Below are 72,089 nucleotides of genomic sequence, written 5' to 3' on the forward strand. Positions count from 1 at the left end.
AGGTAACAATGCTAAATCAGTGCTCGTCGACGGTAGTGTGACACACGACAGAGAAATCCTTCCTTTTATCTAGTACTTCTGCGCTGTGTGGCGCTCTTAGCGTATAGGACTGACAGAGGACGTCGAAAACTTGTGAAAAAGGGCAGCTCGTTTTGTTAAATCGTCAAATAAGGGAGAGAAAATCTCGGATGTGATCCTCGAGTTGGGGGCGGCAACAATTAAATCACTAATCGTCGAGGCGAGATCTTTTCACGAAGTTTCAATCACCAACTTTCTCCTCCGAATGTGCGAAAGGGTATTATGTTGACGCACACGTACATACGAACAAATGCCCATGTTAATAAAATAGGAGAAATCAGAAACTGCACGAATAGATTTAGATGTTCATTTTTCCCATGTGTTCTTCCAGAGTAGAATGGCCGAGAATCAGTCTGAAAGTGGTTTTATGGACCTTCTGCCAGACACGTAAGTTTGGATTGGAGAGTATCACGTAGGTGTAGAAATGGAGCTACAAGAGGTAGTACAGAAACTAAGTCTACAAGTGGTAAAACAGGCACACTTTGCGTCTATATATGATAAAACGCGAAAGAACTAAATTAATTACCATTGTTTTGCTTATAATTAAAGGATAATATTACATCTACTTATTTATATATCCTGGCAACATTTGGGCCATCAGGCTACCTCTACATATAGCCACGCATTCTAGATATTTTACATTTTCATCTCAGATGTTAAAAACCACTTCAGTTGTATGTAATCCTTTATTTTTTAGATCAATACCGGCTTTATGGGACTAAGAGCTACATCTTCCAGTGAAAACTGGTATTAAAATTCACATTTTGTTCATTTCTGTTTTATTTTACGTTTTGTTCATAACGACACACATTTTGTAAAAATACTTGATTTAATATTGGATACAACAGTTTGTAATATAAATAGTAGAAAACTATAGTAGCTATAGTAGGAAAAAGTAGTGGTTATATTAGTTCAACAAAAGTAGAACACCAAATACAGATTACACTCAGACAGATTTAAAATCAGGGCACTGGCAACAGTGGGCGTGATAGAAAGAATGGGCGAGGGAGAGGAGAGGGAACGTGAAGAAACAGAAGCAGTCAAGAAAGGGGGAAAGAAAGAACGTGGAATGAGTCAGAAACGGAAGGGCAAAGAGATGTAACAGGGAGAAGGTAGAAGCATTTGCCTAACTTAAATTCCACTGCAGGAAATACTGCAACCAGCTACAAGTTTCTTCCAAGTGATGTTACTGAACCATTACTACTTCCGGTCCTGAACCCATAGTCAGATGGTAGCGTTGACTAATTTGCAAGTTTTACATTTTTGTTCTAAAATACAAGCAACTTTTTGTGATGCATAGCTTACAAAAAGGTTTTTCCTTTGCTTTCTAAAATATAACAATGTTTTTGAGATTACGTGGTTTTACACTGATATGTGCTCTATACATTGTACTTGTATTGTATGGAACTGGGAACCTAGAAACAACGGAGAGGCTTCGTCCCCACCATAGCCAAATGGTAGCTCTAAGCACTATGGGACTTAACATCTGAGGTCATCAGTCCCCTAGAACTTAGAACTACTTAAACCTAACGAACATAAGGACGGCACACACACCCATGCCCGGGGCAGGATTCGAACCTGCGACCGTAGCAACATCGCGGTTCCGGACTGAAGCACCTAGAACCACTTGGCCACAGCGGACGGCCCGCCATAGCCCTCAGTAGTTCACAACCCAACAACAGACTACAACAGTCCACTCATCGCACTGCCGCCCCACACCGAATGCAGGGTTATTGTGCTGTTCGCCCCCCCGTGGACCTCCCGGGAACGTCTCACACCAGACGACTGTAACCCCACTGTTTGTATGGTAAAGTAATTACGGTGCGCGCGTAAGTGGAGAAAGTGTTTGCGCAGCAATCAAATGGTTCAACTGGCTCTGAGCACTATGGGACTTAACATTTGAGGTCATCAGTCCCCTAGAACTTAGAACTACTTAAACCTAACGAACATAAGGACGGCACACACACCCATGCCCGGGGCAGGATTCGAAACTGCGACCGTAGCAGTCGTGACGTTCCAGACTGAAGCACTTAGAACCGCTCGGTCACAGCGGCCGGCGCGCAGCAAACGCCGTCATAGTGTAACTGAGGCGGAATAAGGGGAACCAGCCCGCATTCGCCGAGGCAGATGGAAAACCTCCTTAAAAACCATCCACAGACCGGACCTAGACATTAATCCGCCGGGCGAATTCGTGCTGGGGAGCGGCACGTCTTCCCGCCCTACATTGTACTTACTCTCTGAGAAAAATCTATGAGTTGATCAAGTGTATTTCTTAATCCAGATCTCTTATCTCATGGTTCTAAACATAGTATTAGGCGACCAGAGATGATTGGAACGTCTTAAATACGGCAAATCTCTTACCCGAACCATGGGTACAAACGTTAAGGTGAAAACTCTTCAGAGGGCGCAGACGGTCAACATCTCTGGAAGCTACCAAAATCAGCACAAAGCTGGTGGCTGGAGAACCGTGTCGCGAGTAGACGGGTCTCGTCCAGCTTGCGAGTCGGCTTGTCTTTGGCCAGAGGGCACGCGCCCGTTGTGCACTGAGGCTCTGACGGTGTTCCTTGGAATCGAACCGGCAAGGAGTGAGGAGGTGGTTGCAGAAAGCAAGCGACTCGGTGTGCCCATTGGCTGATACGTGGCGCGGGTTCGTGTTGGCCGTTCTCGGGGTCCTGAGTTCGTCGCTGTGCTGGTCCGTTGGGAATGTGAGGCGTGTTTCGGCGGAAGTTGGAGGAGAGCGAGTTAGAGGATCAGCTCGGTGTGACGGCGCGGAGCCGGGGGCGGTAGGCGGTAGGCGACCTGCTGGTGCCTGAGGGCGCATTCTGCAGTAGGGGCTTCAGTTCCAGAGACGACAGCGGTAAGCCTCTTGGAGACGGAAGCAGTATTCTGACAATGATACCAAGTGAGCAAGTTTTGAAACGGTTCACTACGATTCAACTGTCATACAGTGTCTTTCCCAGTGCTTTTTATGTGTTGTGCAATTCCGCCAGTGCGTCCTCAGATGTTTGTTTGCCGTGCTCGCTAGCTTAATCACGTTTCGCGGGCGACTTTGTCTGACGCCAAACTGTCACAATTGCGGCTGTAGCCCTTCGTTTCGTTTTGGCCACGCTCAGTCTTCCAAGGTGTTTGTGGTGTGTTTATTTCTCGTTTATTTAATGCCTTGCCGCGCGGAGTGTCCGCGCAGTTTAGGGTGCCATATCACGGATTGCGCGACCCCTCCCGCCAGATGTTCGAGTCCTTCCTCGTGCATCGGTGTGTGTTGTTCTTAGCATAAGTTAGTTTAAGTAGTGAGTAAGCCTTGGGAACGATGACCTCAGCAGTTTGCTCCCTTAGGAAATCACACTTTTGTTAATGCCTTCGTCTGTTTTCGAATTATATTCGGAGAGACAGATTCCTTTACTTTACTTGCCGGGAAGTGGGGCTGACATATTGCTGTTGCACGATTCTGTGTATCTTTTCTCTTGTTTCAAAATTATAATTTATGTCAATTTTAGAGGCAGCTAATGTGAGTTGCTCACATAGTCTCTTACCAGGCGTCCCAATCCCCGGCGAATAAGACAGTCTACGAGGTGCGACAATAAAGTAATGAGACCGATTTTCTTTGTAAGATGTAGCAACCCTGCAGGCTTGTATAGGCACAATATCTTTGACCTTGGTCTATAAGCTACTTCTAGTCCAAGCGGCACATCGATGGAACTGCTCAGTCGTGAGTTGTGCCGTAATACGTTAACACGTCTTTGTGTCTCTTGTCGCGGAAATGGAACCGCATAATATTGCGCAATGGTGTGCCATTTCTTTTTGCGTTAAATTACTTGAAAACGCGACGACAGCCTACGGTAAGCTTCAGAAGGCTTTTGGAGAGCAGGTTATGTCAAGAGCTCAAGTTTTTCGTTGGCATAAAATGTTTAGTGAAGGCAGAACAAACGTTGAAGATGAAGACCGCATTGGACGATCATCAGCCTCACGGACAGATGTCAACTTGGCCAGGGTGCGTGAACTCGTACGATCTGATCCAAGAAATTTTTGCTGATGACACGGTATCAAGTTACTGCTGATATTGGATCTCAGCACTGCTTCTAGACAAGCCATATGTTTGTAGTCATATGTTTGTAGTAAGGTCAATGCCTGCACATGACGTCGCCAGGGTTCAAGGTCGGTTGAAGTGGCCAAAAGTCGCTGTATCCATTCTGCTTAGACCAAATTACTAGAAGCCTAACATTATAGTGACGAAACAATGAACTGAAAAAGACAGTATCTAGAACGGCATGAAGGCGAACATCGACATGTACAATAGATAAGGTTCAGTCTGCACAACTTATCTTCAATGAGACGATCTGAAAGACTGTTGCCAGCATACACTTACTTAGCCTGTAGGTGAAGAGAGACGAATTAGTGTTAATTATGGTGTAAGGCAGACTGTAAGCTCAGTGTCGCGCTAATTTAGCTGTTGTGTCTACGGGGCTTTCTATACGTCTACGGTGCTGACAAATGTTCAAATGTGTGTGAAATCTTATGGGACTTAACTGCTAAGGTCGTCAGTCTCTACGCTTACACACTACTTAACCTAAATTATCCTAAGGACAAACACACACACACATGCCCGAGGGAGGACTCGAACCTCCGCCGGGACCAGCCGCACAATCCATGACTGCAGCGCCTGAGACCGCTCGGATAATCCCGAACGGCTATGGTGCTGACGTTCTAGCAGTAAGTAATCGTAGATCGCTTGAGCGACGACAGGTACCTAACGACAGGAAGAAAGTGCAGGTCATTCCAGGTTTTAAGAAGGCCCGTATGACAGATGCGCACAATTATAGACCTGTATCATTGCAGAATTATGAAACACGTTCTATGCTCAAGAATTTACACGTTCTCGGAAAAGGAAAATCTTTTCTGCAAAAATAAAAATGGATTCCACAAACAGAGGTCCTGCGAAACTCAGCTCGCTCTGTTCCTCCATGACATCCACAATTCCGTAAACAATAGCCTTGAGGTTGATACCGTGTTCCTTCCCTTCAGGAAGGCATTTGACACCGTTCCGCACTACCATATAATGAAAAAAAAATGCAAGCTTATCGGTCACCGGACCAGATTTGCGGCTGGATTCAAGACTTGCTTGCAGACAGAACTCAACACGTTGCTTTTAACGGAACAAAGGTAACTTCCTGTGTTCCCCAAGGAAATGTGATAGGACCGTTACTGTTTACATTACATATATAAATTATGTAGTAGAAATCGTCGGATACTCTCTAAGGTTGTTCGCAGATGATGTTGGTTGTCTGTAATAAAGTAGCAACAGCAGAGGATAGTAAGAATTTGCAGAATGACCTCCAGAGAATTGAGGAATGGTGCAGGCTCTAGCAATTGACCGCTAACGTAAAGAAATGCACCATATTGTGCATACATAGGAAAAGGAAACACTATCTGCCGTAAAATATCTAGGAGTAACTGTCCGGAGCGACCTTAAGTGGAATGACCATATAAAACAAAGCATATGCCAGGTTCAGCGTCATGGGTATGATCTTAAGGAAATGTAACACGTCCACGAAGGAAGTGGCTTATAAGACGCTTGTTCGACCCATTATCGAGTACTTTTCATCTATCTGGGATCCCTACCGGATAGGATTGATCGAAAAGATTGAGAAGATCCAACGAAGAGAGGAGGCACGTTTCGTCACGGAATCGTTTAGTAGGCACGAGAGCGTTACATAAGAGGCATCGTGCATCACGGAGAGTTTTACTATTGAAATTTCGGGAGAGCACTTTCCGGGAAGAGTCGCGCTACATATTACTTCCCTCTACACAAGTCTCCCATAATGACCGTGAGGCAAAAATTCGAGAAGTTGGAGCCGATACAGAGGCTAACCGACAATCATTCTTCCTACGCGCTATTCGCGAGTGGAACAGCGTTGGACGGCTCAGTTAGTGGTGCAAAAAGTACCCTCCACCACACACTACTAGGTGGCTTGCGGAATATGTAATGTAGAGGAAGAACTTTCAGAAAATTGGAGACCAAGAATAAAAATCAAGGACAATAGTCACCGCTTCTAAGATGTGCAGACGGTATTGTTCTTTCGGCCTGGAAAAAAATCTCGTTGGGGGTGGACACAATACCTCGTTGAGAATGAGAGACAAATACAGGTAAAGCACAGAAAAAGTGATGAAGACTGGTAGAAAGGGAAGTAGCGATCTACGAAGCACAAAAATTGTGGTAGATACATTTTATAAACCATTGACCCTGCCTAGGTGGTGCGATTTGCATGTCTCATCAATACAGATACCTTAAGTGCAATCACAACGGAGGGGTACCTGTGGAGAGCCCAGGCTAGCATATGGTTCCTGAAAAGGGCAGCAGCCTTTCCAGTCGTAGCAGGAGGAAGTCTGGATCATTGGCTGATCTAGCTTTGTGAAATTAGCCAACATAGCTTTGCTGTGCTGGTGCTACGAATGGCTGAGAACAAGGGGTAACTGCAGCTGTTATGTTTTCGAGGAAGTGAAGCTCTATGGCGTTCTCTTGAGTAAGGTATTTCGAAGGTAAAATAGTCCACCATTCGAATCTCTGGTCAAGGACTAGTAAGAGGTTTTTGTCACTAGGAAAAGCAAGACCGACGTTCTAGGGATCGGAATGTTAGATCCCTTAATCGGATAGGCAGGTAGAAATTTAAAAAGGGAAATTGATTGGTCGAAGTTAGATACAGTGGGAATTTGTAAAGTTACTTCTGGTCAGGTGAGAGCCGGGCTATATATGCAAAATGAAATAAGAGCAACATTGAAAATACAACACATATTTAACAACATTTTACGATGTAATAAGTGTCGTACTCATCGGATCTTGTGGGACTCTGGTAGTCAAAGGCTGCATTTTGACGACGACATGTACTCATGTCAGTTAGTCTTATATTATGACAGAATGTAACTGATGCAGTATTACTTGAAAGTAAAAATAAATATTTCATACAGTCAACAGCGACTATGATGTCTTTTAAGAAATATTATATGACTGTCAATCCCAACCATTAGAAGTTAATCAAATAAGAGCAGGACAGGTTGAGGTTTGGCTAAGTTATTGCGAACAGCATAGTGAACATATTGTCGCAGTCAGCATAATGTAAAGCCAACACCAACCACAGCAGTACAAGTTTATGTGTCTACTAGTTTCACAGATGATACAGAAATTGAAAGCATAATAATGTGTTAATGGATATTATTCAGATAGTTAAGGGTGATGAAAATGTAATTGTGATGGGAACTGTACTTCGATAGTAGGAAAAGGAAGAAAAAGGAAAAAAGGAAAATATGAACTGGAGGGAAGGAACCAAAGGAAATGCCGTCTGGCAGAAATTTGCACACAGCATAATTTAATAACTGATAAAAAGTGTATAAGAATCATGAAGAAGGTTGCCTAAGCGTAAGAGGCCTGGAGACATGGGTGGTTTCAGAGTATTCGAAACCAACATGTAAACCACAACACTTTTCAGGGCCATGATGCAGACTCTGACAATAATTTAGTGGTTATGAACAACAGATTAAAACTGGAGATACTACAGAAAGTTAATAAATTAAGGCGGTGGGACCTGGATAAATTGAAGGAATGAGAGGCAGCATTAGAAAACAATGCCGGAAATGAGGCGAAGAAATACAACAGATGGCAAGGATAGCAGGGGGTGAAACGTGAGACAATATAAACAACAGTCGAAAACCTTGGATTGAAAAGGAAATATTAAATTTGACTTGCGAAAGGAGAAACTATAAAAATGCAACAAGTGGAACAGGTGAAAGGAAATTCAAACATGTAAAAAATGGCAAAGCAAGACTAGCTAGAGGAGAAGTTCAAGGCTGTAGAAGCATTCATGGCACTGGGGTATCTAGTTACCGCCTATAAGAAAATTAAAGAGACCTTCGGAAAAAAACAGATGCAAGCTAGTACTAAACAAAGAAGGGGAAGGTAGAAGATGGAAAGGCAGAGAGAAGAGCTATAGGAGGAAAATGAATTTGAAGACAATGTTATAGAAAGAGAAGAGGAAGTAGACGAAGATGAGATGGGAGATATGACACTGAGAGAAGATTTTCGACAGAGCTCTGAAAGATTTAAGACGAAACAAGACTCCCAGAGTAGCTTATACACCCTCAGAAGTGTTGAGGTCTTGGGAGAACATATTGTTGTTGTGGTCTTCAGTCCTGAGACTGGTTTGATGCAGCTCTCCATGCTACTCTATCCTGTGCAAGCTTCTTCATCTCCCAGTACCTACTGCAACCTACATCCTTCTGAATCTGTTTAGTGTATTCATCTCTTGGTCTCCCTCTACGATTTTGACCCTCCACGATGCCCTCCAATGATAAATTTGTGATCCCTCGATGTCTCATAATATGTCCTACCAACCGATCCCTTCTTCTAGTCAAGTTTTGCCACAAGCTCCTCTTTTCCCCAATTGTACTCAATACCTCCTCATTAGTTATGTGATCAACCTATCTAATCCTCAGCATTCTTCTGTAGCACCACATTTCGAAAGCTTCTATTCTCTTCTTGTCTAAGCTACTCATAGTCCATGTTTCACTTCCATACATGGCTACACTCCATACAAATACTTTGAGAAACGACTTCCTGACACTTAAATCAATACTCGATGTTAACAAATTTCTCTTCTTAAGAAACATTTTCCTTGCCATTGCCAGTCTACATTTTATATCCTATCTACTTCGACCGTCATCAGTTATTTTGCTCCCCAAATAGCTAAACTCCTTTACTACTTTAAGTGTGTCATTTCCTAATCTAATTCGCTCAGCATCAGCTTACCTAATTCGACTACATTCCATTATCCTCGTTTTGCTTTTGTTGATGTTCATCTTATACTCTCAAGACACTGTCCATTCCCTTCAACTGCTCTTCCAAGTCCTTTGCTGTCTCTGACAGAATTACAATGTCATCGGCGAACCTCAAGGTTTTTATTTCTTCTCCATGAATTTTAATACCTACTCCGAACTTTTCTTTTGTTTCCTTTACTGCTTGCTCAATATACAGATTGAATAACATCGGGGACAGGCTTCAACCCCGTCTCACTCCCTTTCCAACCACTGCTTCCCTTTCATGCCCCTCGACTCTTATAACTGCCATTTGGTTTCTGTACAAATTGTAAATAGCCTTTCGCTCTCTGTATTTTACCCCTGCCACCTTCAGAATCTTAAAGAGGGTATTCCAATCAATATTGTCAAAAGCTTTCTCTAAGTCTACAAATGCTAGAAACGTAGGTTTGCCTTTCCTTAATCTTTCTTCTAAGATAAGTCGTAAGGTCAGTATTGCCTCACGTGTTCCAACATTTCTACGGAATCCAAACTGATCTTCCCCGAGGTCAGGTTCTATCAGTTTTTCCATTCGTCTGTAAAGAATTCGCGTTAGTATTTTGCAGATGTGACTTATTAAACTGATAATTCGGTAATTTTCTCGTCAACACCTGCTTTCTTTGGGATTGGAATAACATTATTCTTCTTGAAGTCTGAGGGTATTTCACCTGTCTCATACATCTTGCTTCCCAGATGATAGAGTTTTGTCAGGACTGGCTCTCCCAAGGCCGTCAGTAGTTCCAATGGAATGTGGTCTGCTCCCAGGGCCTTGTTTCGACTCAGGTCTTTCAGTGCTCTGTCAAACTCTTCACGCAATATCGTATCTCCCATTTCATCTTCATCTACATCCTCTTCCATTTCCATAATATTGTCCTCAAGTACATCGCCCTTGTATAAACCCTCTATATACTCCTTCCACCTTTCTGCTTTTCCTTCTTTGCTTAGAACTGGGTTTCCATCTGAGCGCTTGATATTCGTACAAGTGGTTCTCTTATCTCCAAAGGTCTCTTTAATTTTCCTGTAGGCAATATCTATCTTACCCCTAGTGAGGTAAGCCTCTACATCCTTACATTTGTCCTCTAGCCATCCCTGCTTAGCAATTTTGCACTTCCTGTCGATCTTTTGAGACGTTTGTAATCCTTTTTGCCTGCTTCATTTTACCTACTTGATCCTCTTCTGTCTTCACTATTTCATCCCTCAAAGCTATCCATTCTTCTTCTACTGTATTTCTTTCCCTCATTCCTGTCAATTGTTCCCTTACGCTCTCCCTGAAACTCTGTACAATCTCTGGTTCTTTCAGTTTATCCAGGTCCCATCTCCTTAAAATTCCACCTTTTTGCAGTTTCTTCAGTTTTAATCTACAGTTCATAACCAGAGTCCACATCTGCCCCTGGAAATGCCTTACAAATTAAAACATGGTTCCTAAATCTCTGTCTTACCATTATATAATCTATCTGATACCTTCTAGTATCTTCATGATTCTTCCATTTATACAACCTTCTTTTATGATTCTTAAACCAAGTATTAGCTATGATAAAGTTATGCTCGGCACAAAATTCTACCAGGCGGCTTCCACTTTCATTTCTTAGCCCCAATCCATATTCACCTACTACGTTTCCTTCTCTCCCTTTTCCTACTGATGACAATTAAATTTTCGTCTCCCTTCACTATCTGAATAATTTCTTTTACCTCATCATACATTTCATCAGTTTCTTCGTCGTCTGCAGAGCTAGTTGGCATATAAACTTGTACTACTGTAGTAGCTGTGGGCTTCGTGTCTATCTTGGCCACTATAATGCGTTCACTATGCTGTTTGTAGTAGCTTACCTTTACACCTATTTTTTTATTCATTATTAAAACCACTCATGCATTACCCCTATTTGATTTTGTATTTATGACCCTGTATTCATCTGACCAAAAGTCTTGTTCCTCCTGCCACCGAACTTCACTAATTCCCACTATATCTAACTTTAACCTATCCATTTCCCTTTTTAAATTTTCTAACCTACCTGCCCGATTAAGGGATCTGACATTCCACGCTCCAATCCGGAGAACGCCAGTTTTCTTTCTCCTGATAACAACGCCCTCTTGAGTAGTCCCCGCCCGGAGATCCGAATGGGGGACTATTTTACCTCCGGAATATTTTACCCAAGAGGACGCCATCATCATTTAATCATACAGTAAAGCTGCATGCCCTCGGGAAAAATTACGGCTGGAGTTTCCCCTTGCTTTCAGTCGTTCGCAGTACCAGAACAGCAAGGCCATTTAGATTAATGTTACAAGGCCAGATCAGTCAATCATCCAGACTGTTTCCCTTCAACTACTGAAAAGGCTGCTGCCCCTCTTCAGGAACCACATGTTTGTCTGGCCTCTCAACAAATACCCCTTCGTTGTGGTTGCACTTACGGTACGGCTATCTGTATCGTTCAGGCACGCAAGCCTCCCCACCAACGGCAAGGTCCATGGTTCATGGGTGGGTGGGAGAACATATCATGACAGAATACCGTCAGGTGTAGAGGTGGACGTAGTAATTCCAATTCAAAAGAAGTCAGGTGTGTGCTGGACGGCAGTGAATACTACATTTCCATCAGTTTGAAAAGTCATGATTCAAAAATACTGACACTAATTATTTACAGAAGAATCGAAAAAACTAGTAGAAATCGACCTCGGTTTGAAGAAAACTATAGGAATATGCAACGCAGTGTTTATCCTACGACTTCTTAGAAGCTAGATTGAAGAGGGGAAATCCTACGTTTTTAGCGCTGATCGATACAAAGAAATCTGCCGACAATTTTGACTTGAATACATTTTTTGAAATTCTGAAGGTAGCAGGGATGAACTACGGGGATCGAGAGGTTTTATACAACTTTTACAGACCAAATTGTAGTTAAACCAATCAAAGAACGTGAAAGAAAGTAGTGCTTGAGAAGTAACTGAGACGAAGTTATAGGGTGTTTATAATTCTGTGAGTCGTGTGACTAGGGCCTCCCGCAGAGTAGACCGTTCGCTGGGTGCAAGTCTTTCGATTTGACGCCACTTCGACGACTTGCGCGTCAATGGGGATGAAATGATTAGGACAACACAACCCCCAGTCTCTAAACAGAGAAAATCTCCGACCCAGCCGGGAACTGAACCCGGGCCCTTAGGATTGAAATTCTGACCACTCAGCTAACGGGGGCGGACATTCCGTTAGTGACTATAAAGGACTTGAAAAATTAGTTGAATGGAATAGACAGTATTTTTAAAAAGAGATTATAAGATACACATCACAAAAGTAAATCAAAAGTGGTGGAATGTAGTCGAATTAAATCAAGCGATGATGAGTGAATTCTATTCGGAAATGAGAAACTAAGAGTGGCAGATGAGTTTTGCGATTTCAGCAGCGAAACAACTGATGATGGTCAAAGTAGAGAGGATATAAAATGCAGACTGATAACAGTAAGACATGCAATTCTAGAAGAGAGGAAATTGTTAACATCTAAGATTAATTTAAGTATGACTAAGTCTTTTCTGAAGGTATTTTTCTGGAGTATAGCCTTCCATGGAAGTGAAATATGAGTATTATCACTTCAGGCAATAATGGAATAGAAGCTTTTGAAATATCTTCTACAGTAGAATGCTGAAGACTACTAATGATGAGATTCTGAACGTAAATGAGTAAAAAAGAAATTTGTGGCCCAACCTGACTAGAAGAAGGGATGGATTCACAGGACACGTCCTAAACCATCAAGAGATCATCTGCGTCCTAATGGAGGGAGACCACAACAATTGCGACAGCAAAATCTTCAAATGTGTGTGAAATCTTATGGGACTTAACTGTTGAGGTCATCAGTCCCTAAGCTTACACCCTACTTAACCTAAATTATCCTAAGGACAAACACACACACACCCATGCCCGAGGGAGGACTCAAACCTCCGCCGGGTCCAGCGGCACAGTCCATGACTGCAGCGCCTGAGACCGCTCGGCTAATCCCGCGCGGCTGCGACGACAACAACTGTACCAAATTAAATGAAGAAAAAAATAGGGGCGAGGATAGAGGAAGGAAGGAATTCTGCTATCGGGCCAACAGGATTAAACAAAAGAGCTAAAGCAAGGAAGCTGAACAGAAAACTTGGTTCAACCATCTCTGCGGGTAAAATTACCGAGATAGTTTCTAGTAGGAAAGTTCTAAAAATTTACAGCTGGAGTACAGGATTGTGAAGAAATGACGTTAACAATTAAGTGCACATACAAAATCAGAAGGCTAGACACAGCAGATTAGTGTGGCATCTGGGAACGTTCCCTTGGCGCTGAAAGAAACAGTAGAGCAGAGAAAGGGTAGACGCAGATGTTACGTACATTAGAAAGACGGCCGCAAGAGAGATAGAGAGAGAGAACAGCATCAAACCATAAGCAAAACTAATAATTAAGAAAATGACGCAAGTGAAGCAGCATGAGCTTCCGACACAACTCGTTCGCTGAACTCGGCATCGATAGAGGACGTTTGGCAATGTTTTCAGGGTATTTCCCAGATGCACCTGCCAATATGCGTACGTCTTCACCTGTTCACCTGCGTCGTTGGCGTCCACACAAATTGCAAAAGTCTGCCAGACGGTGCGGCACCGGGAACCCCTCGCCCTACCTATCGCCGCTCGATGGACGTCGGCTGGCAGAGCGCCATTGGCAGGTGGGTCTGTCTGTGTATCCGAGGCTGCCAGCCGCCGCTACGGATTTATATCTGATACTTGCGATGACCTGCAGGAGAGAGACAAGACATTTGGCAAGCGAGAAAGGGCTTTCTTCAACAGTCATTGTAACAAAGAAATACTATCTCTTGCTGTTTTTGTGCAGCGTACGTAATGAGTCGCATCAGTATCGACTGGGATGTCTGTGGATTCATTACAGGTGGTACAGACAAACCGTCGTCTGGATTACTTTTGAACACATTATCCGAAAACTGTCATGAGCAGTTAAATCGACAGCCAACGCGTAATGGAAATATTTTAGATCTGGTAGTCACGAACATACCAGACCTCATCGACGGTGTCAGTGTTGAGACAGGGATTAGTGATCATGATGCTGTCATTAAGACTATGATTACGAAAGTTAAAAAGTCGGTCAAGAAGGCTAGGAGAGTGTTCTTACTAGAAAGAGCAGATAAGCAGTTGTTAGCATCCCACTTAGTGAATGAATCGACTTCATTTACTACCTACCATACACAGTCTGGAGAACCCTAAACCGTATGAGGGTAGAAGTGCCAAAGTGCAAGACAAACCTGCAGCAATGGGGTTTCCTAAAAGAGAATGAGAACACTCTCTGTCTGTGTGGTTCTGTCCAGGAGCCTCAACACCTGCTTATCTGTCCATAATTAGGCCAGCCCTGCACAATGAATGACTTGTGAGAGGCAAATAACAAGGCCAAATTGGCTGCTGATTTTCGGAAGTCTGAAGTCTAGTTCCGGACACGGAAAGTAAGTAAGTATTTACTTCCGGTACGATGGACGTGGAAGAATTATGGGTAAATTTTAAACACCTTGTAAATCATGCATTGGAGAAGTATGTGCCGAAAAAGTGGGTTACGGACGGAAAAGACCCACCGTGGTTTAACAGCGCAATTCGGAGAATGCTCATGAAGCAAAGACAGTTGCACTCGCTGTACAAGAAAGATCGGGAGAATGAGGACAGGCAAAAGTTAGTAGAGATTCGTGCTGCTGTAAAAAGAGCGATGCGCGAATCATACAACCACTACCACCGTCACACCTTTAAAAAAAGGTTCAAATGGCTCTGAGCACTATGGAACTTAACATCTGACGTCATCAGTCCCCTAGAACTTAGAACTACTTAAACACCCAGCCACGCCGGAGACAGGATTCGAACCAGCGACCGTAACAGTCGCGTGGTTCCGGACTGGAGCTCCTAGAACCGCTCGGCCACCGCGGCCGGTGTCATACCTTACCAAAAAATCTTGCTGAAAACCCAAGGAAATTCTGGTCTTAGGTAAAATCGGTAAGCGGATCGAAGGCTTCCATCCAGTCACTCACTGATCAGTATGGTCTGGCAACGGAAGACACCAAAACGAAAGCTGAAATTTTAAATTTTGCATTTGAGAAATCTTTCACGCAGGAGGATCGTACAAACATACCGCTATTTGAGTCTCGTACAGATTCCCGTATGGATGACATAGTGATAGACATCCCTGGGGTTGTGAAGTAGCTGAATGTGTTGAAAACAAATAAATCGCCAGTTCCTGATGGGATTCCAATTCGGTTTTACAGAGAGTACACTACTGCATTGGCTCCTTACTTAGCTTGCATTTATCGCGAATCTCTTGCCCAACGTAATGTCCCGAGCGACTAGAAAAAAAGCGCAGGTGACGACTGTATATGAGAAGGGTAGAAGGACGGATCCTCAAAATTACAGACCAGTATCCTTAACATCGATTTGTTGCAGGATTCTGGAACATATTCTCAGTTGGAATATAACGAATTTCCTTGAGACAGAGAAGTTGCTGTCCATGCAACAGCACGGCTTTAGAAATCATTGCTCCTGCGAAACGCAACTCGCCCTTTTTTCACATGATATCTTGCGAACCATGGATATCAGACGGATTCCATATTCCTTGACTTCCGGAAAGCGTTTGACTCGGTGCCCCACTGCAGACTCCTAACTAAGGTACGAGCATATGAGATTGGTTCGCAAATATGTGAGTGGTTCGAATACTTCTTAAGTAATAGAACCCAGTACGTTGTACTCGATGGTGAGTGTTCATCGGAGGTGAGGCTTTCATCTCCAGTGCCCCATGGAAGTGTGGTAGTTTCGCTGTTGTTTTCTATCTATATAAATTATCTTTTGGATAGGGTGGATAGCAATGTGCGGCTGTTTCCTGATGATGCTGGGTGTACGGGAAGGTGTCGTCGTTGAGTGACTGTAAGTGGATACAAGATGACTTGGACAGGATTTGTGATTGGTGTAAAGAATGGCAGCTAACTGTAAATATAGATAAATGTAAATTAATGCAGATGAATAGGAAAAAGAATCCCATACTGCGTTTATACTCCATTAGTAGTGTAGCGCTTGACACAGTCAGGTCGATTAAATATTTGTGCGTAACATTGCAGAGCGATATGAAGTGGGCCAAGCATGAAATGGTAGTTGTGGAGAAGGAGGATAGTCGTCTTCGGTTCATTCGTAGAATTTTGGGAAGATGTGGTTCATCTGTAAAGGAGACCGCTTATAAAACACCAATACGACCTATTCTTGAGTACTGCTCGAGCATTTGGGATCGCTATCAGGTCGGATTGAGGGAGGACATAGAAGCAATTCAGAGGTGGGCTGCTAGATTTGTTACTGGTAGGTTTAATCATCACCCGAGTGTTACGGAAATGCTTCAGGAACTTGGGTGGGAGTCTCTAGAGGAAAGGAGGCATTCTTTTCACGAATCACTACTGAGGAAATTTAGAGAACCAGCATTTGAGGCTGACTGCAGTACGATTTTACTGACGCCAACTTATATTTCGCGGAAAGACCACACAGATAAGATAAGAGAGATTAGGGTTCGTACAGAGGCATATAGGCAGTCATTTTTCCCTCGTTCTGTTTGGGAGTGGAACAGGGAGGCAAGATGCTAGTTGGGGTACGAGGTACCCTCCGCCACGCGGAGTATGTATGTAGATGTAGACGTAGTTCATCGGTTTGATGTAGCCTCACTCGCTATCAGTTCCATAACGAAGAGATTAAGTCGAAACACCAGCAGCGGCACCCGTGGGGGACAATGCAAGTACGTCAAAGCTTCAGTAGCAGCTGTTGTCTGGTGTCTCCTGTCAAAACAACACAGCATCCCACAGCAGAAGGGTTTTGCCATATAAAATTTACTAGTCTTTCCCCCTTGAAAGGAACACCCAGTTTCGTAATTAGGCGTACACTTGATGGTTAGCAGGCATGCTTTTTCTTTTTCTTCTTCATCTTTTTCTTCAAGTCGGTCAGTGAAATGTACGACACTACAGGCTACTGAAGCACACGATCTCCGAGTTTCTTTGATCAGAAACTTGGCTTTTTGGGACTTTCGTGTGGTTCTCTTAAATGGAATAACATTTTTGGATACTAAACCAAGCTTTTTGCTTTCTTTTCCGATTTCTTTTTCTAAATGCGCAAGTTAATAATGTAAGATAAGCATACGCAGTTAGAGGGTACTTCATTGTTCATACAACATTTATTTACAATTACTATATGAAGTTTAGGCATTTTGTAGAAACCCACTGTGATCATGAATTGTAACGAAAAACTGCTGAAAACAATTGAACAAGCGTTAAAGGCATTTAAAAGTTAAAATATTCGTCATATCAAACATAAAGGCAGCCAAGAATAAAAACCCAGGTTGTCTATAAGGGAAACGGAAATATCACAGACGATTATAGTGTTAATAATTTTGGGCGGTAATATTAAATAAGTGATCACTTGAAAACATGTAAAAATTATTTCTTTAAACTAAAATTAATTATAATTGGTTTTATGAAAAAGATGTATAATGACTGAATTTTTGGAAACTTATGAAATGCGTGGTAGCAGTGGCTGCGAGACTCAATCTCAGCACAGCTTTGGAACACATTGGCTTTGTGGTTTCGAAACGAGAGCTTTTCAGGCTTTAGGGTGGCCGGATGTGGTCATACAACGCATGTGAGTAAAAACACAAGTGTCTGCTTGATGAGATGAAAAACCCGACAACCAGCGGGGGAACATTTAAGATAAGTAATTCACACTGAAAGTGTTTTTCCTATAATGGCATAAACTCTCAGTTTTGCAAGTCGTACAACACAGTCCACAACTGCAGTGAAACAAAAAGCGCCTAACAAGAGTTACTAATTTTCGGCGAATTACTGATAATTTAAGAATGCTTGCTAGTTAGGAGGAACATTCCAGTCTCTAAAGTAGATTTGTCATAAGTTTTCTAACAGTTACTAAAAATGCATTTTTTCGCATCACAAATCCACTTGCTACGTACAATTTTTTCAAAAACTCTGCGTCATTCAGCGTTACACATTTGAAGAGAAAATGCTTCTTTTTTGCACTTAAATTGCTTACTTTTATTGAAATTTTACTTGCTTTTGATAAATGATTCTTGCTATCCATCTGGCAAATAATTTTTCGTTATCTGTTGTTGTTAATATGAAATATAGCACTGAACTTATATGTATTTATTTTCCCTCAGTTCATAAGCTTACCATGAGCGGCATGAATATTTACTCGGATACTCACATTTCTTAGAGTGTCAGCGAAACTTGAAAGGTCACAGCTGTGCTTGCTACAACGCAGGTCTGCTGACAAATATTTGCTCACTTGACATTAAGCGAAAATATCAGCCAATACCATCATCAATAGACAGTGTATCTCTTCGGGAATAGGCCTTATACCTAGAGGTATTACATTTTGGGAACCACTTTAATAGTTTCAAGTTTCCCAAAGACGACACGTACACATTTTGTTGCTAACACAAATAACGTTGCCCAAGTCTATGACGAAAGCATGCAAAGAGGAAAGTTTTGCTAATGCAAAATTACACAGTATTATATTGATTTAGGCTGACCTAGTTCATCTTCTGTGTAATGTCACTTTTGTACAGCTGAAGTGTCAATAAGTTTTGAGTATAACTACAGTTCTCCTCCTCATTCCCTGTCAGAACTAAGCGTCTATTGGTTGTATTTGATTAAAAATTTGTTGACCGTTTGCAAGATGTATTAAACATAAATTCCTCCAACGATCTTACACTTTCAGAGTCCTGGGGAGCATTGTGGCTGTTACAACATTATGTTTGCTCATCTGAACTCTGTATTAGTAACATCAGAATGTTAATAGTGTGCTTTCAGGTGTCAAGCCCTGTTACTGATTCTCTTTTTTTCTGCACTAACTTGTCTAGATGATTAGATTCAACAATTTCCTTGAACATTCGAAAGCACGTCTTCAGTCAACTACGCCGAGGAAACCTGAGAGATCGCATCAGAAACTGCGTGTCGCTGGAGTTCAAGCTACGAGCCAACTTGCTGCTTCGCTATCAGCAATTAACGACGACGTTAATAGGCGATCGAAGAATAATTATCCGTAATTAAAAAATATGACCCAGTTAGCTTGATATTCCCAGCTCCGTGAAAGCCCATAGTATGTGTGTTTATCAAGGCGCATTGCATTCCTTTTCGAGACGAAAACAGGTCTCTCCGTACCCTTGAAAGATTTGTTCGTAACATCTGTAGCGATTTTCATACACTCCTGGAAATGGAAAAAAGAACACATTGACACCGGTGTATCAGACCCACCATACTTGCTCCGGACACTGCGAGAGGGCTGTACAAGCAATGATCACACGCACGGCACAGCGGACACACCAAGAACCGCGGTGTTGGCCGTCGAATGGCGCTAGCTGCGCAGCATTTGTGCACCGCCGCCGTTAGTGTCAGCCAGTTTTCCGTGGCATACGGAGCTCCATCGCAGTCTTTAACACTGGTAGCATGCCGCGACAGCGTGGACGTGAACCGTGTGTGCAGTTGACGGACTTTGAGCGAGGGCGTATAGTGGGCATGCGGAAGGCCGGGTGGACGTACCGCCCAATTGCTCAACACGTGGGGCGTGAGGTCTCCACAGTACATCGATGTTGTCGCCAGTGGTTGGCGGAAGGTGCACATGCCCGTCGACCTGGGACCGGACCGCAGCGACGCACGGATGCACGCCAAGACCGTAGGATCCTACGCAGTGCCGTAGGGGACCGCACCGCCACTTCCCAGCAAATTAGGGACACTGTTGCTCATGGGGTATCGGCGAGGACCATTCGCAACCGTCTCCATGAAGCTGGGCTACGGTCCTGCACACCGTTAGGCCGTCTTCCGCTCACGCCCCAACATCGTGCAGCCCGCCTCCAGTGGTGTCGCGACAGGCGTGAATGGAGGGACGAATGGAGACGTGTCGTCTTCAGCGATGAGAGTCGCTTCTGCCTTGGTGCCAATGATGGTCGTATGCGTGTTTGGCGCCGTGGCAGGTGAGCGCCACAATCAGGACTGCTTACGACCGAGGCACACAGGGCCAACACCCGGCATCATGGTGTGGGGAGCGATCTCCTACACTGGCCGTACACCTCTGGTGATCGTCGAGGGGACACTGAATAGTGCACGGTACATCCAAACCGTCATCGAACCCATCGTTCTACCATTCCTAGACCGGCAAGGGAACTTGCTGTTCCAACAGGACAATGCACGTCCGCATGTATCCCGTGCCACCCAACGTGCTCTAGAAGGTGTAAGTCAACTACCCTGGCCAGCAAGATCACCGGATCTGTCCCCCATTGAGCATGTTTGGGACTGGATGAAGCGTCGTCTCACGCGGTCTGCACGTCCAGCACGAACGCTGGTCCAACTGAGGCGCCAGTTGGAAATGGCATGGCAAGCCGTTCCACAGGACTACATCCAGCATCTCTACGATCGTCGCCATGGGAGAATAGCAGCCTGCATTGCTGCGAAAGGTGGATATACACTGTACTAGTGCCGACATTGTGCATGCTCTGTTGCCTGTGTCTATGTGCCTGTGGTTCTGTCAGTGTGATCATGTAATGTATCTGACCACAGGAATGTGTCAATAAAGTTTCCCCTTCCTGGGACAATGAATTCACGGTGTTCGTATTTCAATTTCCAGGAGTGTATTTTAATTTTCATTGTTCAGCCACCAGCGATGTTTTACTCGGAGAACGCAGTTTATTTTGGTTTCAAGTTACAGCACTTTTGTAATTGCAAGCAAAGCCCTTTCTGAATGCCGCTTGTTGTGAACATCTCTCTGATAAAAAAAGAGGAAAAACGATTCAGTCAATCAGATTTTAATGTTTGCCTTACATTATCTGCCGCTACACGACCTACGGATTAAGAAGGTAGTACATGGATTGCATCTTACCATTAGGGACCAGTGCGAAAGGTCTTGCGGAAAGCTCGGCACACATCTTTTACATAAAAAAGTGTGCTACTACACTATTGTTACTTAACTGGAGAGAAGCAAAGTAATAGAGGAGGTGGTGGTTCCTGGAGGCTCGACTTCAAACTGTGTCCGGTCTTTGAAAGGAGAATTGCCACTAGACAAGTTTCCTGAGTAGAGAGCGCTGGCTATTGTAGTTCCGAGGTTTCGCGCCTTCCAATCTGCTCCTGGGAGAAATCTCACTTTTGCTTCTTCTTGGAAACCAAATTTTTTCGTCTCGGTAATGCACAGTATAGTGGCTTTGTAAATGCTATACACCGTGTTCAAAAGTACGATGTCGAGATTGATGGGTTTCATAAGATATACATGAGGAGAATTTGGTCGTCGAGACCAACTTGAGTTCACTGTAATGCTTCTCAAACCCCTGTAAAAGTGTTCTGGCTCCGAGGCACGGACAATCGTCTGCTGAAAGATGATGTCACCGTGGGCAGGACATCAAGCATGAAGAGATAAGGCTGTTGGCAGCCGGCAGCGGGTCTTCCACCACCAACCCCTAGAAGAACGTCTCCCACAGCATAACACTGCTCCCATCAGCCTGCGTCCGTGGCGCACTGCACGTTTCGGGCAGCCGTTCACTTCGATGACAGCGTTTGAGAAGACGACCATCGACCTAGTGTAGCCAAAGTGTGATTCACCCGAAGAGCCGACGCGTTTCCATTGATCGACGGTCGAATCCCGAGGATTCCGTGCCTACTGCATCCGTAATGGGCGATGTGGTTGGGTCCAGATGTGAACATGTAGGATTGGTCTGCTGCGGAGCTCCATGATCAACAATGTATGATGAACGGAGTGCAGCGAAACACTTGTGCGTGCACCAGCATTGTGGCTTTTCGGCAGAGATGCCATAGGTCGCCATGTATACTACTTGGCAGAACAGACGAGTCTCCGAGCCCCACGTTCTGTGAAGAATCGTAGAAATTTACCGCCTACTGGTAATTTTACTGTTATTCTGCCTCTTTTCGTCAATGCACGTGATCATTCGACCAGATTCTCCGTTTTCGAGATACTCGTTCACGTGTCTGCTTCGCTTACATACACTTCTGGCCATTAAAATTGGTACACCACGAAGATGACGTGTTACAGACGCGAAATTTAACTGACAGGAAGAAGATGCTGTGATATGCAAATGATTAGCTTTTAAGAGCATTCACACAAGGTTGGCGCCGGTGGCGACACCTACAATGTACTGACATGAGGAAAGTTTCCAACCGATTTTTCATACACAAACAGCAGTTGACCGGCGTTGCCTGGTGAAACGTTGTTGTGACACCTCCTGTAAGGAGGAGAAATGCGTACCATCACGTTTCCGACTTTGATAAAGGTCGGATTGTAGCCTATCGCGATTGCGGTTTATCATATCGGGACATTGCTGCTCGCGTTGGTCGAGATCCATTGACTGTTAGCCGAATATGGAATCGGTGGGTTCAGGAGGGTACAACGGAACGCCGTGCTGGATCCCAAACGCCTCGTATCACTAGCAGTCGAGATGACAGGCATCTTATCCGCATCGCTGTAACGGATCGTGCAGCCACGTCTCAATCCCTGAGTCAACAGATGGGACCGTTTGCAAGACAACAATCATCTGCACGAACAGTTCGACGACGTTTGCAGCAGCATGAACTATCAGCTCGGAGACCATGACTGCGGTTACCCTTGACGCTGCATCACAGACAGGAGCGCCTGCGATGGTGTACTCAACGACGAACCTGGGTGCACGAATGGCAAAACGTCATTTTTCTGATGAATCCAGGTTCTGTTTACAGCATCATGATGGTCGCATCCGTGTTTGGCGACATCGCGGTGAACGCACATTAGAAGCGTGTATTCGTCATTGCCATACTGGCGTATAACCCGGTGTGATGGTATTTCACGTTTCGGTTACCTCTTGTTCGCATTAACGGTACTTTGAACAGTGGACGTTACATTTCATATGTGTTACGACCCGTGGCTCTACCCTTCATTCGAACTCTGCGAAACCCTACATTGCAGCAGGATAATGCACGACCGCATGTTGCAGGTCACGTATGGGCCTTTATGGATACAGAAAATGTTCGACTACTGCCGTGGCCAGCACATTCTGCAGATCTCTCACCAACTGAAAACGTCTGGTCAATGGTGGCCGAGCAACTGCTCGTCACAACACTCCAGTCACCACTCTTGATGAACTGTGATATCGTGTTGAAGCTGCCATCCAAGCTCTGTTTGACTCAATGCCCAGTCGTATCAAGACTGTTATTATGGCCAGAGGTGGTTGTTCTGGGTTCTGATTTGTCAGGATCTATGCACCCAAATTGCGGGAATATAGTCACATGTCAGCTCTAGTATAATATATTTGTCCAATGAATACCCGCTTATTATCTGCATTTCTTCTTGGTGTAGCAATTTCAATGGCCTGTAGTGTACTTCTGTTACCTCGCCATGTGCCCACAGCGCAACCAGGCAGCATCTGACCTCGTGGTGAGAAGTGGTCATAGTGTTGTGGTTTCTCAGTGTACTGTGCGTGCTACCAGGCCTGGTTGTAACATTAAACGCGAACACTAATGCACTGTGGTAGTCAATCTACCTTTCAGAGATAATTGTAACTCTAATTATTTACATACTAACCCCTCCCTATGGTGCGCGTTCGTGTACGAAGTGACAGTCACATCCGGCCGTGTCTCCTGCGTGTTTCTTTTTTTGTCAGGCAATATCAATTATTGGTTCAACAATACTGTCGAATCGTCCTTCTATCGTTATGCTTATGTAATTTCTCTGTTTTATTTTGCCCGTGGTTAATACACTAAAATTATCTTTTCCCGAAACTGTAGCCTTTCCCATTTCCGCCCCAGGCCGCCCACGCGCTGTGCGAACGGGTCCGCTTTCGCCGAGTGCGACGCTGCTCGCCAGAAGCGGGGCGGCCGTGTCGGCGAACCCGCCAGAGTATTTATTGTCGCTGGCCACAGCTCAAACCCTCGCGGAGGTCCGCAGCCGGCCCACGACTCCCAGAATCCCGGCCGCTGTTTTCGAGAACAGCTGGTTCGCAACGAAATGCTCTTACTCCATTCAAGAAAAGTCACTTAAGCAGAAACTGACACAGAGTTATATTTTTCGCCTGATACATAATATTGCCGGTAGCGTAACGTGCAAGCGTATTCTAAGTAGCGGAAACTAAATAACACATAGTCACTCTTCTCTTGTCTTACTTTCGTACGACGCGTCATTACGGCTTTCTGTAAGTACAGCAACTTCATGCTGTCAGCTGTAATTGTGACATTAATCCTGTCTCATCATAATCATCTTCACCCTTTCTTTTCCTACTGTTCGATAAAGATCTCTTCTACACTATTCCACCTATTTCGATCTTTCTGATGTCACCCACCCAGCATCCTTTTCACGTCGTCCTGGTTTTTCTTACTTCTTGGAATCCAGAAAATATTCTTCTTGTTCCAAATACAATTTTGTTGGGCTAAGTGTGGTGCCTATCTCATTTCAGTTTCGTTGCAGTAACACCGCAGTCTCTCACTGCAGTCTGTTCGAGGTTCATTTGTTAGTTTTACATCTGACCTAACAATTCCTCGCATGAACTTCCAGATTTCGAGTAGTTTTCGCACAGAAACTCCATTCCTCACTGTCTTTGGACGAGGATGGTAAATCATACTGATTCTACGATTTCAGTTTCAATCACACAAAAAACTTAATACCCGAAACGAATTTAGCAGAAGCCTTCAAGGTCATCAGTGCTTTTTTTTTTAAATATTTTGCTGTTCGTCTAGTATGTTTCTTCTGCTGTCGTGAATTGAAAAACTTAGTTGCTAACTTCTACTGTTTTATACCGGGTGATCAAAAAGTCAGTATAAATTTGAAAACTGAATAAATAACGGAATAATGTAGATAGAGAGGTACAAATTGACACACATGCTAGGAATGACATGGGGTTTTTTTAGAACCAAAAAAATACAAAAGTTCAAAAAATGTACGACAGATGGCGCTTTATCTGATCAGAATAGCAATAATTAGCATACCAAAGTGAGGCAAAGCAAAGATGATGTTCTTTACAGGAAATGCTCAATATGTCCACCATCATTCCTCAACAATAGCTGTAGTCGAGGAATAATGTTGTGAACAGCACTGTAAAGCATGTCCGTAGTTATGGTGAGGCATTGGCGTCGGATGTTGTCTTTCAGCATCCCTAGAGATGTCGTTCGATCACGATACACTTGCGACTTCAGGTAACCCCAAAGCCAATAATCGCACGGACTGAGGTCTGGAGACTGGGAGGCCAAGCATGACGAAAGTGGCGGCTGAGCACACGATCATCACCAAACGACGCGCGCAAGACATCTTTCACTCTTCTAGCAATATGGGGTGGTTCTAATAAAAACCCCTGTCATTTCAAGCATGTGTGTCAATTTTTACCTCTCTATCTATATTATTCCGTGGTTTATTAAGTTTTCAAATTTATACTGACTTTTTTATCACCCGGTGTATGGAAACGGTAACTGTTCTCGAAAGAACAGATACTGCTGATGAGCGTGCAGCTTTTCCCTGGAATAAATGATGATTAACTGAAACCCTCAGCTCCCGACAGGTGTTGTTGATTTACCTCGATGTGGACAGCTGAAAATGTGTGCACCGAACGAGACTCAAACTCAGGATCTCCTGCTTACATGGCAGATGCTCTATCCATCTGAGCCACCGAGGACACAGACGAATAGCGCGACTGCAGGGTTTCAGTTGATTATCATTTATTCCAGGGAAAAGCTGCACGGTCATCAACAGTATCTGTTCTTTCGAGAACAGTTACTGTCTCCATATATATAGTTAAAGGCTACCCATCCATTGACCTTCGTCTGTGCAAATACGCACAGGTTGCCCTAACTCTCACGGGAATCGCCAAAGTGTGCGCGAGTAATGAGTGGATAGGCAAAAATCTATAAAGTATATTACATATGTACAACTGTGGACAGTTGGGTCTCATGGGAAGCGTGCAAGGGATAAGTCCCTGCAGTCGCGCTATTCATCTGTGCCCTTGGTGGCTCAGATGGATAGAGCGTCTGCCATGTAAGTAAGAGATTCCGGGTTCTCTTTCATTATGAATGGATACAGAAAAGTAATCATAGCGAAGCCTACAGATTGCACAGATGAAGTATGTTTCATTAAGTCGTGGTTTCCAGTTTCATTTTTCCTCTGTTTTCCTACATAACCTTTAACATTTCATTTTAAGTATAAGTATACTGCTGCACGAGCTCGTCATGCAACTTGCGCCACTACAGGTAAAAAAATAAATGGTGCAGCAAAAAAACTGTACTTAAAACAAAATGTTCTTCATCCTCATGCAAACTGCGGGCCCACTGGAAACGAAATTTCAACATTTCCTTTTGTTTCTTTTTCCAACTATTTCGTTTTTGGTTTCAAAAAAATGGTTCAAATGGCTCTGAGCACTATGGGACTTAACATCTGAGGTCATCAGTCCCCTAGACGTAGAACTACTTAAACCTAACTAACCTAAGGACATCACACACATCCATGCCCGCGGCAGGATTCGAACCTGCGACCGTAGCGGCCACGCGGTTCCTGACTGAAGCGCCTAGAACCACTCGGCCATTTTGGTTTCATTTACATCTTTATTTCGATGCTCAGATGTACTTGTTTCCTCTAGTATAATTTTTTAACAATATCTCTTTGTTCATTTTCCATTTGTTTTCTTTGTACAGATTTATATACGTGTTTACTGTGTTGCTTGTTTGCATCTTCAATCAATGTTATGAGTTCCGTATATTCCTGTATACCATCTTTTTTTTGTTCATACAACTGCCCAACATTCTCCCCAAAAGAGAGCAGTAACACCTTAAACCTTTCGTAGACTTACTAACTCTGTACCTAGCTTAAAGTTGCAAGCTGTATTTTACAAATAATATTTCTGCAAAAGTTACTGCTTAAATAAAGATACTGAGCCAATCGACATTGTTACAGTGTAATCAGTAAAGGGCTGATGACAGTCTCAAATGTCACGAGACGGATAAAAAACAAAAATCACTAAAAGCAGGAATATGTAACATCACAACGGCAGTGGCAGACAGTTAACGTAAGAAAAAAGGAAACTTTAAACGTATAGAAATCTTTATAATTATGGCAGTCAAATGTAACGTGACAATATTCCTTGTTTCAAGTACAAATAAATTTAAATGTTGTTAAAAAGTAATAAATAAATGTTCGATTCTTGTCCAGAGGAAAGAAAAAGAAAAGGTTCGAGTCCCGGTCGGGGCACACATTTTCTGCTGTCCACATCGAGGTAAATCAACACCTGTCGGCTGCTGAGGATTTCAGTTAATCATCATTTATTCTACTGTTTTGTTTTCGATGGCTTCATTCTACATTGTTTTAATCTTACTATATTATGTTATTTTCTGACCGACTTTCAGACTTGCTCTATTAACTTCTCCATTCGTTTTTAAATTGATCTACACTAGATCCATACAGTACAGCGTCATCCGCTAAGTGAAGGTGGTTGACACCTCTTCCATTTGCACGTAATCCATCTTCGTTTTGCCAATTTAACCAACTGTAAACTTTATCTGGGGTTGCTACCAACAATTCTGGTGCATCGTGAGCCCTTTCTGTGACTTTATATTCTTGACATGTAATAGACGCTGAACCAATGACATACACTGACGGAAAAAAATCGCAACATGAAAAAAAAGGAAACTAGATTGAAGAAATTTCGGAAATGAATTCGTCTAGATAACATATTTAAGATGTTAACGTTGTGAGATTGCAGGTTAATATAAGCATGACCCAAGCAATTGTAAATGTGAAATGCTGGTACATTAATAAGTCAGAATGTTGAATGCAAACACGCAAACGGGTATGCATTGTGTTTGTCGGTTGGTGGGATAGAGATTCATACCTGTTACCCTTGGTCGTAGAATACATGGACGGTTAATACTGTTTGTGGATGACGCTGGAGTTGTCGTCCGTTGATGTCCGACAGGTGCTAGATTGAAGACAGATCTGGTGATCGAAGAGGCCACGGAGACATAACGACACTATGTAGATCATGTTTGACGACAGCAGTATGTGGGCGAGCGTTATCCTGTTTGAAAACACCCCTGGAATGCTGTTCATGAATGGCAGCACAACAGGTCGATTCACCAGACTGACGTACAAATTTGCATTCAGGGTGGGTGGGATTACCACGAGAGTGCTCTGCTGTGCGCCTTGGTCCGTAACCCCATATGTAGGGCCAGTGCGTCTAGTAAGCAGACAGTCGTTTGCAGACCCTTAACTGGTCTCCTAATCTACACAGGGCCATCACTGACACCGAGGCAGAACCAGGTTTCATCATAAAATACAGCAGACCTCCCCCCTCCCCTCCAATGAGCTCTCGCTTGACACCTCTGAAGTCGCAAATGGCAGTGGTTGGGGGTCAATGGAATGTACGCTACAGGGCATCTGGCTCGAAGCTGTTCTCGAAGTACCCAATTTGTAACAGTTTCTTCCTCACGCTGTGCTGTTTCATCCCGAGGGTTACTACTTCCCTGGAACAGAAATCCGCATTCGACTTGAGTGAAATTCCATTTCTGACATAAATGCATGTTTTGCATGCATTAGCACAAATCAAGTTACCTCCAACTCCTCCGACGCCTGACACGCCCTCTTTATACCGGTTGGGTTTGTGGATCATGGCCACGTCCACTTGTCTTCCTTCCCAGAAGACGACTCATGGTGGCAGTGGCCCCTTTACTGTATTGCAGGTTTACCTGCAACACTTGCAGTCTCCATGTGGCCGCCCTTGTCGCTTCCAGTATCTTTGACTAATCTGAAGGTAGCTTGCAAGAAACGTAAGTACAGTGTCAGATCATGTTCCTGCACTGCGCTCAGGGACATGTCACTGACTCCCAGCCCAAGGGTTTGGCTATACGGTACAACCTTTCAGTTGATTACCCACCTCTCCTCTGTCGATACCTTCGGGTCCTGAGCCCTTGTTTTCTCGAACCGAGTATTTAAAGGAGTGTCCTTAACAAGTTTCGGTAGCCAAATTGATATCTTTGTGTCCCTGAAGGTTTCAGCCGCTGTCTTGACCAGCAGCTTCAGCTCCGCCACAGACATACCTTGGGCATGATCTCCTTAAGCCAATCCATTGTTCCTATCCCCTCACACACAAAGATAAGAGCATCTTTGTCCAGATATACCCTACTGAATTTGGGGCCTAGGCTAACTTCCTGCCCTGTCTTCACAAAGAGAGCCATCTGAACAAGCACCACATGCTGTGAGGTCATGTTGACTGTGGATATCCCTCTTGGATAACCACCATCCTGAACATGGAGACTGCAGAACTATACATCTGTTGCCTTATCACTAGCCTCGGCTTTATCTGGATACGATTATCCTGAGAAGCGGAAGTATTAGACTACTCCCTTGCTCTGTTGTTTCTTGTCTTAGAGGTAAAAGGAGACTGTTTATCCCTCCACTTTGAGATAGATCTGCAGTTCAAGATGATTAGTTCCATCCATTTCTTTTTAGGAAGCCATTCTTTACCTTTCTTTGGTTCTTTTTTTCTTCCTTGAGACGTGTTTTCTCCATTCAGCCCCAGACAAGGATTTAATCTTGACCTGATCCAATTCGCCCACAACGATTTACGACTTCTTGGACTGGTCTATCTTCCACTTCAGGAGCGAAAACAGCTTCCATCGGTTCCAGTGACGATTTTTGGATGTTTGTGATTTCACCAGGTCCCTGAGTTTTTGTTTTTTCTTTTTTCCATGTTCTCCGTTTTGGTTCCACGAGAGTGAGGGTAATTACTGATGGAGGTGAGGCTCCAATAATGACACATCTTCCCATGTGCCATTCATCCTTCGGCTGGCATTGCATCGCACCTTGGATTGGGTATCTGGGGAACTGAGGAAAGACTATGCAATTGGATGTGGAAGAGGTGGCGCCTTGTGGGACACTCTTCATCTGGTTTCTCCGCTGAGGCCTCTCCAGTATGGGTGACTATCCCCGGCTTAGCCCTCGGCTTCTTACAAATATGTAAGCCTCTCCACCCTCATAGACAGTGCTTCTACAGGGCCGCACCGCCTGGGGAGGGGGCAACAAGGAAGTGGGTCCAGTTACTATATACAAGACTGCATTGCATTTTCTTGGGTTAAATAGAAAACCTCATCAGAGTGTCTCATAGAATGGTTTTTCTTGTCTCTACTGATCAAAATACGTTTCTTCCTCTCGTTTGCTTTAATTTCTGTTACAACACACAGACTACACTGCGCTTCATATGAGTTCAGAGCAGCCATCCACACGTCCACAAGCATGTACGAGGCACACTAGACATAGGAAATCACAGATAACGAACACCAACATTTCCGTATGTCTCAAGAGCTCTTATAAAGTGGCTTATACAATCAATTTTTTTTTTTTTTTTGTACTTTTCATTTTCCACTCCAAGGGGTAGAGTAGACTGTTTGAGATCTATTATACCGTCTCTGTACTTTCCAGCCAATTTCTCAGCAAACTGGTAGTCGGTCGGAGAGTTCCCTGTTGGGAATGAATAAAAGGGATATGGTTACTAGTTCCGTCATTTGTTCATTTGCTACACCAACAAGGAAAACCTCCCGATCGATGAGAAAGCTGTTGTGCAACTGGAGCTGCCATTCAATAAAACTAGTACTGACAGTTGCGTAGCGGATGCCTGGATGCAAGAAAACAGATTTGATGAAATAATAGTTAATTTTGTAATATTGGTAAAACTCATGGTAACCAAAATACATTTTAAACTAAAAATTAAAAAAAAGACTCACCACAAAGGAGCTATCCAAGCTGGTCACAAACTGATATTCATAGAGGTATCGATGGAAGACGCAAAATCGTGAACTCTGGCGGCCGATGGATCAATGTGTGACGACGCAGTGCAGTTTCACCGTCCAGCTGGCAAGGAGAGTAAAGGGTAGACACGCCGATATCAGGGGATAAGGTTTTTGCGATGTTCTTTCCCCGCACTCAATGGGACAGTAACTAAACAGGCCCGTGGACAAGATATCAGACGTCTGCGTTCGGGAGAGGACGAGTTACTGGGCTCAAAGAAAGCGGTGGGATTATCTCTATACATTTGAATAGGAGCGATGCTAGTATTCGACGATGTTGGAAGGGAGTGGGTGAACCATGACTGAACACAGCGCCGAGAAGGAAACGGTCGACCCAGAGAGAAGGCAGCATGTGAGGACCCTGTAATCGCAGAGAGGCACTGTGAGCCACGGATTCATCGTTATCATCGATCCGACGTGCAGATGGTGCTTCAGTGACCACAAGGGTCACATAAAGGGGGCTGATCTCATGTCGCTCCTTTACACCATCATTGACCTATGTACACCAATAAGCCCATTGCAGTAGTGTCGTGCACATTCGGCGTGACGGGAGTGGAACTGTCTTCAGTCATGAGTCCCGCTTCGAACTGAGCCCCGACGAACAGCGAAGGCGTGTCTGGAGGTGCCTCAGACAGCTGTGGGATACCAACCTGCCCGCCATACGGCCTGACAGCCAGCAGTGGTGGTCTGCGGCACCCTTTTTTTTCATAGCGGGACCCTTTTGGTTGTCATCCACGGAAACTTTACAGCACAGCGGTACGTCGACTATATTGTATGCCTTGTTTTGTTGCCCTTCATGGCAAGCCATACAAGGCTTCCATTACAGCAAGATAATTCCCGTCCTCACACGGCGCGAGTTTCGAATGCCCGTCTTGCCAAACCCACGGCCAGCAAGATACTCCGCAAGCCACCGTAAGGTGCGTGGCGGAGGGCACCCTGTACACTACTTGTCATTTCCCCTCCTGTTCCACTCGCAAATACAGCGAAGGAAAAACGACTGTCTGTGCGTACCCATATGAGTCCTAATTTGTCGTGTCGTATCTTCGTGGTCCTCATCATTTTGATGTTGAAGCTCTTTTGTCTGTGTTTGCTTTAACAATATCATACGTTTTGAGTGTGGTCCGCCTTTAGCAAAATACTGTTTTGTTTTTGTCCCAGACATGATTCACTGCAGTTGCAGCATCATCAGTGGTTACTTTTTTATTGTTATGGCTGTTAAACATAAGGAATGCTCTTTACTGTTTAAATACATACAAATATTAGTTTCTAAATCGTAATTACAGGTTTTTGAAGAGCACATAAAAATGTGTATTCATACCACGTGGTGTGGTTTTCCTGCTGTATTACCTTTTTATAGTGTCTGGTTTTCTTTACAGCTTGTCACCTGCAACTATATACAACTTAATGTAGGCGAAACATTTACGCAAAATTACGATTTCTATACTGTTGTGGCTATGCCTGAGATTAATAATTTATGTGAAAGGTTGTTTGTGTGTGTGTGTGTGTGTGTGTGTGTGTGTGTGTGTGTGTGTGAATCTATTTACATTATGTTTCACTTCCGGTTTCTTTTTTCGTCATCTTCTTCATTCCCAAGTTCAGTGTTTTGAGATATCACTGTCTATCAGCTGTGATAACAAGAGGGGGGACAGTGGAACAACAGAAGGTGTGAAAGAAGATGGTAGACAGTGGAACAGTTGAAGATGTCATTGGCGGTTGTTTTGAATTTCTCAGAGAGAGAGAGAGAGAGAGAGAGAGAGAGAGAGAGAGAGAGGGTGGGCGGAAAGGGAGAGAGAGGGAGGGAGAGAGTAGGTTTGAGGATTTATCATTTTATTATAGTTATATATACTTATTTATTTATTTTTAGTTTTATGTATGTGTATGTATGTATGTGTCTGTGTGTGCATATCTGTGTGTGTGGGGGGGGGGGGGGGGGGGAGTTCTATAGTTTGGTATTATCTACTAATTCGTTGAGGGCAGAGAACAGAGTTCGATTGCAGAGGGCTGTGTATTCATTTATTACTTCGTGGTCCTTACGCACGATGTATATTGGCGGATAGAATCTTTCGGCAGTCAGCTTCAAATGCATGTTCTCTAAACTTTCTTAATAGAGTTCCTGAAAAGAACGCCACCTTCCCACGAGGGATTCGCGTTTCAGTTCCCGAAGCATCTCCGTAACACTTACGTTTTCTTCCAACCTACCGGTAACAAATGTAGCAGCCCTTCTCTGAATTGCTTCCTTCTGTCCGACGTGGTATGGATCCCAAACACTCGAGCAGTACTCAAGAGTAAGTCGTCCTATATGCGGTCTCCTTCACAGGTGAACCAATCTTTCCGAAAATTCTCCCAATAAACCGAAGTCGACCATCTGCCTTCTCTACCACAGTTCTCACATGTTCGTTCCACCTCGTATCGCCTTGCAACATTGCGCCCAGATATTTAAACGACCTGACTGTGTCAAGCTGGACGCTACTAATACTGTAACCGAACATCACAGGTTTGTTCTTCCTATTCATTCAGATTAACTTATGTTTTTCTACATTTAGGGAAAGCTGCCATTCCTCACACCAACTGGAAATTTTGTCCAAGTCGTCTTGATCCTCCTACAGTCTCTCAACTCCGACACCTTACCGCACACCACGCCATCATCAGCAAACAACCGCATACTGTTGCCCACCCTTCTGCCAAATCATTTATGTATGTAAAGAACAACAGCGGGCCTGTCAGCCTTCCCTGGAGCTCTCCTAACATTAGCCTCGTCTCTGATGAACACTCCCTGTCGAGGACAGCATACTGGGTTCTATTATTTGAGAAGTCTTCGAGCCACACGTATATCTGTCAACTTATTCCGTATGCTCGTACCTTCGTTAACAACCTGCAATGGGGTGCAGTGTCAAATACTTTTCGATAACCTAGAAACATGGACTCTGCCTGTTGCCCTTCATCCATGATTCGCAAGGGTATTTTGTTTTGAAATATACTCTTTATATCGGTATATCATGTGAGAAAAGGACAAGCTGAGTTCGCACGAGCGATGCTTTCTAAAACCATGCTGATTCGTGGAAATAAGCTGCTTAGCCTCCAGAAAGTTTATTATATTCGAACTGAGAATGTGTTCAAGTATTCTGCAGCAAACAGAAGTTAGGAATATTGGTCTGTGATATTGCAGGTCTATTCTTTTACTAAATTCAAAATTAACAGCCTCAGTTGCGGAGTTACCTAGATTTACCTAGGTTTCAATTGGGATAACCCAACCTTCTTCAGAATTACACTTACTAATGTTTGTCCACAATGGACTAGGTAATGCGTCCGCTTAGACGGGCCTCATGATGTTACTGTCAGTTCCAGTACAACACTCGTGGCTGCCGCATCGCGGTCGGGAAGTGGGGCTGAGGCAGCTTCAGTTAAGTTTTTAAAATATGACGACACTTGGTGTATTTGTATTTTTAGTTTGAGAATGTCCATTATGGACAAACATTAGTAAGTGTAATTCTGAAGAAGGTTGGGTTATCCCAATTGAAACCTAGGTAAATCTAGGTAACTCCGCAACTGAGGCTGTTAATTTTGAATTTAATACTTATACAGTTGCTGACAAGGCCGCGAAATGCTGTATGTATTGCCATTCTTTTACCTTTCTTGTAGAGTTGAGTTACATGCGCTTTTTTCCAGTCGCTTGGGACTGTGCTGGGCAAGGGATCACGATGAATGCAGGCTAGATTTCCATCCGGCTCTGATGATTTACTTGTTTTCAAATCTTTGAGTTGTTTCTCTATGCCAGGTATGGTTATTTCTATATCGTCCATTCGGAAGTCTGTCCGATGGTCAAATGGAGATACGATTGTACGGTTCTCCTGCGTCAATGAATTTTTGAAAGTGAAATTTAAAAATTAGACTTTCGTTTTGCTATCTTTAACTGGCACACTCGACGAGAACGTTTGCTGCATTATGGGCAGAGCCCTCCAACCATATCGGGTTTCTGACGACCTGTCCCGCCAATTGGACACAGTTTTGTACGCTATCCCTCAGTAAGACATCCAACAACTCTATCAATTGATGTCAAGCAGAATAATCTTGGTATAAGGGCGATAGGTAGACAGAAGCCTTATTTAGTTGCTCAATTTGTAAAGCTCTACCTCCTGAAAAATCATCCATTTTTTCTGTAATTGTAATTATTTGTTTGCCTGTAAAAATGTGCATCACATCTACCAGATTCCTTCGTGGTACGTCTTTCTTTGTATTATAGTGTACATCACAATAAGAACACCGGATTAATTAAACGACAAGGGACCGCCACTCTTATAACTGGCCAGCTGAGTGTGTCAGGTCGGGCGGGCCTCTCACCAGCCTATCGGTTAATGGATTGTAAGAGAAGCAAAATATAAAGGAGCAGTCCGTCGTGAGTACGAAGATGCGCGTCTCTACTGAATTCTTTTTGTTTATTCAGTAATTTACCAGTTCCGTCCTGGAAGATACCGACTGCATTATTTTGCGTAAGTACATTCAGAGTATAAGAAAGCAGTGTAACACAAATCATACTTGTTCAAATAACTTACGGGTTTGCTGCCGGGTGACGTCGCCGAACACAGCCGATATTTCGACAGGAGCACACCTTGCCATTCTCAAGGCAGTGTGTGCTCCTGTCGAAATATCGGCTGTGTTGGACGACGTCACCCGGCAGCAAACCCGTAAGTTATTTGAACATTCGATTCGCCGGGAAAAGTTAAGGCCTCACAAATCATACTTAATTAAACAAACAGAAATGTACCGCGTTTTTGTTATCACAGGGGCAGATGAAGCAGTTCCGAGAAATTCCAGCTTCTGGTGGCGAGTAACCCGCCCCTGGTCCGGCCTTGTGGTGGTGCTGGGCGGTGAGTCAACCCTTTTCCAGGAATCTGTGCCCGCAGCATCCCTGCGCTGAGTCACCCCGGCGAGCCCCCGGGCGCGCTCGATACACCCCCGCTGGGTCACGGCCCGCCAGCCGAGGTGAGTCACCGCGGCCGCTACTCCACGGCGTTACTCGCCCAAAGGCCAGGCAGCGCTGATAGCGCCGGCACCTGTTGCCGGGCTGGGATTGCCCCTGACGCCTACGAGCTCACACTCTGAACGGAAAATAAGGTTTATCACACGCCATGCCACGACATGTTCAGTGACGTCATCCATTCCCTGCTTAAAGGCGTGGACTCACAATATCCCTTAATCGTCAAGATCGCAAATATACCTTTATTTGACTGCTAACTTTTGCTTATCTGCAAGCCATTTCAGATCACAACAGAAGACACTGATCTGCATACAACTGACAAACGGGGCGACACATCGTCATAATTTGCCTGGACAAGTTTGTTTGTTGTACAAACTGGTTCAAATGGCTCTGAGTACTATGGGACTTAACTGCTGAGGTCATCCGTCACCTAGAAATTAGAACCACTTAAACCTAACTAACCTAAGGACATCACACACATCCATGCCCTAGGGAGGATTCGAACCTGCGACCGCAGCGGTCGCGCGGATCCAGACTGTAGCGCCTAGAACCACTCGTCCACTCCGGCCGGCTTTGTTGTACAGACCAATGGAACAGTTCTGTACATTATCCCAGAATAATAGGTGGTGATGTAATGGAACCTGACAGAGCAGACGGTTAATACACTCCTGGAAATTGAAATAAGAACACCGTGAATTCATTGTCCCAGGAGGGGGAAACTTTATTGACACATTCCTGGGGTCAGATACATCACATGATCACACTGACAGAACCACAGGCACATAGACACAGCCAACAGAGCATGCACAATGTCGGCACTAGTACAGTGTATATCCACCTTTCGCAGCAATGCAGGCTGCTATTCTCCCATGGAGACGATCGTAGAGATGATGGATGTAGTCCTGTGGAACGGCTTGCCATGCCATTTCCACCTGGCGCCTCAGTTGGACCAGCGTTCGTGCTGGACGTGCAGACCGCGTGAGACGACGCTTCATCCAGTCCCAAACATGCTCAATGGGGGACATATCCGGAGATCTTGCTGGCCAGGGTAGTTGACTTACACCTTCTAGAGCACGTTGGGTGGCACGGGATACATGCGGACGTGCATTGTCCTGTTGGAACAGCAAGTTCCCTTGCCGGTCTAGGAATGGTAGAACGATGGGTTCGATGACGGTTTGGATGTACCGTGCACTATTCAGTGTCCCCTCGACGATCACCAGAGGTGTACGGCCAGTGTAGGAGATCGCTCCCCACACCATGATGCCGGGTGTTGGCCCTGTGTGCCTCGGTCGTAAGCAGTCCTGATTGTGGCGCTCACCTGCACGGCGCCAAACACGCATACGACCATCATTGGCACCAAGGCAGAAGCGACTCTCATCGCTGAAGACGACATGTCTCCATTCGTCCCTCCATTCACGCCTGTCGCGACACCACTGGAGGCGGGCTGCACGATGTTGGGGCGTGAGCGGAAGACGGCCTAACGGTGTGAGGGACCGTAGCCCAGCTTCATGGAGACGGTTGCGAATGGTCCTCGCCGATACCCCAGGAGCAACAGTGTCCCTAATTTGCTGGGAAGTGACGGCGCGTTCCCCTACGGCACTGCGTAGGATCCTACGGTCTTGGCGTGCATCCGTGCGTCGCTGCGGTCCGGTCCCAGGTCGACGGGCACGTGCACCTTCCGCCGACCACTGGCGACAACATCGATGTACTGTGGAGACCTCACGCCCCACGTGTTGAGCAATTCGGCGGTACGTCCACCCGGCCTCCCGCATGCCCACTATACGCCCTCGCTCAAAGTCCGTCAACTGCACATACGGTTCACGTCCACGCTGTCGCGGCATGCTACCACTGTTAAAGACTGCGATGGAGCGCCGTATGCCACGGCAAACTGGCTGACACTGACGGCGGCGGTGCACAAATGCTGCGCAGCTAGCGCCATTCGACGGCCAATACCGCGGTTCCTGGTGTGTCCGCTGTGCCGTGCGTGTGATCATTGCTTGTACAGCCCTCTCGCAGTGTCCGGAGCAAGTATGGTGTTTCTGACACACCGGTGTCAATGTGTTCTTTTTTCCATTTCCAGGAGTGTATATGTGGACCCTGCGATGATACATTGAAGCACAAAGAAACTGGTATAGGCATGGGTATTCAAATACAGAGACATGTAAACAGGCAAAATAGGTTACTGCTGCTACAACGGCAGTTTAACAAGATTTAAGTGAGTTTGAACGTGGTGTTATACACTACTGGCCATTAAAATTGCTACACCAAGAAGAAATGCAGATAATGAATGGGTATTCATTGGAGAAATATATTATATTACACCTGACATGTGATTGCATTTATAGATCCTGAGAAATCAGTACCCAGAACAATCACCTCTGGCCGTAATAACGGCCTTGATACGCCTGAGCATTGAGTCAAACAGAGCTTGGATGGCATGTTCAGGTACAGCTGCCCATGCAGCTTCAACACGATACCACAGTTCATCAAGAGTAGTGACTGGCGCATTGAGACAAGCCAGTTGCTCGGCCACCATTGACCAGACGTTTTAGGTTGGTGAGAGATCTGTAGAATTTGTTGCCCAGGACAGTAGTCGAACATTTTCTGTATCCAGAAAGGCTCGTACAAGACCTGCAACATGCGGTCGTGCATTATCCTGCTGAAATGTAGGGTTTCGCATGGATGAACTAAAGGGTAGAGCCACGGGTCGTAACACATCAGAAATGTAACGTCCACTGTTCAAAATGCCGTCAACGCGAACAAGAGGCGTCCGAGACGTTTCACCAGGCAACGCCGGTCAACTGCTGTTTGTGTATGAAATCGGTTGGAAACGTTCCTCATGTCACCAAGTTGTAGGTGTCGCCACAGGCGCCAACCTTGTGTGAATTCTCTGGAAAGCTAGTCATTTCCATATCACAGCATCTTGTTCCTGTCGGTTAAATTTCGCGTCAGTTAACACGTCATCTTCGTGATGTGGCAATTTAATGGCCAGTACTGTAGTGGGCCCACAAGTTATTGAACACAGCATCTCAGAGGTAGCGATGAAGTGGAGATTTTCGCGTAATTTCACGAGTGTACCGTGAATATTTGGAATCTGGAAACACATCAAATCTCCGACATCGCTGCTGCCGGAGAAAGATCCTGGAAGAACGGACCAATGACGAGTGAAGAAATCGTTCAGCTTTATGATGTGCTGCCCACTCACCTCTGATAGGCTGTCTGAAGGATGCTGCTTTCTCGGATAGGTGTGCAACAATCCAAACAAATCACATCAACGGTTTTTATTACAATTAAGTAAATTGACAATATTTAACTTGGGGCCGCAAGCAGTCGTCGACGTGCAAATAATCAGTGTCCTACGCTACATGCAGAGTCCATACAAGTAATTCACACAAGTTCCTATGGATCCCTAATAACGGCTCCCCTAGCGCCTCTCTCCTGGCGCACGGTCTCTAGTCCTTGTGTGCTGGTGCCTGTGCTAGTCCGCGTCTTCTACTATCGGGCCGAGGCTGGCAGGAGCGGAGCTAATAATCTCTTCGGCTGGAGGCCACTCCTCTCGTGGTGCGGTCCTGGTCAGCGTACTGTTGGCTGACGTCTCACAGCCTCCTCTGCTCTTGAGTTCTTCAGGTTTGTGCCAGAGCGTGTCGTTACGCCGGAACAAAGGTGACAGAAGTGCAACCCTTCCGCAAATTGCTGCCGATTTCAGTGCTGCGCCATCGACAAGTGTCAGCGTGCGAACCGTTCAACGAAACACCTTCGTTATGTCCTTTCGGAGCCGAAGCCACACTCTTGCACCCTTGATGACTGCGCGAAACAAAGCTTTACGCCTCACCTGAGCCCGTCAAAACTGACATTGGACTGCTGATGACTGGAAACATGTTGCCTGGGGGCCAGCCTCTTTGGCCGACCGGTTCTAGGCGCTTCAGTCCGGAACCGCACTGCTGCTACGGTCGCGTGCTCGAATCCTGCCTCTGGCATGGGTGTGTGTGACGTCCTTAGTTAGGTTTAAGTAGTTCTACGTCTAGGGGACTGATGACCTCAGATGTTAAGTCAAATAGTGCTTAGAGCCATTTGAACCATTTTTGTTGCCTGGTTGGACGAGTCTCGTTTCAAATTGGATCGAGCGGATGGACGTGTGCTGGTATTGAGACAACCTCATGAGTACATGTATCGTGCTTGTCAGAAGATGACCGTTCAAGCTGGCGGAGGCTCTGGAATTGTGTGCAGCGTGTGCAGTTTGAGTGACAGGGGACCCTGATCCCCTATATATGACTCTGACAGGTGACACGTATATAAGCATCCTGTCATGTCCGTAGTGCATTCCGACGGTCTTTGGCAATTCCAGCAGGACAATGCGACACCTCACACGTCCAGCATTGCTACAGAGTGGCTTCAGGAACACTCTTCTGTGTTCAAACAATTCCGCTGACCAACAAACTCCCCAGACATGAACACTATTGAGGATATCTGGGATGTCTTTCAACGTGCTGTTTAAGGTGTCAGGCAAATCCAACGCCTTCCATGAAAACCCTGACATGATAAGCAAATCCAGTAGTATGTCACATAGCCCCGAATAAATCGTGACATTAAATTAACCAAAGTAATACGAGTTACGAGTGAGCAAATGGAATACCACAGACTAACACAAGAATGCCTAAATGCATGTCATAACTTCCCAGACGCAGTTTCGAGGGGAGAAACGAGAACAGAAGCCGAGAGCAGAACCGTGTTAAGCTAGAAGGCCCTACGATAAGGGATGGACGGACACCCACGTCGCCAGCCTACCGCTAAGACCACACCACCCGCAAGTTTTAGCGTGAGACTTTTTCGCGTCTCTGTTATGTCAAGGACCACCCCCCAGCCCATGTTAAAAGCTAGAGCCCTCCAGAAAAACAATATAGATCATACGATAACACAAAAAGGGCCACTCCACCCGCAAGTTTTAGCGTGTGACTTTTTCGCGTCTCTGTTATGTTAGGACCACCCCCCAGCCCATGTTAAAAGATAGAGCCCTCCAGAAGAACAGTATAGATCTTACGATAACGCTAATAGGACCACACTAGCTGCAAGTTTTAGCGTGAGACTTTTTCGCGTCTCTGTTACATTGCAAACTTTAAAAACATTGCCCCACCACGAAAAGTATAACGTTTCTCATTGGATATGTAGGCGGAGCTGAAGGTTAACATTGAGACCCTGATTGGTCAGATGAAAACACAGCCAATTAGTTTTTATAAAACCAACTTCGGTAAATTGTAGTAAGGAGAAGTGAGGAGAGGAGAATTGCTTCCGAGATGGCGAGGTGAGCGGAGCTGTGCTGCCAGCCGCCGCCCTGACGCTGCCTAAACACCGACAAGGTAATGAACGCACGCGATGCTGCATTTTTGAGAGCATAAGGCTTCACTCAGAACTGCAGAAGTCTCATCTGTTACACCCCCTTTTTGCGTAATACTAGTATCGATCGTCAATTAAAGCTCATGGTGTTCACATTTGCCACCTGAAGTAAAAATCTGAAACGCGATGATTTTTCTGTTATATAGTTATTGAAAAGCCACATCAGCCACTGTAATTTACGACAAGTTAGATAAGTAGTTGAAGATGATTGAGGGTCACTTTAGACCATTTTGATAGTTTTCTCTTTTGTGAAACTTCATTTAAACCTATATTGTAGATGTGATACGGCATAGGTCATACTTCGATCCATTGTAGAACTTGGAAACCCATTCAGGGAATATTCGTTCACATTTTTGTTGGTTTTTACCATCCTGTATTAAAACCCTTCTTTTATCAATAGTGCAATTTATAAATAATGTGTTTTGAGCAGAATAAAATTTCCAATGGCAAACTTAACTGCTTTTTCGACGTTATTTTACCAGCTAACTAAAAATAGGAAAGCCTTGAACCCCTTCCACTAAATTTAGTTAGTATTAATATTGTTTTACAGGGAGTGCAGTGGAGCTGACGCTGAGATCATTTAGTATTTGGTTATATCATCTTTAGTCTCACTGAACTCTTCTGAATTCTACATGTCATATGTGGTTTGGCGTCTCCTTACCAGCAACAGGTCCCAGGTTCAAACTAGTCAATTCCCTAAAAAACACGCTCAGAGCGTCGTTGCGCGAAAGTGGTAGGGAGACACGATATAGAACAAACAGACACTACCATGAATGTTAGGGCTGTTCAGAAGAGATCTCCACCCTCTCGTACTCTTACGAATTTATGGACAGCACTGCGGGAGTCATGGTGTCAGTTCCCTCCAAAACTACTGCAGACATTAGTGGATTCTATGCCACGTCGTGCTGCGGCACTTCTGCGTGCTGCCGAGGGCCCTAAACGGTATTAGGCACGTGTTCCAGTTTATTTGGCTCTTCAGTGTATTTACATTACGTTATTCTAGAGTAACGTCAGAAGCAGTGAATATTATGGACTCTGTGGAACGGAATGCTTGTTCCACATTGGAACCTAGTACTATGTAAAGTCCATATGTCAACATGTACATTATATGTCACTCACGACACAACAAAGTTCCCGTGCTGCGGCAGTGAGATGCGTCTTCTGCAGAAGTGTTTGTGCAGGACGACCAGCTAGGTATCTACTCGTACAGAACACATGTCGAATTATATTGATGTAACGAGGTGATGATAACTGATGGAATGTGACGCCATGCAACTTAATCCCAAATAGTCTGTCGTGAAACTTGTCCTGAGACTGGCTGTCCTTTAAGACGTAGCTGCAAATAGTGCGATTATATGTTTCTAGGCCGTGAAAAAAAATTCATCCATTGGCTGAATTCGTCCAGTGGTTTGACGTGGTATGAATTGCAATGTCATACAGTTTTCAGGAGGAATAGTCTTGTATAAAGGAGTATGATTTTTATATGCAAACCAGGAATCAAGCAAAAGGAAGTTACCTTGACCATCTGTTGGCCAAAAACTGTGCTCATACCATAGCGGTAGTTCTCTTACGCCCATTTTCCTACTCGTACTTGCTGTGACTTAAATATTCCCTACTACCTTTGCAAGATTACGCACACGAGAAAGAATCGCAGGGGGCAGAGCACCTCCAACTTCTCGGAGCACAATAAGTAAGTTTCCAGCCAATTTACCGTCCAGATTAAGAGGCAGCATAATGCGGAAAAATTTTGGAAATTTGTGGTCAGGTCTTATGGGACCGAACTTCTGAGGTCATCGGTCTCTAGACTTACTCACAAATTAAACTAACTTGCGCTAAGGACAACACATACATCCATGCCCGAGGGAGGGCTCGAACCTCCGACGAAGGGAGGGGGGGCGGGGAGGGGAGTATAGTGCGTTAAGACTTTGATTTAGTTGATCTTGATACAACTATCTTGGTACCTTTAATTTTCAGGGTTCCTTTCATGTTTGTTTGATCGAGTTGCAAACAAATTCCTTACTGAATGATGGAATAAGTTTGTTAATCTCATCTGCAAATTTTCGGGTCGATTTCGCAGTTTGATGTGCATCGTCAAGTTGAGGCTTTGTTGGAAATTTCGTTATCTTACGTCTACCAATTCGATAGCGGTGTTTGAAGTTATGCAACCGTCCATTGCTTCGCTAGATATCACTGTGATCTGCGTCGCGCGCAACTGAATGTGCATAACGTAGTAGGTCACTATCATGCACATCCTGTAAATTGTATCGAGCATCCTTGAAGCGCACAAATACCAGTTTTTGCAACAAAGTTCGCGTTGTCTTCCATTAAATATACGCAGTTTTTCTTATACATTGCACCGTCATGTTACTGCGGAAGTATTCGGAGTCATTTTTTTTTTTTTTTTTGCTATACTACATATGATTTTCCATGTACATAATTATGTTTAGTACCCACTCCTTGGACACCGATTGTCCTTTACTACGTTTCACTGGATACTGGATTTGTGACTCAATGTCCGACAATTATGATGGACTGCATGGCTCGACATCTGTTTCAATATCACTTTCACTTGTCCTTATCTTGCAGAATCGCTAATATTTCATCTCCCACTTCCTCCTCATTCTCCAAAATTGTTTGTGTTCCTTTCTGACGAAACGTCAAGTTCAGCAAATGTTGTAGATATAATGCAATGTCTGGTTTGTATTCGTTGGGGTTGCTCTCTTGTGTATCAACACCATTAGCCCTGTAGCAATGCTGTGAGTTACTCGATAACTAGGCGATTCAACTACGCTCTATAGCCTCATTCTGTGCTCACCTCTAGTCTCGCCTCCTGTTGCCAGTAGCAGCCAATATTGTGGTTGCATGGTAGACAACACGTGGGGCATAGAATGCTGTAAACATCATTGGCCTTTTGCGACCTCCACTCAAGGAGTTCCTTGGGAGTGAAGTGCCGCTCAGCCCTGTTATCTGTACCGTCTCTCTACCGAGCCAGCAGTGCGATAATTGTGTTAGGCAGAACACTAGAGATTCTACAGGCAGTAGGCCGCTCCATTCGCACCGTCAACATAACAGCTTCCACATCGCTGGCAACGAGTTCTACCCAATGCTGGTGGCTACTTTGAAGAACAGTAACATGTGTAAACCTGTAACTCTTTTGTGTCGGTTGTGAATAAATAGTTGCCACTATTTAAGTTCCAACCCTCGTATATAACATTCCTTGTACTTGTGGTCTGGTTAAATATTGGTAGCACGAATAGAAGTGTTAACACACGTCTGATTGGACAGAAGAGGAGCTGCTGCTGGGGACATACGGATAAATCGACCGTAGCGGTATATGTTTACCAAGAGTGTGTTCAGTGAGCCGAACTCCATATCGAAAACAACGCATATCATGTGCACTTGTATATGTAGACCATTGAGATTTATAAACAGCGTAAGAATTCTAACAGAAAAGAGAAAGGTGTTAATTAAATAAAATTTGGATCTGAACGTTGCACCACAGGAATGGCGATCGATTACTTTCAATCGAAAATGTTGGTATTACCAGAGATAATCTGGTAGTCGACGCCATGTGATGGGCAGTGTTGGCCTCTGCACTGCTTATATATTCGGCGCTCCCTTCAGTTCTGGTTGCAGTTCGCCGCTTTACCTCTGAAGATGTCTCCTGCAGTCGGAGATGAAACGTTAGGAGAAAGTTTTATACATCTAGTACGGCCTCTGAACCCCGAACTTTCGACTACAGTGATTACAGAGTTCTGCATCTCATCAGCGACTTACAGCACGCCGAAAGATAAGCAATGTGAAAGACTTTTTCTAACAGATGGCTGTTAAGGTGTGCTAAATTTCTCACCCTGTGTTCCTAAAAATCACCTACAAATTAAATCATGTTCCTTCCTGCTGTATATACATAATAAGTGAAATTCCTTAATTCCTTCTCTTCCTGGTTTGGAGTTTTAATGGCGACAGAAGATGTCGCAGGTGATATATAGCATATGGAAACATTAACTCTCAACTGTTAAAACAAAGTCAGTCTCTGCTGAATGAAGGCTCATTACGGCAACGACGGAAACGAAATGGTAGATGGCGTATAAAATGGTGAGAAGAAAACCACAGCGCGATGGGTTTGAGCTTAAATCAGGGAAACGTGAAGCAAAGAACGGCATGAGTCCTGTAGAAATACCGTCAGATCTTACACACAAAATACTAATTGCTAGCGGTGTGTTACTGCTGTGAAAACTGCGGCTGTTTAAGAATTTTTAGAACCGCCATCGTGTACTTGAGCTTCAGTCACGGTTGCTTCGAAAAACGTTTCAGTTTGGCCCATGTTGTGAGGATACTTTTCGACTGTGAATGCCTTGGAGTGAGAGTTTAGTTTATTTTAGTTTAATGTATTTATTTGCATGTTCCGAGGATCAAAATTCCGTCCTCTCGCTGAGATATGACCCGATTCAGTTTCACAATTGTTGATCACATTCTCAATGAAAAATGTGGCAACTTGCTGACGATTTACATGATTACCTTACGCTTGCTTTTTTTATTGTTGTAATACATCCAGTGATTTGTACTTGACAATATTCAATCTTCCTGCTTCTCTCTCTCTCTAACGCACATATTATTTTTGACGCTTTCAGAAATTCTTCTATGTAGTGTAAGGCGCTGTCAAACAGATATGATTTCAGTTGGTATTTGAAGTTAATTTTTTGCCTACTATTCTTTTTACATCGATGGTATTCGCTATGTCCGAGTACCTCGCTCCTTTCTGTGCCACGCGAAGGCCGAGTGATGGATAGGATAAGTCTTTCATATTTACGAATGTTTTTGTTTTACTCAAACTGTGACTATTGATTACAAACAGTGTAAAGAAGTAAATCCACTGTGAGACCCACTCCTTACGTGAGTCTCCCCTCCCACATAGTCCCGACGTAACAGTAACCGTTTGGTCCCGCGCGACAAATGAAGCTTGAGGATTGTTTCATCATTAATGGTGCGACCACTTCGTTAATACTCCCTTAATGACTAAAGACATTTCTTGTCAAGGGCCTGCAGGAAGCGAAGGAAGAACTCTCTAGAGGCCAGCCGACAAAGCAGTAATCAGAAGCACGTCATTTTCCGTAGGAACTGGCCAGCATTGGTTAACGAAATGCCGGGGAAGAATACTCAGCAAAAAGCACCGAATACTGATGAGATCACAGTGCGCTTTCCAGAATACTAAGTCATATATGCCCGTTTTCAGATTTCAAACTGACCGAAATTGCAGCAGTCATTAGGAGGAAGGTTCTTCATTTACTTCTGCGTCTACACCTGTACTCTGCAGGCCACTGTGAAGACTATTACGCTCAGTAACCTCTGACAGAGCTGTTCAGTGTGGATCCCGCACACCAGAACGATATTCTAGAATCGATCGCACGAATGTTTTGTAAGCAATCTTTGTGGATTGACTGAATTTTCGCAGTAGCTCCAGAACTAATCGAAGTCTGCCAACTGCTTCACCTACGACTGTGCCTTCGTGACGAGTCAATTTCATTTCCCCATAAACTGTTACGCCTACGTGTTAGTACGAGTTAAGTGATTCCTATTGTGACTCACAGATATTATACTCATGAGATACCGAGTTTTATGAAGTGCACAGTTCTGCACTTTCGAAGATTTAAATTGAGTTGCCAGTCTTTGCACGATATTGAAATCTTATCAAGATTTCACTGAATATTTGTCCAGCTATTTTCAGACACTACTTCATGCACTTCATTATACACTCCTGGAAATTGAAATAAGAACACCTTGAATTCATTGTCCCAGGAAGGGGAAACTTTATTGACACATTCCTGGGGTCAGATACATCACATGATCACACTGACAGAACCACAGGCACATAGACACAGGCAACAGAGCATGCACAATGTCGGCACTAGTACAGTGTATATCCACCTTTCGCAGCAATGCAGGCTGCTATTCTCCCATGGAGACGATCGTAGAGATGCTGGATGTAGTCCTGTGGAACAGCTTGCCATGCCATTTCCACCTGGCGCCTCAGTTGGACCAGCGTTCATGCTGGACGTGCAAACCGCGTGAGACGACGCTTCATCCAGTCCCAAACATGCTCAATGGGGGACAGATACGGAGATCTTGCTGGCCAGGGTAGTTGACTTACACCTTCTAGAGCACGTTGGGTGGCACGGGATACATGCGGACGTGCATTGTCCTGTTGGAACAGCAAGTTCCCTTGCCGGTCTAGGAATGGTAGAACGATGGGTTCGATGCCGTTTTGGATGTACCGTGCACTATTCAGTGTCCCCTCGACGATCACCAGAGGTGTACGGCCAGTGTAGGAGATCGCTCCCCACACCATGATGCCGGGTGTTGGCCCTGTGTGCCTCGGTCGTAAGCAGTCCTGATTGTGGCGCTCACCTACACGGCGCCAAACACGCATACGACCATCATTGGCACCAAGGCAGAAGCGACTCTCATCGCTGAAGACGACACGTCTCCATTCGTCCCTCCATTCACGCCTGTCGCGACACCACTGGAGGCGGGCTGCACGATGTTGGGGCGTGAGCGGAAGACGGCCTAACGGTGTGAGGGACCGTAGCCCAGCTTCATGGAGACGGTTGCGAATGGTCCTCGCCGATACCCCAGGAGCAACAGTGTCCCTAATTTGCTGGGAAGTGACGGCGCGTTCCCCTACGGCACTGCGTAGGATCCTACGGTCTTGGCGTGCATCCGTGCGTCGCTGCGGTCCGGTCCCAGGTCGACGGGCACGTGCACCTTCCGCCGACCACTGGCGACAACATCGATGTACTGTGGAGACCTCACGCCCCACGTGTTGAGCAATTCGGCGGTACGTCCACCCGGCCTCCCGCATGCCCACTATACGCCCTCGCTCAAAGTCCGTCAACTGCACATACGGTTCACGTCCACGCTGTCGCGGTATGCTACCAGTGTTAAAGACTGCGATGGAGCTCCGTATGCCACGGCAAACTGGCTGACACTGACGGCGGCGGTGCACAAATGTTGCGCAGCTAGCGCCATTCGACGGCCAACACTGCGGTTCCTGGTGTGTCCGCTGTGCCGTGCGTGTGATCATTGGTTGTACAGCCCTCTCGCAGTGTCAGGAGCAAGTATGGTGGGTCTGACACACCGGTGTCAATGTGTTCTTTTTTGCATTTCCAGGAGTGTAGATAACTGCATACATTTGAAAAGTCCGGGGTTTCTATCAATATTGTATACCTGTTCATCAACCTACAACGTGAACAGCACGGGTCCCAACACATTTCTCTGGGGAACACCTGAAGTTACTTCCAAAACTGCGATAACCTTCCATCCAAGATAACAAGATGCGTCCCCCCTGCCAAGAAACCCTTAGTCCCGTCACATATTTCGTCTGGTCCGCGTATGATCGTACTTTCATTTGTAAGCGTTGGTATGGCATTATGCCAAATGGTTCTCAGAAGTCAAGAAACACAGCATCTACCTAACTGCGGTCATCCATGACTTTTAATGTCACGTGAGAAATGCTCGATGTTTTCGGAATATATACTAGATGACATGGAAGAGGTCGTACTGTTCGAGATACGTCATAACGTTTGAACTCAGAATATGTTCCAAGATTCTACAGCAGATGGACGCCAATGAGATTGGATGTGAATCATTTCTGTTATCCTTGTTGCAGTTGCGTGTGCTCTGTGCTTTTTCCAATCAGCGGGCAAAGGTTTTTGTTCAAAGGGCCTACATATAATATGGCTAAAACGGAGGTTAACACAGCTACAAATTCTATATAGAGTCTAAGACTTTTTTGAAATTTTAGGTTTTTAGGTTGCAATGATACTAATATCTGTATCACAGGTCTTCGCAGTGGTGCGAAAGTAAACCGGGACAGTACAGCAAAGGAAGATTCGAGAACAGAGTTCAATACTTCTGCTTTTGCGTTGCTACTCTCAATTTCATTTCCTGCATCATCCATGAGTGTTTGGACACTAACATGGGTGCTATTGATAGCCCATACATACGACAACAATTTTTTTTTGGGCCGTGTGAGAGGTCTTTCGATAAGATTCTTCTAAGCCAGTCTCGCAGTGTCCTATCGACTGCCAAACTAGTTTCAATCTATATCTCACTATCTATGGCCTTATGCTTATTTCACATTGCAATGCAGTAGTCACTAATTCTTTAGAAGCTCCTTAATATTATGTGTATGCGAACTGTTCTACGAGGTACGTATGGAGGGCTTATTTCAATAGTGGTACAAGTCCACTTTTGTTCATTCTGAAGTACAGAGTCTTAAAGTTAAATGAGGGCTGAAAAATCTGTAGTTGAGATACCAGAAATATTCAAGCATATGGCTTCTTGCCAGAGATGAGCCTTTCTTTCTGTTTGTTTGGACCATTAATGCCAGAAGCACTATAGACAGTACAGTGGAGGTATTGGATTTGTACCGCTATTGAAATAAGCCCTTCATACAGGGTGTTTCAAAAATGACCGGTATATTTGAAACGGCAATACAAACTAAACGAGGAGCGATAGAAATACACCGTTTGTTGCAATATACTTGGGACAACAGTACATTTTCAGGCAGACAAACTTTCTAAATTACAGTAGTTACAATTGTCAACAACAGATGGCGCTGCGGTCTGGGAAACTCTATAGTACGATATTTTCCACATATCCACCATGCGTAGCAATAATATGGCGTAGTCTCTGAATGAAATTACCCGAAACCTTTGACAACGTGTCTGGCGGAATGGCTTCACATGCAGATGAGATGTACTGCTTCAGCTGTTCAATTGTTTCTGCATTCTGGCGGTACACCTGGTCTTTCAAGTGTCCCCACAGAAAGAAGTCACAGGGGTTCATGTCTGGCGAATAGGGAGGCCAATCCACGCCGCCTCCTGTATGTTTCGGATAGCCCAAAGCAATCACACGATCATCGAAATATTCATTCAGGAAATTAAAGACGTCGGCCAGGCGATGTGGCCGGGCACCATCTTGCATAAACCACGAGGTGTTCGCAGTGTCGTCTAAGGCAGTTTGTACCGCCACAAATTCACGAAAAATGTCCAGATAGCGTGATGCAGTAATCGTTTCGGATCTGAAAAATGGGCCAATGATTCCTTTGGAAGAAATGGCAGCCCAGACCAGTACTTTTTGAGGATGCAGGGACGATGGGACTGCAACATGGGGCTTTTCGGTTACCCATATGCGCCAGTTCTGTTTATTGGCGAAGCCGTCCAGGTAAAAATAAGCTTCGTCAGTAAACCAAATGATGCCCACATGCATATCGCCGTCATCAATCCTGTGCACTATATCGTTAGCGAATGTCTCTCGTGCAGCAATGGTAGCGGCGCTGAGGGGTTGCCGCGTTTGAAATTTGTATGGATAGAGGTGTAAACTCTGACGCATGAGACGATACGTGAACGTTGGCGTCATTTGGACCGCAGCTGCAACACGGCGAACGGAAACCTGAGGCCGCTGTTGGATCACCTGCTGCACTAGCTGCGCGTTGCCCTCTGTGGTTGCCGTACGCGGTCGCCCTACCTTTCCAGCACGTTCATCCGTCACGTTCCCAGTCCATTGAAATTTTTCAAACAGATCCTTTATTGTATCGCTTTTCGGTCCTTTGGGTACATTAAACCTCCGTTGAAAACTTCGTCTTGTTGCAACAACGCTGTGTTCTAGGCGGTGGAATTCCAACACCAGAAAAATCCTCTGTTCTAAGGAATAAACCATGTTGTCCACAGCACACTTGCACGTTGTGAACAGCACACGCGTACAGCAGAAAGACGACGGACAGAATGGCGCACCCACAGACTGCGTTGTCTTCTATATCTTTCACATCACTTGCACCGCCATCTGTTGTTGAAAATTGTAACTACTGTAATTTCTAAAGTTTGTCCGCCTGAAAATATACTGTTGTCCCGAGCATATTGCAACAAACGGTGTATTTCTATCGCTGCTCGTTTAGTTTTTATTGCCGTTTCAAATATACCGGTCATTTTTGAAACACCCTGTATCTATCCAGTATAATGTCAGCTATTCTCTTAAACCTGAACCACAGTTCTTCTGCTTGGTTCTGCTCAGAGTAAATGTTTTGAGTTCCTCTTTATGATGGGACACTACCGCTCTTTATCTAACTTACTAAACACGTAAGTCTCCTGGCCATTTCAGCTGCCCTTTGTACTTAAGACTTGTTGCTACAACTGCCTCATGGTCACTGATACCAGTTTCAATATGTACATCCTGAAGAGGGTCAGGTCTATTTGTAGTCGTTAGGTCTAATATATTTCCACCGGGAATGGGCTGCCGAAGTATCTGTTCTAGGCAGTTTTTAAGAGAAGGCATTTAGTATTGTGAAACATGAGTTTCTCCCTGCGAACAACATACTCCAGTAACTTAAAGAAATGCAGCTATCAGTTACTAACAGAAGAGCAAGTTGTCTGACCAGGGAGAGAACATTCCAGTTACTATTTAAGCTTAAATATCAGTCTCTAGATACAATGTGAGATGCGAAATTTAATCCCTACTGCTTCCTTAATACCTCTACCCCATTAGGTGGAAGGGCACGCCGAAATTTCTGTGTTGTTATATTCGGTATGATGATCAACACAAAGAGAATTATCTGCAATAGGAGATTTGCTCGACTGGTGTAAGTGTGTGTGAGCCCTAAGCTCAATACTTCGGTCCTCTACTCTCCCGCTGGTCTACCCAATGTATGGCATCCCACAACTGCAAGGGATAAAGTACACAGACGATAACCAACCTTAAAAAACCTTAGAAAAGGTCCTAATCTTAGATGGTGGTCGAAAAACTCAGCAGGTGAGATTAAATTAGCAGTTAATGCTATAAACAGAGATGGAGATTTTTGCTTATATTCTGCTTAGAATGCTACTCTCTCCCTGGTCAATTTACACTACTTGCTCTGAAACGTCCCCTTAGAAAAATTAATGAATGATTGCGCTGATAATCCTCTTACATTATTTCATTTTCAAACAGTTGGGCAAAACTGAACGTGCTCAGACATTTATCTCTTTCCTTATTCTGATCATCACTAAACTAACACAAAATATTTTTAGCACAACGCAATCTGACTTTCAATAATCCCTACAAAAGAATGGCCCTGACTAATAATAACCTATAACTCTCATGAATCGCTTACACCACAAAAATCTTCGTTACTCGAACTACTGGAATACAGCGAGCGCCAATACTGCCAGCTAAATAAAAGATTCAAATTACCGAAGGCACTAACTACTGATAGGCATACTTAGCAAATGAAAGATTTTGATAGAGACCAAACAATGTATTTACCATAATAGTGTTCAAAAGTCATTATATATATATATATATATATATATATATATATATATATATATATATATATACTCCTGGAAATGGAAATAAGAACACCGTGATTTCATTGTCCCAGGAAGGGGAAACTTTATTGACACATTCCTGGGGTCAGATACATCACATGATCACACTGACAGAACCACAGGCACATAGACACAGGCAACAGAGCATGCACAATGTCGGCACTAGTACAGTGTATATCCACCTTTCGCAGCAATGCAGGCTGCTATTCTCCCATGGAGACGATCGTAGAGATGCTGGATGTAGTCCTGTGGAACGGCTTGCCATGCCATTTCCACCTGGCGCCTCAGTTGGACCAGCGTTCGTGCTGGACGTGCAGACCGCGTGAGACGACGCTTCATCCAGTCCAAAACATGCTCAATGGGGGACAGATCCGGAGATCTTGCTGGCCAGGGTAGTTGACTTACACCTTCTAGAGCACATTGGGTGGCACGGGATACATGCGGACGTGCATTGTCCTGTTGGAACAGCAAGTTCCCTTGTCGGTCTAGGAATGGTAGAACGATGGGTTCGATGACGGTTTGGATGTACGGTGCACTATTCAGTGTCCCCTCGACGATCACCAGAGGTGTACGGCCAGTGTAGGGGATCGCTCCCCACACCATGATGCCGGGTGTTGGCCTTGTGTGCCTCGGTCGTATGCAGTCCTGATTGTGGCGCTCACCTGCACGGCGCCAAACACGCATACGACCATCATTGGCACCAAGGCAGAAGCGACTCTCATCGCTGAAGACGACACGTCTCCATTCGTCCCTCCATTCACGCCTGTCGCGACACCACTGGAGGCGGGCTGCACGATGTTGGGGCGTGAGCGGAAGACGGCCTAACGGTGTGAGGGACCGTAGCCCAGCTTCATGGAGACGGTTGCGAATGCTCCTCGCCGATACCCCAGGAGCAACAGTGTCCCTAATTTGCTGGGAAGTGGCGGTGCGGTCCCCTACGGCATTGCGTAGGATGCTACGGTCTTGGCGTGCATCCGTGCGTCGCTGCGGTCCGGTGCCAGGTCGACGGGCACGTGCACCTTCCGCCGACCACTGGCGACAACATCGATGTACTGTGGAGACCTCACGCCCCACGTGTTGAGCAATTCGGCGGTACGTCCACCCGGCCTCCCGCATGCCCACTATACGCCCTCGCTCAAAGTCCGTCAACTGCACATACGGTTCACGTCCACGCTGTCGCGGCATGCTACCAGTGTTAAAGACTGCGATGGAGCTCCGTATGCCACGGCAAACTGGCTGACACTGACGGCGGCGGTGCACAAATGCTGCGCAGCTAGCGCCATTCGACGGCCAACGCTCGTGACATCCAGTCTTACAAATTTACTGTCTCTGATGGACACACGTCCAGATTATCCTCTCTCAAAACCGCGCCATCTCTCTCCTCACATCCACCACTGCTGGTGGCTCACGTCCAACTGCGCAATGCTACGCGCTGTTAACAGCCAACTGCCCAACACTACAATAGCAAATTCCAACAACGCAAACCAGCTACAGACTGCACACTGCTCAGTCAGTGATTTTCCTATAGAGCGCTACATGGCGTTACCAATATAAAAACCTGAACAGCCTACTTACAGCTCAACCATTGGTAAATGCTATTCAATATCGATGCTTCTGAAGTTGGTCGTCTTCGATTGTGTGGTGGTGCTAGTTTGTGTGTGTGTGTATTGTCTTTATGCGTGTGGGGCATTACTGTTATAGGTCGACCTACCGCCTACCGAGGGTCCATATTTCCTTGTTCAACGTTTTCTCGTTACATTTGTCCCTTGTTCACCTGTCGAAATATCACCAGTTGTCGAAGAAGTCAACCGGCTGCATTTCTGTAAGTTGGTTGAACGTTTAGTATTATTTCACAGGATGTCTTGTCATGCCCATCACGAACAAGACTGCAATAGTCTTAATTAACTGTTGGATGATTGAAGTGTCCTCCTATGTTGACAGTGTGGTTGGAGAACATTCGTGCTAGTGAACTGAGATCTTCTGTAAAGGTGTAGATTACATCTAGAAATGAGTCTGGTGGTTACATTTTTGTCAGAAAGCTGCGTGTAGCTTCTATTTCTATTTCGGCGGATCAGAATTTGTCTGCTGTCACAAATACACTTTCTGCATTTCACATTAGTCTATCATTTCGATATACACTTAGATTTTCCTCAAAGCCTTACTGCTGCCAATTTCTGGTTTTACCAAACTTTCTGTGCCTAGTTTTAAGTGAGCGCCATTGCGTCGTAAGACTGCTACAAAATCTGGATCTTCTTTGCGAATGCTTTGGCAGTTGGCCACTAGGCAAAACTAACATTGATCAGTGGACAGATTGGTCTTAAAGACGTAATTTTGTTTGTAAGGAAAATTAAATAGAGGTGAGCGGAATGTGTGGCTAAGCGACGGGGTGATTGGTGGACAGGCTGGAGTTCATAGACGGATCCAAAAACATAAGGAAAGAGAGAGGCGACTATGCCAATGGAAAATAAACAGCCGTCATTTGAAAGCTTGCAAGAGCAACATGTGCTGCTGCAGTTTTAAATGCGTGGAGTAGACTAGAAAATAACTTCATCCAGCAGTAATTATCAAACGGCTGATGAAAATATTACTGTTGTTATTTTTGATGATGATAACGATGATACGGTAAACAATAATGGATTGGCACTCATGCATTCCATTGTTCTCTCAATGGCTATTCGGATTTTCCGCCGTTTCCCCTGTTTCCCTAATCGGTAGAATGGAAGTTATGATGCTCCGTCAAATAATATCACGCCCTAATGGTTCTCCAATAACCATGCAAATGAATTAATGTCCCGGTCTCTAAAGATGTTGCCATCGACGCGATCCTGATTTGAAAGCCAAATTCACGTTGCTTTCTGTCGAATGTAAACATAGCACTCGCTTACTGAGGGGAAGTTGCACAACAGAAGACAAGTTTTGAGCCGGTTACTGTACATTTCTCAAGTTGTTACCGGTGCACAAAGAATTGTCCCATCTGCTCGTCTCGTGGGACAAGCAGTTTATGCGTCGGTTCCAATTAGTTTCCAGTACATTACTGGGAACAGGGAAACATTTATGCGGCTGGTTTCTTTCCGAAATCTCTCGGCAAAGTGTTATGTTGCTTTCCAGCTGCATGCCTAATCTTCATTAGCACTGTCGCATCCAGCACACGCTATCGGACAACTTGTTTTTGTGGAAACTAAATGGTGCGACCAGTGCTCGGCTTAATATGTTTACAGCGGAAAAGGAGAAGCTGGAAGACCTTATATCAGACTTTCCTAACCTCTGCTCTCAAAATTCTCTCAAGGTCGCTGCAGGTATTTGGAAGCATTTGAGTATTACGCAGCAAAGTGGAGCAACTGATAACGCCCAAGTCTCACATTTCAGGGGGTTCGAGGCCAAAGGCACTATCCTTAGTCAATTATTTCACGTTTCTCTGAATCGTTGATCTCATTATCCGTGCAATTTGTGTTTCCGATAAACGAGAACTTAATTTCCTAAGGCACTACTCTGAATTTCCAATAGTAGCATATCATGAAAGCTAAACAAACTAAAATAGAGTAATGTGGTACTTACATTGTATTTCTCTATAAGCTGATTTACATGAACATTTTCTTTTCCTCAGCACGACTGGATGTTCCCTCCGCATTGTCTCCTCAATAAATGGCTTCGATCTTCCTAATGATAGGTGTTATAATTAATGTCTCGAAAAGATGATTAATTCTATTTCTCTTAAATGCAATATCAAAAATAAAGTACTTAAAGTGAGGACTGTGTTTGCTTTACTTTATTCTATTGCTCAACGAATGTCAGGGGGAATAAAAGTATAGGGTTATGGGACGAAGATTTGGTGGAGACGAAGATTGATTTTGTCTGTCGCGTCATATGACGACTATGTAAACTCGTTCCAGCATTTCGATTTGTGGCCATTTATGCTCGAAAAGCATCTTTATCCTACAAAAACGTAGTGACAAAGTAGTCTTTAATTAGAGTTGAGGCTATCGAATCAACCAAAAATACTTTCATTCGCATGAAAATATTACCAAACAGTACACAAATAGAAAACGAAACTGGCCTAACGCACAATACCTCAAACACATGGTGAATTTTTTCTTCACTTTTACTGCCTCAAATACAGGGTGTTACAAAAAGGTACGGCCAAACTTTCAGGAAACATACCTCACACACAAAGAAAGAAAATATGTTATGTTACTTTCCATGTCAGATCTCATTTTATTACTTCTCTTCAAATCACATTAATCATGGAATGGAAACACACAGCAACAGAACATTTGCACTGAAATGAGGATTGACACATTGTTGGTTGAACCATTCGCAGAAGTGTACACGTGGAGGCCAATCAGCTGCTGATAGTGCCTGCACACGCTGTACATGGTACGGAAACAATTGGTTCTCCCGTAGCACTCTCCATACAATGACGCAGTCAGCGTTAAGGTATAGCAGCAACTTCTCTGACGCTGACATTAGGGTTATCATCAACTGCACGAAGAATTGCCTCGTCCATTGCAGGTGTCCTCGCCGTTCTAGGTCTTCCCCAGTCGCGAGTCATAGGCTAGAATGTTCCGTGCTCCCTAAGACGCCGATCAATTGCTTCGAACGTCTTCCTGTCGGGACACCTTCGTTCTGGAAATCTGTCTCGATACAAACGTACCACGCAACGGCTATTGCCCTGTGTTAATCCATACATCAAATGGGCGTCTGCGAACTCTGCATTTGTAAACATTGCACTGACTGCAAAACCACGTTCGTGATGAACAATAACCTGTTGATGCTACGTACTGATGTGCTTGATGCTAGTACTGTAGAGCAGTGAGTCGCATGTCAACACAAGCACAGAAGTCAACATTACCTTCCTTCAATTGGGCCAACTGGCGGTGAATCGAGGAAGTACAGTACATACTGACGAAACTAAAATGAGCTCTAACATGGAAATTAAACGTCTCCGGACACATGTCCACGTAACATCTTTTCTTTATTTGTGTGTGAGGAAAGTTTCCTGAAAGTTTGGCCGTACCTTTTTGTAACACCCTGTATAGATATTCGCAAACGAGACAAGTAGAAAAATCAATTTAGATGACTACACAACACTTACCAGAGGTCATTACTGTCACCCCCTGATAGAAGTGGCCTAATATGTGGTGGGTGGAGTTGAGCTAACATGTAATATGTTTCTGTCCGTTTCTGTCTTTGGCACTCGAACAGCACTCGAACATGTAATATATAAAGAAACTTTATACTTAAGAAAATCTGAAGTGTGGGCCGCTCATCTATATTTCAAGTAAATGTTTCTGTTATGGATTGGTCCAGATGAAAGGAACATCATTATCGCTGGACTGAGCATCTCAGTTTTGTCAGTCATTGTTATACTTATGTCTATATCTATTTGATTAATCTGCAGTTCACACTTAGGTGTTTTGCAAAGGATTGATAGAACCGCATTCAGACTATTTCTCTATCGTTCCACTCTTGAACAGAACGCGGGTGAAATGAAAATCGAAGACTTCCGTGCGAGCTCCGTAAATAGGAGTCAACAAAATGTTACGACATTCGAAGGGAAAAGCTGGAGATTATAATTTCTTGAAAAGAGCTCACTGAAAGGAAAAACGCCGTTGTTTTAATGATTGCCACCCCCACTCACATATTAGATCCGAGACAACACTCTCTCCCGTATTTCACGATAATAAGAAACGAGCTACATTTCTTTGTACTCCTCGATGTCCTCCGTCAATCGTATCTGATAAAGATCCCACACCGTGGAACAATACTTCATAAGAGGAGGGGCAAGAATAGCATAGGCAGTCTCTTCAGTAAATTTGTTGAATCTTCAGAGTGTTCAGAGTGCTCCGAACAACATTTTCTAAGCGATCTTTCCAATTTAAATTGTTCTTAATTCTACCTCTAAATATTTGTAACTCTACATATAAAGTTGAACTGACAGCCTTTAAGTTTAGGTAATTTATCATATAACCAGAATCAAACTGAATTTTTTTAGTATTCATGTGAAGGACCTCAAACGTTTACTGCTCAGGGTCAGTTGCCACTTTTCGCACCATTCAGATACCTTGTCTAAATCATTTTGTAATTCGATTTGCTCTGCTGACATTACTAGACGGTAAACGAAAGTATTATCCGAAAATATCTGCGTGCTGCTGATATTATCTCCTAAATCGTTCATATAAATTAGACACAGAGAGGACCTATAAAATTTCCTTGGTGAACCCCTAGGTTCAATTTCGGTTTTTCTAGACGACTTCTCGTCAGTTACTAAGAACTGTAACATTTCTGAAAAGAAATGATGAATTCAGTTGCACAGCTGTTACGATACTCCATAAGCATGCAGATTACAAAAGTCTTCTAAAAATCTAAAAATATGGAATCAACTTGAGATACCCTGTCGGTAGAATTCATTATGTGATTATGAATAAAGAGACAGTTGTATTCCCATAGTACATACATAATACAAGCATCGCCAGAATTAATTACTCAAAGCGTCTAATCTTTATTACGTATTATTAATATGCTGATTGTAGGAATGCTAATCATAAGAAGAACACAGTGGAATGATCCATTGAAGTTCATCTTTAGACTCCGAACCTGACAAGGTTAATTTCGTCGCCTTGCAGTTCCTTTCAGTAATAAGTTTTGCAATATCTTAAATAATAATCTGAGAATGTGTTATCTAGGAAGTAAACAACAATAGTTTGACTGTTAACATTTGAAATGAGTAGAACGTAGCGGCCCTCGTCAAAAACAGTGCGTTTTATTCTGACGTAAGGGAAGGTCGAGTAAGATGACGAATTTTGAATTTCTCCGGTACCTCCAAAAATTTTGCTAAGCGCACTATGGTGTTGCTTCCTTAGCACACTCTGCAGGCATGTCTGTTGAACTACACTCGATTGGTCTTTTTTTTCTTTATTTCCCATCAGTCCCGCCACGAATTCCTTTTCTGTACTAACCTCTTCATCACAGAGTAGCACTTGTAACCTACGCTCTCAATTATTTGCTGGATGTATTCCAATTTCTGTCTTTCTCTACAGTTTTTGCTCTCTACAGCTCCCTCTAGTACCATGGAAGTCGTTCCCTCGTATCTTAACAGACGTCCTGTCATACTGCCCCTTCTCCTTCTCTGATGCTTTAATAAAGGTTTAATGAAATCATTCTCTAAAACCTTGTGCGTGTTTAAGTCTCTCTCCAAAATGTCGACTGCGGTTAAGATGGCGAATTATACAGAGGCTAAGATGGCGAATTCGTCATCTTCCCCCCCCCCCCCCCTCTCTCTCTCTCTCTCTCTTTCCATACGTCTAATTCCTTTGTTATCGTACAGTCGTGTCATTTTGATGACTGGCTATATAATAAATACGAAGAAAGTTTATATAATGAAGACAGATCGACAGAAATTGAGCAAGGAATCGATAGAAGAGGCAATGCAGCATTAAAGAAATGGAAAGGCCGGGAACTAGGACGTTCAACCTCCCTGAACCTACTTTACGTCGCTCTAAAACATACTGATGAAGTAAGTTCTGCTTTTATTCAGATTTAAATATATTTGAAAATCTCATTTTGGATTAATATTTTATCTATTTATTTTCACTAAAGTAAAATTGAAGTAATATATTTGCCATTTAATTTTTCGATAATTTGATTGTGGACCTAGTAGTTTACACTGCTGATTTTATTTCAGGGTTTACTATAACATGCGGCCAGGTTTAAAAATATATCTAATGATGACCATTTCAATAATTGGAGCAATATGCCATCGATTTTGGACAGAAAAGAGCATTTGGACTGACAGAGTCCGACTTCGCTCGAATTATCTACGATTATGCTGAATTTAATAATTTAGAGCAGAGATACAGCAAAGCTAAAACGATGTCAGGGAAATATTTTATTCTAAATTTAATAACACATTTCAAGTTTTCTTTTCGTAAACCAGAACCTAAGCTGGCAGCTAGAATGGCTGCACCTAATAAAGTGAATGTGAAGGCATTCTTTACTGTACCTAGAGAAATAAGAACAAAATTCACATCTGAGCCCCATCAGATTCTTCCCACAAAAGTACCATCTATACTGCGCGCTATTGTCAAAAAAAGCTTAATAAAGATTTGCAATGGTGAGAGGGGAACAACAGTCTGTGTTGATTGCTGTGTTAGTGCCGCAAGTCAGTTCATACAGTTAGAATGCAGCCAGTTTATCTGTATTTTTCGTCATCTGCATTTGTTCGAATTGACCATGAATTTTGCTGGTATAGATTGGGGGTGTTATTCCATCAACACTGGTGCCAGTGACAGGGAATCGTGTGACATTGTTTTGGATGTCTTGTCCGAAAGTTACCTTGAGCAGATAGTTAGAGAACCGATTAATGAGGGTAACGCCTTAGACCTCCTGGCAACAAACACACCTGAACTTACCGACTCAGGAAAGTAGAGGAAAGTATCAGTGATCATAAGGTTGTGACAGCATCTATGACGGCGGGTCCTACAAAGAATGTAAGAAAGGTAAGAAGATGTATTTGCTCAACAAGGACGACAGGATACAAATTTCAGAATACATCAGCAGTCAGCATCACTGCCCCTCCTTTCAATCGTCGTGCGAACGTCGAAATGGCACATATTGACATAACCGATTGCGGAATTGAAAAGCAGCTACAATCGCTTAGTAGTGGAAAGGCTTCAGGGCCAGATGAGATACCTATAAGATTCTATAAAGGTTATGCGAAAGAACTTTACTCCCCTTCTAGGAGTAATGTATCGTAGATCTCTTGAACAACGAAAGGTACCTAACGAGTGGAAAAAAGCGTAGGACGTTCCCGTTTTTAAGAAAGGCCGTAAAACAGATCCACACAATTATGGACCTATATCGTTGACGACAATCTGTTGTAGAACTATGGAATATGTTTTTTGCTCAAGAATTATGACGTTCTAGGAAAATGAACAGCTCCTCTATAAAAACCAACATGGATTCCACAAAGGAGATACGGCGAAACTCGGCTCGCTCTGTTCCTCCGTGAGATCCACAGCGCAGTGGACAACGGCGCTCAGGCTGATGTCGTGTTCCTTGATTTCAGTAAGGCTTTTGACACCGTCCCGCATTGCCGTTTAATGAAAAAATATTAACTTACGGAGTATAGGAGCAGTCCTGCGATTGGATTAAAGACTTTCTTGCAGACAGAATTCAATACGTTGCTCTTAACATAACTAAATCGACGGATGTAAAGGTAATATCCGGAGTACGACAGGGAAGGGTGATAGGACCGTTGCTGTTCACAATATATATAAATGATCTGGTAGAAAGCGTCGGATGCTCTTTAAAGCTATTCGCGGATGATGCCGTTGTTTGTATCAAAATAGCAACGCCAGAGAATAGTAAGAATTTGCGGAACGACCTGCAGAGAATTGATAAATGGTGCAAGGTAGGGCAGTTGACCCTAAACATAAATAAATGTGACATATTTCGCATACATATGGAAAGAAATCCATAACTGTACAGCTGCAATACTTATGACAAACAGCTGGAGACAGCGTCTGCCGTAAAATATCTAGGCGTATCTACCCAAAACGACTTTAAGTGGAATGACCATATAAAACAGATAGTGGGAAAAGCAGGCACAAGACTCAGATTCATCGGAAGTATCTTAAGGAAATGTAACTCATCCACGAAGAATTGGCTTATAAGACGCTTGTTCGCCCGATTCATGAGTATTGTTCATCTATCTGGGATCCCTATCAGGTAAGACTGATGGAGAAGATAGGGAAGATCCAGCCAAGAGCGGCGCGTTTTTCACGGGATCATTTAACTGGCGAGAGAGCGTTACGGAGATTCCAAATAAACTCCACTGGCAGGTTTACAAGAGAGACTTTGTGCATAACGGAGAGGTTTACTATTGAAATTTCGGGATAGCACTTTTCATAGTTTGGGTGCACAGATCCTGGGAAATCAGTACCCAGAACAACCACCTCTGGCCGTAATAACGGCCTTGATACGACTGGGCATTGAGTCAAAGAGAGCTTGGATGGCGTGTACAGGTACAGCTGCCCCTGCAGCTTCAACAAGAGACCACAGTTCGTCAAGAGTAGTGACTGGCGTATTGTAACGAGTCAGTTGCTCGGCCACCATTGACCAGACGTTTTCAGTTGGTGAGAAATCTCGAGAATGTGCTGGCCAGGGCAGCAGTCGAACATTTTCTGTATCCAGAGAGGCCCGTACAGGTCCTGCAACATGCGGTCGTTCATTAACCTGCTGAAATGTAGGGTTTGGCAGGGATCGAAGGAAGGGTAGAGCCACGGGCCGTAACAGATCTGAAATGTTACGTCCACTGTTCAAAGTGTCGTCAATGCGAGCAAGAAGTGACAGAGACGTGTAACCAATGGCACCCCATACCATCACTCGGGGTGATAACGCCAGTATGGCGATGACGAATACACGCTTTCAATGTGCGGTCACCGCGATGTCGCCAAACACGGATGCGACCATCATGATGCTGTAAACAGAACCTAGATTCATCGGGAAAAAAATGACGTTTTGCCGTTCGTGCACCCAGGTTCGTCGTTGGGTACATCATCGCAGGCGCTCCTGTCTGTGTTGCAACGCGTCAAAGGTAACCGTAGCCATGGTCTCCGAGCTGATAGTCCATGCTGCTGCAAACGTCGTCGAACTGTTCGTACAGATGGTTGTTGTCTTGCAAACGTCACCGTCTCATCTGTTGACTCAGGGATCGAGACGTGGCTGCACTATTCGTTACAGCCATGCAGATAAGATGCCTGTCATCTCGACAGCTAGTGATACGAGGCCGTTGGGATCTAGCACGGCGTTCCGTATTACCCTCCTGAACCCACCGATTCCATATTCTGCTAACAGTCATTGGATCTCGATCAGCGCGAGCAGCAATGTCGCGATACGATAAACCGCAATCGCGATAGGCTACAATCCGACCTTTATCAAAGTCGGAAACTTGATGCTAGGCATTTCTCCTCCTTACACGAGGCATCACAACAACGTTTCACCGGGCAACGCCGGTCAACTCGGTTAAATTTTTCGTCTGTAGCACGTCATCTTCGTGGTGTAGCAATTTTAATGGTCAGTAGTGTAGAATGGCAATGAAGTAATTTTAGAGGTACATTGTTTCCTGACCGGCCGGAAAGCAAACTTTTACAAACCAAGGTCTCCGCCAAGTCTTCCAGTGTTGCGTTAAAGTGTGTCGCACTGGAGGTCGAACGTGTAGAGAGAAGCGCTAATATCATTACGTTTCATCTTCGCACCTTGATCGTTTTGAGGTGATAGTTAAAATTTTACATCCTTCCAAGAACCCGTAGACCAGTATTCAGAATTAATGAGAAACAATCAAATGGTTGAAATGGCTCCCAGCCCTATGGGACTTAACATCGGAGGTCATCAGTCCCCTAGACTTAGAACTACTTAAACCTAACTTACCTAAGGACATCACACACATCCATGCCCGAGGCAGGATTGGAACCTGCGACCATAGCAGCAGCACGGTTCCGGACTGAAGGGCCTAGAACCAGACTGAAGCGCCTAGAACCGCTCGGCCACAGCGGCAAGCGCAACAATCCTCAAGCTGATTCAACACGTTTTGGTAGCACTGTTGCCCTAAATTTTGAGCCACTTTCCCTAGAGTGCCGGACATTTGTCACGCCGGACATTCGCCACGCCGGACATTTGCCACACTTGCCCCTTCGCCAGGTAGCTTGAGTAGCGATCCCTCATTTAAGGGACGCCCTTCCTCGTACTTCTTCTGTCCGCTTTCAAACCGCCGCCTCCACATCTTACACGATTGAGCCAGTACGTAAGGGACCTTCTTCTTCCACATCTTGGCGAAATACAGTGCTTATTTTCCGAAATCGAAATATTTATAACTTTTCGGAAACGAAACAATACAGACTATTACGTCAGTATGTAATTAGTTCTGCCAAGTATAAATATAGATTCGTCTATCTGTAGGGTGGCTTCCTTTCACGTTTACTGATTGCAATAGAAACAGTGCATCCGTATGGGAACAACAAGAAAGGAACGATGTAAAGAGAACGCGAATGTAAGCTAATCATTTCTTTTTGATCACTGCATTTGTGCCTTCTTTAATTACTACAACTGCATGAACAAAAGACAATGAGGAAAGAAGAAATGGGAATGTGAATGTTTGAAAAGAAGTACGACATACTCCATATTAATTTACTCTCTAAAATCCGATGTCCCTTGCGGCGAAACATTAGTTTATAAAGTGTAACGGGACAATGTTCAAAACATGTCTGAAAATACGTTCACTAAATACAGATAAGAACATCTATGATTGACATGTCATCTAAGGTCGACATACAATTTTAAAATGTTAGAAATAAGGAAATGAAGTGATACAGAATGCTATGCGGTTCTACATTGTTTAGCTCTGGTATTTACAGAGTCACAGAGAAAACATTCTAGGTTTTGGAGGGAAAAGCCGTAATTGTAATGATCTGCACTACAACAGAAACAAGAAGCACAACTTAAGGAAAAATAATGTAATGTGTGTTTCAGCTCACAAGCGACATTGAAACAGATAGTTCCTGTGACTTAGGATGGTCAGAGGATATATTCGACAACCGGAATAAATTAATAACTGGCTTCCTTTACCGACCCCCGGTCTCAGATGAAACAGTTGCTGAACAGTTCAAAGGAAACTTGAGTCTCATCACAAATAGGTACCCTACCCATACAATTACGGTTGGCAGTGACTTCAATGTACCTTCCGAATGTTGCCAAAAATTCATTTTCTGACCCTATCGTAGACAGAAAACAACTTCCGTAATTGTTCTAAATGTTTTTTTAATTATTTTGAACAATTAGTTCACGAGGGCATTCAAATTGTAAATGGTTACGAAAATACAGTTGACTTCTTAGCTACAAATAATCATGAGCATCACAGTCGAGTGAGGCTCATTTCCGTAACAAAGAAATTCACCAAAACTAAACGCGAAATATATTTATTTATAAAAGCAGCTAAAAATTCGGTTGACGTCTTTCTAAGAGACAGGCTCCAATCCTTCCAAGCTATGTAAGTAAAGACCATATGTGGTTTAATTCAAAGAAATAGTATCAACAACACTCGAGAGATTCATACCAAATAAATTAATAAGAGACGGAACTGATCCCCCATGGTACACAAAACACGACAGAAAGCTGCTGCAGGAGCACCGAAAAAGGCACATATAATTTAGACGAACGCAAAATCTCCAAGATTGGCGAAGTTTTACTGAGGCTCTAAACTTGGTGCGGATTTCAAAGCGAGATGCATTTAATAGTTCCCGCGACGTAAGTCTCTCTAAAAGTGTGTCAGAAAATCCAAAGAGATTCTGGTCCTATGTTAAGTAAACCAGCGTAAAAGCTCAGTAAGTACCTTTACTGCACGACAGCTATGAGGAGGAGGAGTGGGTAACAAGGGACCCAACCCTTCGGAGCAGGTAAAATGGTGGCAAATGTCCGGCGTGGTAAACGTCCGGCGCGGCAAATGACCGCACGCCCTCTCCCTAACGTCCACACTTCACCCAGTAGTACAGCAGCTGCAGGGAACGCGGAAGCTGTGAGGCAGGTGGTACGGCTCGGCGGGCGCGCTAGCCTGCACGTGTAGCGTGTGGGCGCGGTCGCGGTAGCGCCAAGGCCGGGCGCTGACCCGATGCCAGGGAGCCGCTGCTCGGCTATCGAGCGGCGCCGGGCCGTGGCTGATGAGTCACCGCCTCGCAGCGCTCACGCACACGCACACGCACACACACGCAGCCGCTCCACTTGCTGTCTGTAGGCCCGGGCCGTGACTCAGCGCGGGCATCCCTCGCAGTCGAGGCGGAACTCGCCGAGCTGCCGGCGCGCGGGGTCTTCCGTCGCGCTGACTCATCCACCTCCTGTTCTTCGCACCTAAATGAAATCTTTTTTATTTAAGTAAGAGAATGAAACGAGTACAGCCGTCCTTATGATCTTATTTATTGCGTAGCTACTAGTCCCGGCGCCAACTCGAGTTGTCAGCTGATGCCTGCAGTGTTTACATGACAGCTATACTTCCGTAGACAGTCAATGTAAACCAGTTATGTTGGCCACTTATGCAACTTATATATGGATCGTGATAAGCTCTTCAGCATCAACTTACGCCTGAAGATGGCGCACTGAAGCACCGGAAGTGGTAGCTACACAATAAATAAGATCACAAGGACGGCTGTAGGTGTTTCATTTTCTCACAATAGTGAACGGCCGTAGTCCCCAAGACCTCCACTCAAAAGGCTGGACATACACAAACTTTTTATTTATGTATTGGTAGGAGCGGGCAGGAAGTGGTAAGGTGCTGGTCCGTAATCATGTCACACATTTTACCAAAAAAGAATTTGTTACACGAAGACTCGGTTTAATATTAAAGCTCAAAACCTAGTTAAACGTCACGTACCCTCCTTCATATTACTGTTTGTAATGACATCATGCTGCCGACCGGGTTGGCCGAGTGGTTCTAGGCACTACAGTCTAGAACCGCGCGACCGCTACGGTCGCAGGTTCGAATCCTGCCTCGGGCATGGATGTGTGTGATTTCCTTAGGTTAGTTAGGTTTAAGTAGTTCAAAGTTCTAGCGGACTGATGACCTCAGAAGTTAAGTCCCATAGTACTCAGAGCCATTTTAACCATTCTCGACAACATACTACAAGGATGACAGCTTAACACTTTAATGGTGACAAAACTGAAATCGGGTTCAGATTAGTAGTTTTACACACCGACTGAAATTCAGGAAAACTAGGACTGAAAACTACATCAGTTTCATACAGCTTACTTAACAACTTTAAACGTTAAAAACTGATTTAGAAAGTTTAACTGCGATTACGCAAATTTACACGCAATTCAATTCCAGAACAACGAACTTGCAGTTACCATACAAATTATTAAAACTTGTAAAAGGAATTATAGCAAAGTTCACTGCACTGAACAAATTTTAAAAATAGCAAGAAAAATTACATAATCTCAACTACTGAACACTTTGTAATTTAAAGATTAAATACACATATACAAATAACGCAGATCTCAGGCCTACAGCCTTTTCAAATACACTCCTGGAAATTGAAATAAGAACACCGTGAATTCATTGTCCCAGGAAGGGGAAACTTTATTGACACATTCCTGGGGTCAGATACATCACGTGATCACACTGACAGAACCACAGGCACATAGACACAGGCAACAGAGCATGCACAATGTCGGCACTAGTACAGTGTATATCCACCTTTCGCAGCAATGCAGGCTGCTATTCTACCATGGAGACGATCGTAGAGATGCTGGATGTAGTCCTGTGTAACGGCTTGCCATGCCATTTCCACCTGGCGCCTCAGTTGGACCAGCGTTCGTGCTGGACGTGCAGACCGCGTGAGACGACGCTTCATCCAGTCCCAAACATGCTCAATGGGGGACAGATCCGGAGATCTTGCTGGCCATGGTAGTTGACTTACACCTTCTAGAGCACGTTGGGTGGCACGGGATACATGCGGACATGCATTGTCCTGTTAGAACAGCAAGTTCCCTTGCCGGTCTAGGAATGGTAGAACGATGGGTTCGATGACGGTTTGGATGTACCGTGCACCAGTCAGTGTCCCCTCGACGATCACCAGAGGTGTACGGCCAGTGTAGGAGATCGCTCCCCACACCATGATGCCGGGTGTTGGCCCTGTCTGCCTCGGCCGTATGCAGTCCTGATTGTGGCGCTCACCTGCACGGCGCCAAACACGCATACGACCATCATTGGCACCAAGGCAGAAGCGACTCTCATCGCTGAAGACGACACGTCTCCATTCGTCCCTCCATTCACGCCGGTCGCGACACCACTGGAGGCGGGCTGCACGATGTTGGGGCGTGAGCGGAAGACGGCCTAACGGTGTGCGGGACCGTAGCCCAGCTTCATGGAGACGGTTGCGAATGGTCCTCGCCGGTACCCCAGGAGCAACAGTGTCCCTACTTTGCTGGGAAGTGGCGGTGCGGTCCCCTACGGCACTGCGTAGGATCCTACGGTCTTGGCGTGCATCCGTGCGTCGCTGCGGTCCGGTCCCAGGTCGACGGGCACGTGCACCTTCCGCCGACCACTGGCGACAACATCGATGTACTGTGGAGACCTCATGCCCCACGTGTTGAGGAATTCGGCGGTACGTCCACCCGGCCTCCCGCATGCCCACTATACGCCCTCGCTCAAAGTGCGTCAACTGCACATACGGTTCACGTCCACGCTGTCACGGCATGCTACCAGTGTTAAAGACTGCGATGGAGCTCCGTATGCCATGGCAAACTGGCTGACACTGACGGCGGCGGTGCACAAATGCTGCGCAGCTAGCGCCATTCGACGGCCAACACCGCGGTTCCTGGTGTGTCCGCTGTGCCGTGCGTGTGATCATTGCTTGTACAGCCCTCTCGCAGTGTCCGGAGCAAGTATGGTGGGTCTGACACACCTGTGTCAATGTGTTCTTTTTTCCATTTCCAGGAGAGTAGTATCTACGTATGGGAGCTGATGCATCTCATTAGGAATAGCGGCAGTTCCTAGAAAACGGTAGTGACAAGCAGCCCATACAGAGCCGCACCGGTCCGCCGACCGACCCGTTGAGAGGGTTGTCCCCGACCGGCTCGCCTGTGTGTGAGCGGTGGGCTCGCGCTTGTGTCGGAAGTTGGGGTGCGTCGCCTCCACCGGCGATCCGCTGCCCGCTTCCCCGACCGCCACCTGCTGAGCCGCGGCCACAGCTCAGGCCGGCCGCTTCCGCCGAGCCCACGTTCCGTCAGTACGGTGTCCGACTCTCTGTTATTCACTACTTCTTTCGGTGTCACTGCTTTTATGATAACGTCTTTCGAGGAAAACGAAGACTTTTGGGCGTGGTTAATTAATAATGTACAGAAAATGGCCATGTTTGTGGGAGATAAAAATCGAAGGACTACTCCAATAGGAATACAGATGGACAAAGCCTACAAAATTCTTATAGCTAAGTGCAGAGAGATAAATCGTGCAGCAGACAAGGCGTTTGTTATTTTAAAAAATTAGTTCTCTACGAGCGTCTTTCCGGCGACAGTTTAGAAAAATACAGGACGCTAAATCAGCAACTAGAAGTGACGCTGAAAACATGCCAGAACTGACGCTTTGGTACTACGGTCTCCTGTAGTTCACCCTGGATCGAGAAGAGGTGCGAAGTGGCATATCTTCACTAACACAGGGGAGGACTCTGGAGGATGACCACAGTGAGGAAGTAAATGAGGAGTCAGATATTGATGTTGTAAGTATACAAACGCTTTTATTTATTAAGTATACAAAGTATAAATAAATGTTGTTCTGCACATAAACTCTAAATGATCAAAGTTTCTTGAAATTCTAATTCATTCACGTCACTGAAAAATTGCTTGTATTTTCCTCGCACTTCCTCTGCAGTAACTGTGCTGGTTTGTCGTGTCGTATCGAGTCTTAACATCTGTTGACTACCTGACTGCAAGTTTTTATCAGTAAGGTCTACAGTTTGTGATTTATTGCAATCACCGGCAGTATGAATGTAATTAGGGCTTTTCTTCCTTAAAAAGTTGTGCAAAACTGTACATGCAAGAACGAACGTCAACCGCTATTGGCGTTAATAACACTCTAAATCTGTTTGCCATTATTCCAAAAGCATTCTCAACTACCCGCCGAGCTCTGCTAAGCCTGTAATTGGAGATCTTTTTCTCCCTTGTTAAGTTCCTTTGAGGATAAGGTTTCATTAAATTAGGCATCAAAGGGAAAGCTTCATCGCTAACAAACACAAATCGCACTGTAGGATCCACTCCTTCCAGATAAAAGACATCTGGTAAATTTAGAGTTCTAGATACTAGTGCCCTCCCATGAACCATGGACCTTGCCGTTGATGGGGAGGCTTGCGTGCCTCAACGATACAGATAGCCGTACCGTAGGAGCAACCACAACGGAGGGGTATCTGTTGAGAGGCCAGCAAACGTGTGGTTCATGAAGAGGGGCAGCGGCCTTTTCAGTAGTTGCAGGGGCAACAGTCTGGATGATTGACTGATCTGGCCTTGCAACATTAACCAAAACGGCCTTGCTGTGCTGGTACTGCGAACGGCTGAAAGCAAGGGGAAACTACAGCCGTAATGCAGCTTTACTGTATGGTTAAATGATTATGGCGTCCTCTTGGGTAAAATATTCCAGAGGTAAAATAGTCCCCCATTCGGATCTCCGGGCGGGGACTACTCAAGAGGACGTCATTATCAGGAGAAAGAAAACTGGCATTCTACGGATCGGAGCGTGGAATGTCAGATCCCTTAATCTGGCTGGAAGGTTAGAAAATTTTAAAAGGGAAATGGATAGGTTAAAGTTAGATATAGTGGGAATTAGTGAAGTTCAATGGCAGGAGGAACAAGACTTATGGTTAGGTGAATACAGGGTTATAAATACAAAATCAAATAGGGGTAATGCAGGAGTAGGTTTAATAATGAATAAAAAAAATAGGAGTGCGGGTAAGCTACTACAAACAGCATAGTGAACGTATTATAGTGGCCAAGATAGAGTTGGTTGGTTGGTTGGGGGAAGGAGACCAGACAGCGTGGTCATCGGTCTCATCGGATTAGGGAAGGATGGGGAAGGAAGTCGGCCGTGCCCTTTCAAAGGAACCATCCCGGCATTTGCCTGGAGTGATTTAGGGAAATCACGGAAAACCTAAATCAGGATGGCCGGACGCGGGATTGAACCGTCGTCCTCCCGAATGCGAGTCCAGTGCCAAGATAGACACAAAGCCCATGCCCACTACAGTAGTACAAGTTTATATGCCAACTAGCTCTGCAGATGACGAAGAAATTGAAGAAATGTATGATGAGATAAAAGAAATTATTCAGGTAGTGAAGGAAGAAGAAAATTTAATAGGCATGGGTGACTGGAATTCGACAGTAGGAAAAGGGAGAGAAGGAAACGTAGCAGGTGAATATGTATTGGGGCTAAGAAATGAAAGAGGAAGCCGTTTGGTAGAATTTTGCACAGACCATAACTTAATCATAGGTAACACTTTGTTCAAGAATCATAAAAGAAGGTTGTATACATGGAAGAATCCTGGAGATACTAAAAGGTATCAGATAGATTATACAATGGTAAGACAGAGATTTAGGGACCAGGTTTTAAAATGTAGGACATTTCCAGGGGCAGATGTGGACTCTGACCACAATCTATTGGTTATGAATTGTAGATTAAAACAGAAGAAATTGCAAAAAGGTGGGAATTTAAGGAGATGGGACCTGGATAAACTGACTAAACCAGAGGTTGTACAGAGTTTCATGGAGAGCATAAGGGAACAATTGACAGGAATTGGGAAAGAAATACAGTAGAGGACGAATGGGTAGCTCTGAGGGATGAAGTAGTGGAGGCAGCAGAGGATCAAGTAGGTAAAAAGACGAGGGCTAGTAGAAACCCTTGGGTAACAGAAGAAATATTGAATTTAATTGATGAAAAGAGAAAATATAAAATCACAGAATATGAAGCAGGCAAAAGGGAATACAGCCATCCCAAAAATGAGATCAACAGGAAGTGCAAAGTGGCTAAGCAGGCATGGCTAGAGGACAAATGTAAGGATGTAGAGGCTTACCTCACTAGGGGTAAGATAGATACTGCCTACAGGA

Source organism: Schistocerca gregaria, chromosome 5, assembly GCF_023897955.1.
Source record: "Schistocerca gregaria isolate iqSchGreg1 chromosome 5, iqSchGreg1.2, whole genome shotgun sequence".
Taxonomy (NCBI): domain Eukaryota; kingdom Metazoa; phylum Arthropoda; class Insecta; order Orthoptera; family Acrididae; genus Schistocerca; species Schistocerca gregaria.